The sequence below is a fragment of the Periophthalmus magnuspinnatus genome, chromosome 23, assembly GCF_009829125.3.
Source record: "Periophthalmus magnuspinnatus isolate fPerMag1 chromosome 23, fPerMag1.2.pri, whole genome shotgun sequence".
NCBI lineage: Eukaryota > Metazoa > Chordata > Actinopteri > Gobiiformes > Gobiidae > Periophthalmus > Periophthalmus magnuspinnatus.
In genome coordinates, this window is record NC_047148.1 from 1,485,320 (window position 1) to 1,557,408 (window position 72,089).

The window sequence follows — 72,089 nt, forward strand, 5'->3', positions numbered from 1 at the left end:
TTATTTTAGTATATTAAGTATCAATATCAAAAATATTAAGTCATAACAATTGCATTTTACCTTAAACAGGAAGAGAAACAGAGCAAGGCGTCCTCTCTATTTTTTATTTGAAGGACAGTGTGCAGATACATTAAAAAGATGGCTGCACCAGATTTAGCAAAATGCTAATTTCCATCTGTAGTGTTCATCTTCATCTCCATCTGTAGTGCTCTATCTTCGTTCATCTTGATAGTTGACCTGTAAACCTTTCTGACTCTACCTCTTACCCTATAAATTATTCTAAGCTATTTTTTATACCCAGCCAACCAATCCAGACAATAACAAATAATAGGCTAACTATAACCAAAAACCAAACCAACCCACCTGTGACGCCCGTATACCCCCCTCCCCTGTGTACGCTCCCCACCTATGACTAAACTAACTGAAAATATGAAATATTACGCCCCGCGCTGGCTTCACAGTGGTGTGTGGTCCGTAGTAGTTAAAGTAGGCCTACTAAACTGCCCATAGGCCTTCTCTCTCATGTGAAAATGGAAAAGTGTTCAGATAGTCGGCCTACACCTCCCCATAACAATATTAGGGGTTGTAAGTAATTTGATTTGTATTCTGCACTGTGGGGTTACAGAACTGCAGTGTTTTCAATTAAATTTTCGCGAGCTTTTGTTTAAATGGAAAATCATGGTTTCTCAAAGGGAGTCAAATTTACATTTTTAAACTGAAAATCAATTGAACAGTTAAGGGTATGGACCTACACCGGCCCTGTGAACAGGCTGGGACCTAGTTTTAAATTCAAACTTATTAAACAAGCACATTAGTTAATGTGGTTTCATAAGACAATTAATACAACTGGATTTGTAAGATATGTTTTATTAACAAGCAGATAATAAAATATATTCCCATTCATAAAAGCATTCAGTAACAGTCTTTTGGTTGAATATTAAGTGAAAAATATACAGTAGAACTTTAAAAGCCCCTGTGCCTTGTAACGCACATGTGATTTATGGAAGACATTTAATAACCGATTAAATACACATTAAAACACCTGTCTATACAGAGACATCAGAAACTAAATCATTTATCATACACCAAATTTTTTTTCACAATAAACTATTAAAGGGTATTTGGGCTCACAATGCCTCATGAGGCCAGCTTAGAAAATCGCAGAGTCCCGACTTTTCTCTGCAGTCAGAGGAAGTCCTGTCACATACAAACACATGAGAGGTGTGAGACTATCGAACGTCTGGAATTTTCACCTCCATCTGCTGAGAGCTACAGCAACCTTAGTAAAGCCATTGCTTTACATGCTTGGCATTGTGGAAAAGTCCATGAGCTACAAAAAGATCCCTGGTGATTCTAGGAACTGGCCTTTCACAGTATTATATCTACTCTGATGAAAAATCCAAACTTCTAAAATGTAACTATTATAATATAACATGAATGGTGTCATCATCCATTCACCAAGGACATTTTGTGTATTAAAATCTGTCCTTTGAAAACATTGCTATGGATGTACATAGCTTATATTTTTGTGAGCGCAAATTCATGTTGCAGCATTGCACTATATTAAAAAGGGCTTTCCAAGATGACCCTGCCAATGTTTGTGCAAACCACATTTAAGAGAGTCAGTCTCACTTGCCCCATACCATGCAGTGTCTGGGTATGTAGCCTAAAGGCTGGAGCTCAGATGTTCTCTGCGTGGGGTATCTCACGGATGCTGTGCTGCAGGGTGGTGCCTCTCCCAGTGGGTTTCCTCCGGATGCTGCGACCAGAGGAGATGAGGTCTGCATATCCACGTGAGTGGGAGAAGGCATAGGCAGACCTGCGGGAACGACGGCCCCTTTGGAATGCTGGTGCCTTCTCTCGCTCCTCACGCTCCAGCTCCTGCTCATACTTCTTCCTGTTCCTCTGGACCTACAGCCACAAAAGAGCACAACATTTATACACATTACTGATAAGTTTATCACACAAAGCACATTTTTCATCCTTCTACAACTATTTAGGAACTTCAAATGTGCTTCTTCAGCAGTGTCATAAAATCACCTTGTCCCCCACTGAGGGCCAGATGGTCTTGTAGAGAAACTGGATGCAGATGACAGGCAGCAGGCTCATACCCACAGTCAGGACAATGGTGAGCCAAAGGTAGGGCTGTCGCAGCGCATTGGACGCTGCTCCTGCACATATCACATGAAGCTAAGCTTTCAGCCAGCATAAAGTAAAATGTGTTTGAGTTGTGGAACTGACCGGTGAAGGTGAAGAAGGCGGGAAAGATAACATGGATGCCAGCACTGTGGATGTCAAACATGATACCAAAATAGATGGCGATGCTGCCCAATACAGCAAAACAGTTGACAAATGTCCAGTAAGAGGTGTCCAGGGAAATCTAAAATACAAAAGAACCCCTGTTAATGTGATGGCAACACTGACCTGTAGATTGATGAAGATGAGGGAGGATGGCACCCACTTGTAGATTGACAATGAAGATGAGGGAAGAGGCGGTGACCACAGCAAAGGACTGGTAGTCTGAGGGAGCCTCCCCATCCTGGCCCATGGTCTGCAGAAAGGCTCCGTAGGGGATGAAAAAGATGAGCAGAGACACAAAGATGCCGTGGAACAGACTGATGAAGAAGTTCTTGTAGTTGAAGAGAGACCCCTGCTGGCCGGGCAGGTACAGTTTGGGAAACCGCAGGCTTAATTTATCGTTAACGTCCTACAGTTAAAAGGAAAACAGCAGAGCATGTTGTACACGTTCAGTAAGGGCTTAGGGTTTAGGGTTCATGTGTTGATGAAGAGGGTCAGACCTGGTCCAGAAGGCCCACCAGCAGCACAGGTAAGCTGCTGTAACACAGGTTATACAGAGTGATGAACCAGTCTTCATACGCCACCTGGAACACACACACAGGAAACGAGGGGAGAGGAAATGAAGGGAAAGAACAGCAGAGAAGAGGAAAGGAGAGAGGACACAAAGGGAGAGAAACATGAGAAAAAGAAAAAGGAGAGGAGACAAAGGAAACAGATGAGCGCAGAAGGCTAAGCAAACTTGGAGATGCTGAGTGTGGGAGCACTGACCTGGGAGGAGTAACCACTGAAGAAGGAGTACCAAAAGTGGACCAGCGTGAAGGCAAAGTTCTTAAAGAAGAAGAAGCGCAGGAATTTGCACATACGAATGTAGGACCAGCGGCCGTGCACCAGCAGGAGACGCTCTAGGTAGCGGAACTGGGCGAATGCATAGTCACTGGACATGACAGCCTGCATGCCTTCCTGCCCACTGATGCCCACACCAATGTCTGCCGCTGGGGGCACAGGACAAGAGCTGTCAGCTTAGATAAAGAATGTCAACATTTAGTGAAGGAATTATTTTAAAAAGGGGGTATTTTGGTTCTATGGGATATTAACTGCTAACATAATATATTTAGATCCTCATGTTGCTTTTTATTGTCGAAAATGCTATAGTTGCCAAAGACAATGTATTAACATTTTTAAAGTTTCCTCCCCTTGCTCCCCATGCTAAAATTGAGCATATTATTGACAAGATGTTGAGATTTTGTTGTATGAAATGTTGTGTGTGGTATGTTGTGTGAAAACTGTACTTAATTTTGGAAGAGATGACGTTAAATGAGTTGGCGCTGCTTGAAGAATGTGTACAATCATTCTAAATAACTAACTCATAAACAAACCTTGGTCCACAGTTTGGACAACATATACTTCCAATTAGGCTTTCTTTTGAGACTTTTTGCATATTCTCTGTACTACAAAGCTGAAATGGAGGGTTAACCCTGGTTTGTTCATACTACATATTGGATGAAACAAAAACACAAAATCTTGGCTTAGCCATGATTGAATATGCTTGTTCAGGCTCTACTACGCCTCAGTGACAGTGTGGCTGGTACTTTTGATCATGTTGACGTCATTGGCGCCATCTCCGATGGACAGGGTCACGGCCTTCTTGTACTTCTTTACCAGACTGACCACATTAGCCTTTTGCTTGGGAGTGACTCGACAGCATATGACGGCCTCGCACTCACACGCCATGTCCACAAAGTCAACCTGAAACACATGTACCTGGGGTCAAACAGACTAAAGTTTCTCTTTTAATAAGCGAGCTCCAGTAGATTGGACTACACTTTGTGAATATTAGCAGAACAACAGTTTTTTAAATCAATTCAATTCATTTTATTTTTGTAACGCCCAAAATCACAACAACAGTTGTCTTGAAGGGTGTTCATGTTTTGGTTGATGGGGGAAACCGGAGTACCCGGAGGAAACCCATCCAGACACAGGGAGAAACATGAAAAACTCCACACAGAAAGGCCTGGGCGACCAGGGGATCCAACCAAACCTTCTTGCTGTGAGGCATGAGTGTTGCCACTCAGCCACCGTGCTGCCTACACACAAAAACATAAGCTTGGGGGTTTACCATTCACAATGAGTGCATCTGCAGTACTGTTTGTGTCAGATGCCCTCCCATCCTCCTTTGGTGCCCATTTTATTAATATACTGATCGTGTACCTGTCTCTGCTCCTTCTCCCAGTCGTTCATGGGCTGTCCATCCTGAGGGCTAGAAGGAGGGGGCTGTCTGCCCAGACGCCGTAGACGCAGACGCCTCCGCTTCTTCTTTTTCTCATACAGAATTTCATTCTAAACAAATGCATGAAATGTACATTTGTCAAAACATACACCTGAAGTGGATGGTAAACAGGGGCGAAGGGGGGAAGATATCTTTTGAGGTCAATGTAAAGATACTTAATCATAAAGTCAATAACTATGTTACTATGATGAGGCTATTATTAACCTACTAGGGAATATTTGCCATTTGAACAATGAAAAGGTATTCAGTAAACAGTTTAATTTATTTACAAATAGCTATGTGTGTAACTGTACAAAATACTGTTGAACAATGTGAAAATATGGAAACAAATTCAACACGCTCCAACGACTCCATATAAGACTTTCTATTATTTTTTTTTTATTTTCTTTTAGATTTAGAAAAAAATTCTGTTATCAAAGTGGTAAATGTTTTAAACACACACAATCCAGTGTGTCCCATTAATAGAGGAGATTATGGAGCCCCCATAATCCAGACTTCTCCCCACAGATATTAGTTTAAAAACAAGATGAAGAATAGATGCTTGTTTAACATTCACATTAACATATAAAAGTAAATATTGTATAAATAAATATTTAAAATAAACAATAAAATAAATATTTAAAGATTAAATAGAAGCACTACATCACATCACATACACACGTGTAAATGAATGGACAATATTAAACAAAAATATTATTCAAGCTTTAGTCACGTTATGACTATAATTTTTTTTAATTAAAAATACGTAGACTATGTGAAGTCTGTTTAGTTATAACTAATAACTAATGCGCAAATGAACGAGCGCACGCACAGTTGACGCAGACGCGCTTAAATTTCACTTGTTTTCTCCTTCTGGGGATTAATAACAAATGCAGCGCTGCGGATCACGTGCTTTTTGTTTTGTTTACTTACTACATTTAGATTTTACTGCGGGGTTTCCTGAGTGAAGGAGGATGATTATGGAGCTTTACGCGCACTCATTTGGCTGCATCTTTACGCACGCGCTCCACATGGATATACTACATTTACCTGGAATTACACCTTTACCGGGACCGAGGAGGAGGTTTTTAGCGGAGTTTGGTTCATATTATGTGTTTGGTTTCAACTTTAGGCGCGCAAGCTGCAGTTTCTTCTGTTACCGGTAAGAAAATACACTGCGCTCGCACTGCGTTAAAACCCAGTGGCTAAAGCGTGAGTGGTGCATTTGTTGGCGCAGGGACAGTTGTGTCTTGTGTTGTGACCTGAGCTGCTGTTCATTCAGTTGGCAGCATTTGTTTTATCTCAGAACAGTCACACTGACTGCACAGAAGAATCAGTTCAGATATTGTACGTATCAAGCGTAAACTCATCGTTATCCTCTGGTATTGTGTCCTAAATTTCTAAACCAAAACTTATAAACTTACGTGAGACGGAGTTTGGTTAAAGTTTTGTAACAGTCTGCTCCTCCTTCCTTTTCAGGATTCACTTTTCAAAGTCTTTAACATTATATTCGGCAAACCGTGAAGTTTAGTAACTTACTCTGTGTTTGTTGGACTATGACCTAATCTCCTAACTTGCCTTTTCTCCATGTTTGGACATTACTATGACGCGTGACGTTTTACATAAAGTAACGAAGCAAAATGAAACTGAATTTCTGAATGATACAATGAGGCTTTATTGGCATTAGCTAAACATTTGTGCAGATTTTCAGTCTCTTTGGCATGAAAAATGACAGTAAATGAACAGCCCTGGCGCCCGCGTGCACGTCACCAGAGCAACGGACTAAACCAGTGTGTAACAACAGGGAGGGGTGTAGATTTTTCATTTTCAGACTTATTTAATGACAGTAAACTGTGGATACTGTATATATTCTAATATATAATTAGGTTTTACCATAATTTACTATTTGTTATGAAACCTTAATGCAAGGGCAGGGGGGACAGTAAGATTTCCCCGATTTCCACCTATAATGGTAAAGCATAAACACTTTTCCACTGTTGTTGGACTCACCAGCCAGCCTCCGGTGATGATCAGAGCATTCTTTCCTGGGTCGGTGAAGAAAGGTTCCGCTGGCTTCCTCTTCCCAGGGCGACGGCTTGGGGGTTCACTCCTCCTGGTGCTCTGGCGCATTCGCAGCTTCTCACTGCAAACACAGCAGTGTGTTTGAACACCGTAAAGAGGACAGACTACTCTGAAGTAAAGGATGACTCACTTGACATCTTCTCCATAGTGGATCTGCATGTCGTCAGTCAGCAGGGAGCAGGAGTATCCGATGTTCTCAGCAGTTTCTGAAAGAAGACAGGTTCAGTTCTGTTGTTGAACTACAGCTAGACTTCATTTGTGGGCAGTACCTTTCTTGTCTCCAGTGAGCACCCAGATCTTGATGTCAGCTTTGGCCAGTTTAGCGATAGTCTCTGGAACTCCATCTTGAAGTTTATCCTCAATCGCTGTGGCTCCAATCAGCTGCACAAACATTCTTAAGTTACTCCCTCCATTGAACATATATGTGCAGTTAGGCACATCAGAGACCAGTTTAATATTAATCTAATTTTTATCACTTGTTATGGGCAATGGTTTTAGTTTATGTGGATTATTAATGTTATGCATGCCATGTTATGTGTATTTGTACAAGTCATATTCTTCCCAACCAAACTCTGAATGTAACAGTATGTGTTTTTCATAGTGCAAATAAGATTCAGATTCAGAAAACTTTATTGATCCCAGAGGGCAATTCATTTGCATAATGTTTCAAGTGGCATTTCACAGGATTCAGCCCTGCTTTATTTTTGCTCCAGAAACTTGGCATCTTTTAGTCTGCACAAATGCATCAATATCAGGCACCGTGACTTGAGTAGCTGCCAGTTTCAAAATTTCAGAATTTAACTGCTTGTGCTTACTTAACTTTGAGCCTAGCCTTGTTTTTTTTGTTTTTTAATTAATGTTCATTACAGAGAAAACTTGCTCAAAGGTAGGTAATCCCGAACATGCACAGGATTTTTGCAGCTAGTGCTGTTCATTTAGGGTACCCTGGCAGAAGACACTGATAAAATGTGTCCAAGCCCACAGAAGCAAATTTGTCCTTCAGTGTTACATCACTCTGTAAATCCATTACTTCAAGTTGCATGTCAGTGGGCACATCAGAAGTTTTGATTGTGAATGGGGGGCGAAAAACTGCAAATTCTGTCTCAACTTTGCTAAAGATTTGAAATTGTCTCTCAAACTCCCTCAGCAATCCCGCAATCTTGTCTTTGTAGGGACTCTAGTCAGCAGTATGGTTGGTTTCACATACATGTCTCAGACTAGGAAAATGAGAAGGGTCACTATTTGCTGTGTCTTTATTTATTTATTTATTTATATTTCTTTTTCAGTTGAATGGACTCAGTAAAATGAGGAAAAATCAGTTGTATTCTTTCTCATGGCTCTTATCTGCAATTTAACCTATTTGAAAGCAGTGATTGGTAGGATCACAGAGCACTACAATAATGCATTTTCACTTGCATGCAATTTCATTTATGCATTTATCTTGATATTAAGGAACATATTTTGTTTTTGAAGGACATTTACTTTTTTACTGTTTGCCTGTTGAAAATGTTTCCCTTGAGGTTACTGACAGAGCCATAAAAAAATATTGCTTTATTCATTTAATCATTAAATAATATACACTGTGTTAGGTCTTGGTTCAATAGGCTGTGTGCAGTCATTTCAATATGTTTTAATAAACATTGAACCAGTCCGGCCCTTGGCTTATAGCAAATTTGTTATTTTGGCCCTCCGTGTATTTGACTTTGACATCCCTGCCCTAGAAGCTTGTGCGACAGTAGCTGTGAGGGGGTGTTTTGCTGTGCTTTCCATAAGCACAGTGCCACACACGCACAGACCGTAGAGGCTGAGAACAGTACCATGAGGCCCTTCTCGATCTCTTCATACACCCGGTCTAGAGCTCCCTCCCTGTCGGCTAACACCACCTGCGCCTCCTTGTGGCGGCGCGACCATGACTCGTACTCCTCTGCGCTGATGTCTTTGTAGCACAGACAGAGTGTGCGCAGCGTTTCGTTAGCAAAGGTCTAGAACACACAAGACAATGGAAGGGGGATTAGGCTTGTCATTAGAAAAACTTCCACTCACACAAACGTAATGCATTAAGTATACATAATCAGTTAATTTATAAATAACATGGATAAAAAAATCAAAAAAATCAAACAGCATTCTTTCTTGGAAAAATTGTGCTTAGATTTGTCATTTATGTCTTACTCTGAACATGATCTTATTAAGCACTGAGGGAAGCCTGAATCATTTTCCACTTAATTAATGCATCTTAGAACATGTATGTAAAGGTCTAAACTACAGAGTCAGCACATCTTATACACAACAAACAGTGTGCAGAGGTAAGGTTACTGACATCCAGTGCAGTCTGGGTGGTGTCCTTGTGCCTGGAGTCTGGAGACAGGCGCTCGTAGATGACAGTGTCAGCTCCTTTACAGTACAGGCGGATACGGCCATCGGGGAAACGCACTGAAACAGACGCCACAGTCATTCTACTGATCACTATAAACCACTCTGTCAGTATTAAAGATCACAATTATTATACAATTCAATTCCACGGCAAATACACAGGGAATATCATTGCAGATATTAGTAGATAATACACAATAACTTGACCAAAGATGTACACTCTCAAGAACCAAATTTTAAGGTAGGGTACTTTAGGGTAGTTTAGGGTGCTAGTAAGTCTTATAGAGACCTTTTATAAATTGAGCCAAGAAAACAGTCTCATTCTAAACACCTAAACAAAAGAGGTGGTCATTGACTTTAGGTGTGACACACCCTCAATTCAAACTGTGACCATCAGTAAGGAAGATATTGAAATAGTGTCCACCTATAAACACTTGGGGGCGCATCTGGACATCAAGCTGAACTGGTCCACAAATACAGATGCACTTTATAGGAAAGGTGAAAGCTGGCTATATTTTCTAAGAAACCAAGGTCTTTCAATGTATACAATAAACTGTTGCATATGTTTTAACAGGTGGTTAACTCTGTTTTTTGTGCTGCAGTCAGTTGGGGGCAGTCTCAGAAAAAGAGATCTAGAAAAAGTAATTCAGAGGGGTGGTTCAACTATAGGAAGTAGTTCAGAGACTCTGTTTGAGGTAGTGGAGCAATGGACATTCAACAGAATGAATGCTCCTTCTTCCTGACTGCCATAGGACAATAAGGAGGTTTATTGCAGATTTTCCCCTTGGGGATAAATAAAGTCTTTTGCATTGATTTGATTTGATTTCACTAGCTTCCTTGGTATAAGCAAAGTATGCAGATGCATTGGGTCCCACAAACCCCACAGGTTTATTTCCAATGTAAATGACTGCCTTGTTTCTGTTGTTAGAACAGTAAGCATGGCCATTTCCTCCCTTATGAGCTCTATGAAGTTTTTGCAGAGTTGCCCTAAAATCAAGAAATCCCGATAAATCATGCAGTGGACAGGGAGCTAGGGGTGAATGTCACTGACTACATGCTAAACCATTTACAACTGAGATGAAAACACTTGTGTTTAGAAAGGTACCTCTTTCAACTTATAGTGATTACTGCTCTGATTGACCAGAACTAGTTGGGTGTCGTGGTGCACAGAGCCAGCTGTTTACTATGAATAAGGGTCCAGGTCCAAGAGTCTCAATAATGACTGACAAATATGTGAGAAAACACTGCTGATGCCAGATAGGTGATCCATTCACCACCAAGTCATGGCTTGGCTTAACAGGCTGTTCATCTGTCCCAGCCAGTCTGTCCCAGCCCCAGTGTCCTCAGTATAAGCCACCATTACAACCGCCCATATACACACCCCTGGCCAAAAAAACCCCAAAACGCAGCCACCTGGATTTAACTAAGCAAATAGGTTGGGGTTGCTGCAGTTGGTCAGGTTTAGGTTCAGCAAAGAATGAGGTCAGCTGACTACCTGAATATACTGAATGACCAGGTTATTCCAAAAATGTATTTTTTCTTCCCAGATGGCACGGGCATATTCCAAGATTACAATGCCAGGATTCGTCGGACTCAAATTGTGAGTGTGGTGAGGAGCATGAGACATTATTTTCACACATAGATTGTCCACCACAGAGTCCAGACCTTAACCCCATTGAGAATCTTTGGGATGTGCTGGAGAAGAGTTTGTGCAGAGGTCAGACTCGACCATCATCAATGCAAGATCTTGGTGAAAAATTAATGCAACACTGGATGTAAATAAATCTTGTGACATTGCAGAAGCTTATTGAAACAATGCCACAGCGAATGCATGCCGTAATCAAAGCTAAAGGTGGTCCAACAAGTGTGTGACCGTTTTTTTTGGTGGTGACTTTTTTTTGGCCAGGCAGTGTAGTTAGTAGCTGAGCCTCTGCCCATTTCCTTATGCATCCTGAATATTCCCATCCTTCCCACCTCTCCGAACACTTACAGATGATGGACATGCGTTTGCGGTCCGAGTTGAAGTCGAGCAGGGCTAACATCTCATAGGTGCTCTCTTGCTCGCCCTCTCGGATGGTGATTGAGTCCTGGGTTCTGGACATGAACACATAACCAAAGTTTCGGGCAGCGGTTACCAGAGCACCCTCATCTGGAGACGCAGCCTGGTACACCATTTCTTCTGCAGACACAGGTAACAGATGCACAGACCTTTCAACATAAGCAAATGGATCGGGGGGTAGTAACTGCTAACATATTTTGATCAACATGTTACCTTGTATTGTTTGGAAAATTCTATATTTGCTGAAAATAATGTATTAATATGTTTAATAAGTTTCAGAGTTTTTTTTTTATTTAGGGAGAATTGTCATGTGGTAGCATGGATGAAGTAGGCTTGTGGGCGGTGTATTATTAAAGTATTAAATACTACAACAGGCATGGTTGACATCTAAAACCGCTTCAGCCGCAGGCATGAAGTACATTTACAAGTACATTTGCATAGTACTCCCTCTATCAGCACAAATGGTTTAAGGTGAAACTATTTTGTCAAATTAGCATCAAAATTAATTGTATCTGCACCCATCTCATCTAATTTGCGGATTTTATGGTATACTTTAACATATATATATATATATATATATATATATATATATATATATATATATATATATATATATATATATAGATATATATATATATATATATATATATATATATATATAGATAGATAGATATAGATAGATATATATATAGCTTGGTTTTGGACCTTGCCACTAATATAATTGAGCAAGCATTGGCACATTATACCCTCAGATACAAACACAAACTTTCCACTTAGTTTCCAGAAAAATGGTGATCAGGATTTGTGTTACTGAGATACATCAGATCTGTAGGAGAAGAGGATATAAGGCTGATGATTGACAGCATGTTGTAATTTACCATCCACCATGACTGTGTGGCACAGGGACAGTAGCTTAAAGAATTCCATGGCATCCTTGTCTTTTCCAGATCGCACAGTAGCCACAAGTGAATGGTCCATGAACGGAAACTTTTTGTCTGCGTAACGATTCCAAGTCCAGTCCACTGGCTGAAACAACACAACAAAGAAAACATCGGCTTCTGTCAATTCAGCTACAACTACTCAAGTGGTCAATGAGGCAAGGCAAAAAGGTAACCAAAATATAAGCTTACCCTCCCTCTATCCAGTGATACTCCTTCAGCAGTGGTTGGGTCACCTGAAAAGAACAGTTCACTATAAAACATTACTATTTGATCATCTAATCTACAGAGGTGGGTAGAGTAGCCAAAAACTTTACTCAATTAAGAGTAATGTTAAGTCAAAGTAGAAGTACAAGATTGTGGTCCAAAAAAATGACTCAAGTAAGAGTAAAAAAGTATTTGTGAAAACACCTTCTGATGTAAAAGTAACTTAAAAGAGTAACTGGCAGGATGTAACATTAGATTTATAATTTGAAATAAAAAATGAGACAAACTATATATCTGAAGGAATGGTGTAAGAAACAAATCATGTCACTTGTAGACTTACTCACAGTGGAAAGAATAACCAAAAAACTTTTACTCAAATAAGAGTACTGTTACTTCAATAAAGAAATATTACTCAAGTAGGAGTAAAAGTGTATTGCTAGAAAAGTACTTTGAAAGGTACATCTTATTTAAAAAGTTACCATAACTACGCCCTGCAATGGTGCACTTCTTAAACTGCATGACGTTTTGGGTTAGAGTGCCTGTTTTGTCTGAGAAGATGTACTCGATCTGGCCCAGCTGTTCATTCAGAGTTGTGGTTCGAGCCTGAAGAAAGAACAGTAAATTAGAAAAGCAGCATAAACACAGTCACTTTTCTGGTCTTAGCTCATCTCCATTGAAATGTTGATCTTGTTATTATTAAGATGGATGTTATACATTTCATATTGTGAGTAGACTTGCCTCTTCACAAATGTGACTTGTAACTTGCCAAGTAGCATCACCTGCTTATCTTGATGATGTATAAATTTTATGCTATGCAGTGCAACATTCTAGGCAATAAAATCTCAAAGGAGACAAGTCGGTAAATGTTCACATTTATATGTTTACTACTATTATAAGGTTTACTACCTTCAAGGCACTCAAAGTATCACAATGGCAGTATTCATCTGTGGGAGCTGAAATCTGTGGGCCAGTGGATCTGACCGCTCTACCAACGTTTATGTTGAGAGCAGAATTTGAACCACCAATCTCCAGATCAGAGGATAAGCACTCTACCAACTGATCTACTGCCACCGAGAACCCTTAACCAGAAATGTTATGGCTAAACGCTAAGCACGTACCTTGGCAGGGGTGTCTTTCTCAGCAAAGTACATTTGTAAATCCCAGTTGATGAATTTACTTTGGCCCAACCGAATCACCTCCACACTGAAAGAGAAACATTATAAAATGCATTAGACAGTTAATGTTACATGTGACAGTTAGCATTGAGGTCATGTCCGGTCTGACCTGACGTAGAGGGAGATGGGCACCATGGTGTTGAGCACAATGATGTAACCCCAGAAGCTGAGGAAGCCCCGGTGGGATGCGCTGTAGTCCTTGCCGTCATACAGGTACCAGGCTTTGCTGCCGATCTGCTCGTACCAGAAGGTGTGACCGATGGCCAATCCAGCAGCCACCAGGACAAGCAGAGCAAAGATCTGCAGAGAGAGAGCACCTTATGAGGAAAGCCAAAGAGGCAAACAGCTCCTAATCAATCAGCTCCGAGCACTCACCGTGTACTCAACAACTCCAAGCACTCACCGTATACACCATGTAGTTCATCAGCTCGTCGATCTTGGTGCGCTTGAACCTGGTCTTCCCTCCATTCCTCATTATTTTGGTGTCAGCTCCTACAAGACATGTAACATCCAGAGTCTGAATAAATATAATAAATGTTAGTAAGTACAGAGCAGTGGGCGTGGATAGAGGGTGAGTGACACTGGAGCAGAATTCTCATGAAAAAAAAGAAATCTATATATTACAAGATCGATAGACCGATAGATATAGTTTGTTTGCTATTGTTAAAGGAGCACACCTGCAAAGATGACCAGTCCATGGCAGATGTCAGTGTTGCGAACCTTACAGCCTCTCAGGAGCATGTTGTCCAGGTCCAGAGGGTAGCGCTCTCGCTGCCACAGCATGGTCCCTGTAAACTTATCTAGACGATTATTGGGCTCCTCACACTCGATCAGTGCTGGAGACAGAGCACAGAGACACACACTGTTCATGGCAAAGTCTTCATATGGTGGACATAAGAATGAGCACTCACGCAGTATTAATACATTGGCTACTATACAGTGAGGCAAATAAGTATTTGAACACCCTGTGATTTTTTAAGTTCTCCCACTTAGAAATCATGGAGGGGTCTGAAATTTTCATCTTAGGTGCATGTCCACTGTGAGAGACATAATCTAAAAAAAAATCTGGAAATCACATTGTATGATTTTTTAAATAATTTATTTGTATGTTACTGCTGCAAATAAGTATTTGAACACCGGAGAAAATCAATGTTAATATTTGGTACAGTAGCCTTTGTTTGCAATTACAGAGGTCAAACGTTTCCTGTAGTTTTTCACCAGGTTTGCACACACCACAGGAGTGATTTTGGCCCACTCCTCCACACAGATCTTCTCTAGATCAGTCAGGTTTCTGGGCTGTTGCTGAGAAACACAGAGTTTGAGCTCCCTCCAAAGATTTTCTATTGGGTTTAGGTCTGGAGACTGGCTAGTTCGAGCACCATTAGGGATGGTGTTCTTTGGATGGTACTCATCATTCTTCCTCCAAACACGGCGAGTGGAATTAAGACCAAAAAGTTCTATTTTGGTCTCATCTGAACACATGACTTTCTCCCATGACTCCTCTGGATCGTCCAAATGGTCACTGGCAAACTTAAGACGGGCCTGGACGTGTGCTGGTTTAAGCAGGGGAACCTTCCGTGCCATGCATGATTTTAAACCATGACGTCTTAGTGTATTACTAACAGTAACCTTGGAAACGGTGGTCCCAGCTCTTTTCAGGTCATTGACCAGCTCCTCCCATGTAGTTCTGGGTTGATTCCTCACCTTTCTTAGGATCATTGAGACCCCACGAGGTGAGATCTTGCATGGAGCCCCAGTCCGAGGGAGATTGTCATGTTTAGCTTCTTCCATTTTCTAATAATTGCTCCAACAGTGGAAGATGAAAATTTCAGACCCCTCCATGATTTCTAAGTGGGAGAACTTGCAAAATCACAGGGTGTTCAAATACTTATTTGCCTCACTGTAGCTAATTTTCAGTTGGGTTTGTTATTGCTTAATGAACCAAATCACCAATATACAAGATCAAGTTCAAAATGTGTAGAGTTTTCTTGAAAACTATGGACTGTATTCCTCTTGCCTAAAATGGGAACAACATATTAAAGTCAACCTAAGAAGCAAATATTATGACAACATAAAATACTTAATAAATTCACGTTTAAATATGAACGCCATTTCTGGTCTTTATTTTGGACGTCCAAGTTTGGTTTAGTTTGGATTCAAATAATGGGCCTTTTTATTTTTACTGAAGCCAATGGCTATAAATGTTTTATTACTGAACTGAGTGTTCAGCAGTTTTGAAACTATAAATTGTATGGACAGAAAGAGGAGTAAAAGGAATCCTGTGTGCTTGTGACCACTGCACTTCTGAAGCGGTATGACCGTCTTCATGGATGATGTGGAGACAAGGAGACACAGGGACATGGAGACCCCCCATATCTTCTTGTCTCCATGTTTTTGGTGTATCTGGATGATAAAGAACTATCTGAGTTTACCATCAAAGTCAGCCAGCTGCTGCTCCTCCTGCAGTCGCTCGTCTGTCACTCTTAGGCCCATCTTAAACTTCAGGTTGGTCTCCCTGAAACAATCACATCAGTTTCTTTTTACTGTACTATTACTTCAACTCTTAACATTCACCTAACAATTTGCAGTTAATATGGGTTACTAATAATGCATTACTTACTAAGGTTGCCAACATTCCTTAAAATAAGGAATTGTTCCTTATTTGGACAGAAAAAGCCAAAGTCCCACAGGCCACTCTAGGCCTGAGATATCCAATAGCAGCCTAACCCGAGTATTATGTCAACCATATAACACACCATTAATATCAGTAATATGTGCTTTGTGTGCCTAATCCTATTTGCTCACCAAGTTTACCCTGCTCTCAGACCTAAAACAGGTATGGCAAGCCGCAGATAAGTGTGTGGCCTGTTCAGCAGGACTCACCCGTCCAGTTCAGCGGTTTCCACATAACACAGACTGTTGGGGTTGGACGTTGACAGCAACAGGATGTCAGCCTGCAGGACACATCATGTTACGGAGAGTTAAAGGACACATTGAAATTAGCTTTTGAGTTACTCTGCTTTGGCATTTCATGTTTTAGTACTTAAAAATGCTTATGAATAGAAAACACACTTTCTGGTACTGCCTTTCCCCTATTAGGATTTTGTCTTAGAGCGCCATCTACAGGCAGCAGTGAGAATGAGGTGAGAATAAAAAAAATAGTATATTAAACAATGTGATTGGCATGTGAATATAAGCACACTGTTGTCATAAATGATACCCCTGGGCATTTTTGCAGTCAAATTGAGTTGATCACATTTTATGTGAGTACATATAAACAACGCAAAGTACTTCTTTTGTCTCACTCAGCACAGATCTTTGCAGCCTCATCTTTGAAAACCTCCATAGACAAAGTTCAGAGTTTTTGGATTGGACTGCTCATTTCTGGGGTCAAGTTGTTTTTTTCAGATCTCAAACTTAACGTGGAAAATCACATACATTTTCGTACCCTTGCATGCTTTATAAATTAATGAACCCACCAATGATTTAAGGACTTAAACTGTACAGGATTTTTATCAGACTTTCTTAACAGGATGCATAAAACAATCGTGAATTAAGCCAAGAACAACTTCAGGCAAGATTTTGATAAGGGAACTACCTTCTAAAATTCTTGAAAGCTCAAAAAAAGTAATCTTCCACCAGTCAAAGAAGCAGTGGGTTACCACACAGTAGTTGGTCAAAATGCTTCAAGTCAGGAGTTGTTAGCAGGAGAATTAGTCCCTTATTAAGATTCATGCAAGAAACTCATTCAGCCTGAGAATCAAATCTGGCACCTTGTTGTGACTACACTCTGCTTTTTGTAGCTTTGTGCTTCATAATCAGTCCTTTTAAAAACTTCTTAAGACATTTTACATAAGTTGCACTACCAGTCAAAATTTTGGACATACCTTCGCTTTCAATGTTGTTTTTTTCTTTCTTTGTTTACTACTTTCTATATTTTAGATACTTACATGAAGACATCAAATACATGAAGGAAGATATATGGACTTATGTAGTAAAGGTAAGCAACTATTTTTTTTTTTTTTAAATATATTGTATTCAAATGCTCAAAGTAGCCACCCTTTGCTTTGTTGAAAGAGCTGCAATCCCTTGGCCTTCTCTCAATAATCTTCATGTCTCCCAAATTGGTGACCCATGGCACACCTGTGAAGGTCTAAGTCTGTAGTGTGATCTCTGTTTTAAGCTGCAGGGAGTGACCCCAAGACAAATTTCCCCTTGGGGACAATAAAGTTTATCTTATCTTATCTTATCTTATGAAATGCCAAAAGCAATGATCGAAGCAAAGGGTAAAGGCGAATTTAAAAAAATCAAAAATTCTGTTTTGTTGTCTCATATGTCATAATAGTTTTGATGCCTTCATTGAGAATCTACAATGCAAATAATCATGGAAATAAAGAAGTAAAATAAATGGGGTGTGTCCAAACTTGACTGGTAGTGTATATCCAACAAACTTGTCCGGTTTAGTGAGCACTTACTGGAATGAAGTCATTTTTCTTGAGTCGAACCACATCGCCCACTTGGACATTCCTCCACTTGGATGGCTGAAACCTGGAACACACGCCTGTGAGTGTGAGTCTTCTCTCACAAAACAGACTCTTATCCATCCAATACACACATACATTGTTTAGGGTTAGGGTTCCCGCTTGAGTGAGCCCCTGAAACACAACTCTTTGCTCTAGAAAATCCCCCAGGTTAAGGGCCTATATTACGCAATTTTCATGTTTTATCCAAAAACATACCTGGAATTGCATTTTGTTTCATTCACACATATTTTCACACAAACCTTGCATACTAAAGCTGAGTTCTTCACTCAAACAGAAAACATTCTGTTGTACCTTGTGATGTCATGTGGTAATGCAGGAAGTGCTTCCCTGTGTTTTTAAACTCCATACACCTTCACGACAATCATTTGGATGATTTTAGGCCTGGAGTTGTCAATTTACTGAACTAATAGTAAAAGGTAGCTTTTAACTTGAAAACTACCACTATGTGACATCAGAAGGTGGAACAAAGCATTTTTCAGATTTGGAGATGCAAACTAATAATCCAGGATTACTCAAACAACAAACCAAACACATCCATCCATCCATCCATCCATCCATTTTCTTCAGCTTTATCTGGGGCCGGGTTGCGGAGGCAGCAGATTCAACAGGGAGGCCCAGACTTCCCTCTCCATACGCACTTCTTCCAGCTCTTCTGGGAGGATCCCGAGGTGTTCCCAGGCCAGCCGAGAGATATAGTCCTTCCAGCATGTCCTGGGTCTTCCCCAGAGCCTCCTTCCAGTGCCCGGAACACTTCCCTAGAGAGGCGTCCAGGAGGCATCCGTAATAGATGCCTGAACCACCTCAGCAGGCTCCTCTCAACATGGAGGAGTAGCAGCTCTACTCCGAGCTCCTCCAATGTGACTGAGCTCCTCACCCTATCTCTAAGGGAGCGCCCAGCCACCCTGCGTAGGAAACTCATTTCAACCGCTTGTATCCGCGATCTTGTCATTTCGGTCATTACCCAAAGCTCATGACCATAGGTGAGCTTTGCCTTTCAACTCAGCTCCTTCTTTATCACTGCAGACACTGAAACGATCCGCCTGTCAATCCTCAGATTTGGAGGTGCTGATTTTCATCCCAGCAGCAGGCCGCTCAAGTGCCTGCTGCAGGTCCTGGCTCGAAGAAGCCATCAGGACAACATCATCTGCAAACAGCAGCGATGAGATCCCGTGGTCCCCGAACTGGACCCCCTCCGGCCCCTGGCTGTGCCTAGAAATTCTGTCTATAAATACAATGAACACAATCAATGACAAAGGGCAGTCCTGGCGTAGTCCAACATGCGCTGGGAACAGGTCTGACTTACTGCCGGCAATGCAAACAGCTCCTGCTCCGGTCATACCGGGACCGGACAGCACTTAGCAAAGGGCCCCAGACCCCGTACTCTTGGAGCATCCCCCCAAAGGGCACCATGAGGGACACGGTCAAATGACTTTTCCAGATCCACAAAGCACATGTGGTCTGGTTGGGCAAACTCCCATGAGCCCTCGAGCACCCGATGGAGAGTATAGAGCTAGTCCAGTGTTCCACGACCATGACGAAAACCGCACTGCTCCTCCTGGATCCGAAGTTCGACTATCGGTCGGATTCTTCTCTCCAGTACCCTGGAACAGACCTTACCAGGAAGGCTGAGGAGTGTGATTCCCCTGTAGTTGGAACACACCCTCCGGTTTCCCCACCACCCTGGTCTGCCATTCCACAGGTACTGTCCCTGACCACCACACAATGTTGCAGCCCCACAACATCCTCAGATTTAAGATACTCAAGACGGATTTCATCCACCCCCAGAGCCTTGCCACCAAGGAGCTTGCCAACCACATCAGTGACTACCAGGGGCATAATGCCCCGGCCACATAGCTCCAAGGATCATTTGGGTACGCAAACTCCCCCACCACAATAAGGCAGCAGTTCAAGGGAGAGCAAAAAAAACACAACTCTATGTTTTTGATGAGGCAACAACATTATAACATGGCTAAAAGCTCACAAGAATCAATTTTATGTAACATTATGTAAAGTTTTATGCAACCTTTGCAATATGGCAACTATGAAAACCAAAATATGTAGATAAACAGGTTGGGCATGCACATTAGTTCTTCTAATAAAACAAAGCAGGTGAAATGTTTCTAAACTAACCTGCCGTCCAGCAGAACCTCTGTCTTCCTGTTGTTTATCTCTTTGTCCATCCTGTGCCGTGCCTGTTATTTCAACACAGGTTCAGTGAAATGCAGGAAATCAAACACACATTTTGAAAGAGTCAAAAAGAGTCATTTAACACTGGTTTATTCATACTACATACTACTCTAACAGGTAGCCATCATAACCTAGCAGGCAGCATGTGGTGGTTTGGTATAGACATCCAGGTTTAAAGCAGTCGATAATCACTGTCTAAACTGCCATGTCTTGAGCGACAGAAGTTCAGTCAGCTTTGTAGCTCAGAAAGAAACCTAAAAAATAGACTTGCTGAACTGAGACCTAGTGTCACAATACTAAAATTTAAACTTGATTTTGATACTAAGGAATAGACTCGGTGATTCCGAGACCACAGTGATAATAAAAAAACAACAACATTTAGACAATAGAATGTGAGTTTCAACCTTAAATCGTAGAAACGATATTTGGAAGCTGATATCTGATCCAGCAAATTTTTCAGTAATGGTGCCAATATCCAATACTGGTATCGATGCATCCTTAATAGTTTGTGTAAGAGCAAACATGCATCACTTACCAGGTCATCCACCAGGTCTTTGATGGCGGTGATTCCCAGCACAACCACCAGGGGGATGAGAGTCGTGTACCAGGGCAGTGTGGAGATGGATGGGATGATCTGAAAAACACACAACTGTCTGACCCAGGGCTGTGCAATTCGGCACATTTTAATCCAGTCAAGATTCATCGACATGTCTAGCCAGTCCTGTTAATGAAAGCATGTGGTTTGGAGCAGAGTTTGGACTTTACTATTTAACACAAAAATATCCAGTGATTTAAAGACACTGTACAAAAAAATAAAAAATAAATAACAGTTAGCATTAGTCCAAAGTTACTGCTCACTTACCTTATGCATTTAGAGCATTCTAATTATTCATCAAGATGATACACTTCATGAACGCTTTTCACAACTATCAGAATTATAATAAAGCTACCAGCTAGCATGCTAACAGTGCATTTCCTTATTCTCTGATAATACAACATTTTGTAATTACCTGCAGACAATACACAGCAGGCTTATTTTGACCATAAACTGCTTGTACAATATATCTGTACTGGGGCAAGACAAATATTGCATGAAAACATGGAAGAAAATCTTGTACAGGTCCTTTAAGGCACATCTTGTTAATATAATAAAAATTGAAAGCCACAGTTATGAGAAAAAAGTAGCTCCATGTGAGAATTTGCTTAACATGTCAGCTAGTGTAAAAGTTTTTGCCATTTAATACATATGCATGTTCAAGAAATAGTCTATGGTGGTACTTGGTGTGAAAAGTTAGCAAGCCACTGCCAAAGAAAACATTTGGCTTGAAGTACCACCAGACCTAAACCAGGTCTATAATAGGCCTGGTGCAGGTCTAATGTAGACTAGACTAGATCTAAAAGTGAACTACAAATTATTCATAGAAAGAAAAAACATTTGATAAAATTAACTCAAATTCACACACCAAAAAGCTGCCCAAGTGCCACCGGAATGAGCTTGTGTCACTGGTGGTACACCGATCCTCTTTTGAAAAACACTGGTCTATAGCAAGTTGTGTCACAAATTAATAGTTAATAACTTTTCTATACATAAACATCATTTGAACTGTAAAACTTGTAAAAGGTCTGTTCCAAAGCCTGAATGGAGAGTGTGTGTGTGTGTGTGTGTGTGTGTGTGTGGGGGGGGGGGGGGGGGGGGGGGGGCATACCTGCAGAATGAGCAGAGCTAAGAAGTACAGGTTAGCCGCTCTCTTGAATTGCTCGTACAGGTTCAGAGGGATGAAGGTCAGCACATTGTACTTGTACGTCTTAATGGCATTCCCCTGAAAAAACAGACTTTCATTAGGCTTGGTATTCGGTATGGATCAGATGTAGTCTAGCAGTCGTGTTTGGTGAGGATGTTGACAGTGAGGCTGCCCCATACTGCGTCCATGTTGTTGGGCGCAGTATGGGGCAGCCATCTGCACTCTTCTATTTTAATGTTAATTGTATGATGATTATTTATGTCTTATAATGTATAGCAATGTAATGCCTAGTGAGTTGAATTATTAGCATCCACAATATATTAGTAGTAAATTCAAGCTTTTAGAGATACTAGAACTATGTTACTGCTCTAGAGTAATTGTGTCAGTGGTATAAAGCAGTTTCAATAATACTGTTTATCATGATTTTTTTTTTTCTGTAGACATACACCATGCTTCAAAATTTGTAATCGTGACAGACGTAGACTGAGACCAGAGTCAGAGTTGATGTCACAGCTCCAGTTATGGCCTTTACTCTGACCTCTGCTTTAGCTGCCCTATGCGGAAACTTCATTTCCCCTGACAATATGTGAAAGTTAAAAGGAGCATGCATTTATAAAATACTGCCATGTGGTAGACTGACAAAAGCTCCCAACCACCACTCCAACAACAATCACTCACTCATTCACCCACCACTTCAATACATAGGTGGATGAGCAAAGTGGGTGGCTTGCCCGAGGACACAACAAAATTACAATTATGTTGCCACTATTGTGTTGGCAGAAAGGACTTTGCCACGTGAATCCTGTACTTACAGAGTATCGGCTCTTCTTGACGCAGAGGAAGACTTTCTTCTGGAACTCAGGGAGCTGATGGTACGGTCTGTCGTTGGCCTTCACTTTCCAGCCCATCTCTAAAAAGCCAGAACAAGCCCAGAATTCAAAAACAGTTTTATGTTTGTGTATTTGACCTTCATTTACCATCTTAAAACTTGCTGAGAACAAAACCTTTTAATTTTACATGCATTGACACGTTGATTGCATGCATATTAGGCTGTGTTAGATAAACCTGTTCATTAAAGGTTCTATATTATGCAGAATTAAGCAGTTAGAATGCTGTCGCCTCATCAAAAACATACCAAGAGTTGTGTGTTGTTCTGTTCTGAGAGAAAAAGCCTAAATATGCAGGATTTGTGTGGGTGCCTGAAATAAAACAATTTCAGGTATGTTTTTCATGGTGACATAACATCATAACATAAGTCAGAAAATAGTGTAATATGGGCCCTTTAAATTACAGTTTAGTATATCACTTATTGTGTCCTAATCTTAGTGGTGTGTGTTGTTCCCACTTCATTTCTTGCACTTTGATAGGATAAAGTGAGTCACAGATTGGACTGTCACAGAAATTAATCTAAGTATGAAGTTTAGAGGTAATCCTGATATGACTCAGGATGTGTGATGATCCTGAGTGCAACTTTATGTACACACGTGGACAAAATTGTTGGTACCCTTTGGATAATGAAAGAAAAACTCACAATGGTCACAGAAATAGCTTTAATCTGACAAAAGTAATAACTTAGTTAAAAAAAACCCTCATGAAACAGGCTGGGACAAAAATGATGGTACCCCTAGAAAAGACTGAAAATAATGTGACCAAAGGGACATGTTAATTCAAGGTGTGTCCACTAATTAGCATCACAGGTGTCTACAATCTTGTAATCAGTCAGTGGGCTTATATATAGGGCTACAGGTCGTCACTGTGCTGTTTTGTGACACGGTGTGTACCACGGTGTGTACCACGGTGTGTACCATGGTGTGTACCACACTCAACATGGACTAGAGGAAGCAAAGGAAAGAGTTGTCTCAGGAGATTAGAAAGAAAATTATAGACAAGCATGTTAAAGGTAAAGGCTTCTTGGACGTGGTCGCAGGGGGAAAATTGACGACAAATCAAAGACGGATAATGCGAATGGTAACAAAAGAGCCTAGAAAAACTTATAGATTAAAGGTGAACTTCAAGCTCAAGGAACATCAGTGTCAGATCGCACCATTCGTCATTGTTTGAGCCCAAGTGGACTTAATGGGAGACGACCAAGAAGGACACCATTGTTGAAAACAAATCATAAAAAAGCCAGATTGGAATTTGCCAAACTACATGTTGACAAGCCACAAAGTCTCTGTGGCTTGTCACAGAAGTTATGGACAGATGAGACAAGGATGGAAGTTTTTGCCAAGGCACATCAGCTCTATATTCACAGACGGAAAAATGAAGCATATCAAGAAAAGAACACTCTTCCCACTGTGAAACATGGAGGAGGCTCTATTATGTTCTGGGGCTGCTTTGCTGCATCTGACACAGGGTGTCTTGAATGAAATCTCAAGACTATCAAGGGATTCTAGAAAAGAGAAATGTGCTGGCCAGTGTCAGAAAGCTTGGTCTCAGTCATAGGTCATGGGTCTTGCAACAGGACAATGACCCAAAACACACAGATAAAAACACCCAAGAATGGACAAGAGGAAAACACTGGACTATTCTAAAGTGGCCTTCTATGAGCCCTGACCTAAATCCTATTGAGCATCTTTGGAAGGTGCTGAAACACATTGCTCCAGTTGTCTCAGGTTTGAATGTGCCTTTTCCAGACAGTTTGCTCATGAGGAGTGGGTCAAAATACCTGCTGAGAGGTGCAGAAGTCTCATTGACAGATACAGGAATCGTTTGATTGCAGTGATTGCATCAAACGGTTGTACAAAAAAATATTAAGTTAAGGATACCATCATTTTTGTCCTGGCCTGTTTCATGAGTTTATTTTATTTTTTTTATAATTCTGTTGAAGCATGATTCAAAAGCAATGTCTGACTTTCATTGGTTAAATATCATATAATTTGTATTTATTATTAATTTTGTCAATTCAAGTTATTTCTGTGAACATTGTGAGTTTTTCTTTCATTATCCGACAGGTACCAAGCATTTTGTCCACGTGTGTATACGGGCATGACATAGAATCCAACACTTGTCAAACCCATCTAAACATTGTTAACAGTGTCAAGAGTGTCGTACCACTGGGCCTGGCCTCCACAGCCTGGTGCTCTGCTCCTGGTGGCTCCTGTAGAGCTTCTTCTGAACCGGGCTCCAGCTCATCGTCCGTCTCATCATCGCTGTAGGGCATGACCTCATCATTGTCTCTCCGGGAGCCCTCAGAGTCGGCGCGAGGACGACTCATGTTCACCACGAATCTGAAAATACAGCAGCATCCATTCATGTCATCAATCTCATGAAGTAAGTAGTAGTAGAAAAAAGTACAAGGATGCCAAGTGAGACAACTTAAGTACGTCTGGGGTAGGTCATTTAAACCTGAAGACATTTGAGGAGGACTAGAGCTGTCAAAAGTATCAAAAATCTAAAACTTATATTGACACCCTCGTAAATAAGTATCTGATACTACAAAAAAAAAAAAAAAAATCACATTTACTGGATAAAGTTTGAACTATCCTGAACAATTTTAGGGGCATTCTGAGCTTTAACAGAACTAGTATAACAACTCATGGTAACACAGAAAGTACTATTTTGTGTTGAAAATTATACTTCGTAACTAACTAAAAAAGGTGCACTTAAAAAAAAAATACAAATGGCAAGGCAAGTTTATTTGTATAGCACAATTCATACACAAAGTAATTCAAAGTGCTTTACAGAGTAAGAAGGACATTAAACTCACACAAATCAAAACATGAATAATCACAAATAATAATCATAAAATTTACAATGAAATAGAGTGCAGAATAAAAACCTTTCAGTCATACGCACAAATAAACAGAACTGTTTTGAGCCTGGATTTAAACATTGTCAAAGTAGAGGCCTGTCTCACATCTTCAGGAAGAATGTTCCAGGTTGTAGCTGCATAAAACTTAAGCGCTGATTCCCCATTAGTCCTGACTCTGGGCACCAGCAGGAGGCCGGTCCCTGAAGTCCTCAGAGTGTGAGATGGTTCATACGACACTAATAGGTCAGACATGTACATTGGTGCTAGGCCATGGAGAAACTTGTACACAAGCAGAGCTGCTTTAAAAGTCTGTTCTCTCTGACCTGAGCACAGGGCTTATGTGCTCATACTACATGGTTCTAGTCAGGACCCGAGCAGCAGTGTTCTGGATGTACTGCAGCAGTCAAACACACATTTGGAGAGGCCAGTGAGCAGGCCGTTACAGTAGTCTAACCTACTGGAGATAAATGCATGGATAAGTCTCTCTAAGTCTGGCTTTGACAGCATACCTTTGATTTTTGCAATGTTTTTAGGTGGTAAAAAGCTGCAGATGTTATTGATTTGATGTGACTGTTAAAGTTCAAGTCTGAGTCCATTGTTACCCCTAGATTTCTAGCCTGATTTGAAGCCTGGAGGTGACTGCTGACACTTTCTCTATGTTTCTGTGGGCCAAAGATGATGACTTCAGTCTTGTCTGAGTTTAGCAGAAGAAAGTTGTTTTGCATCCACACACAGATCTGTTGGATGCAGTGGCAGAGTGAATCCACTGGTCCATATTCACCTGCTACCAGTGAGACATAGATCTGAGTGTCATCTGCAGAGTTGTGGTAGGACACAATATTGCTGCGTATTAACTGGCCTAACAGCAGCACGTAGGGCTTGAACAACAGGGGTCCTAGGATTGACCCCTGGGGCACCCCACAGGACAGGGACATTTTATCTGAGATACATTGTCCAATTTCAACAAAGTACTCCCTGTTTTCTAGATAGAACTTTAACAAGTTTAGTGTTGTACCAGAGTTTCCAGTCCTCTAGTCTCTGTAAGAGGATCCCATGATCCACAGTGTCAAAGGCAGCACTCAGATCTAACAAGATCGAGACCGAGACTTTGCCTGCATCAGTGTTCAGGCGGATGTCATTTGTCACCTTGATAAGAGCAGTCTCAGTGCTGTGGTGCGGTCTAAAACCTGACTGGAAAACGTCAAATGAGTGGTTCATTTGGAGAAAGTCTTTTGGTAAGCAACTTTTTCAAAGACTTTGCCTAGAAATGGCAGATTAGAGATTGGTCGGTAATTATTCAATATTGTGGCATCAAGACTGCTCTTCTTTAGGAGAAGCTTGATAACTGTAGTTTTCAAAGCTCTTGGGAATGTTCCAGATTGCTGTCACCACGTGCTTGCATAGTTAACATGTCACTTCAAACTATTGAGCAGACTTTAGAAATTTAGTGGGCAACACATGGAGGCAGCATGTAGATGAACTAACTTGGACAGTTACAAGTGCAAAGTGAGTCAGCTCTAAGTGCCTACGTGTTATTATGTATAATGTATTATGTCACTATATAGAGGTGGACTCTGGGCAAATCCTCCCTCAGAAGGGGCTAGTTATTAAGGCTAATTTTAATTCAAGAATGAGAGTAGTACTGTTATTTCAGTAAAAAATATTACTTAAAAAGGAATAAAAGTACGCTGCTAGAAAAGTACTCTGAAAAGTAACATTTCTTTAAAAATTACTCAAGTAAATGACTTCTAGTCATCCATGACCTTGTTTTATTAAATAAAATTTCAAACTTGATTTCAATACTAAAGAATAGACTTGATGCCAATTCAGATATCAATCTGAGAATTAAAAAAGAAAGAAAGAAAAAAAAACCCACTCTATTTAGACAATAGATTTAATTTTAATTTCCAATATTAAATGGTAGTACTTTCTTTCATATTACCATGTGGCCTTCTATCTGTGTAATCTCTCAGTTGTCCAGGTAAATTCCATAGTGGTCCATAGGCGTGTACTTGTCATTGTGATCTTATACTTGTTCTGATACAGGTCAAGAACATTCTATTCAGGAAAGGTCACACACTCGAATATTTCATTGGACCAACTTTAGCTTTGATTACAGCACGCATTCGCGGTGGCATTGTTTCAAAAAGCTTCTGCAATGTTACAGGATTTATTTCCATCCAGTGTTGCATACATTTTTCACCAAGATCTTGCATTAATGATGGTAGAGTCTGACCGCCACGCAAAGCCTTCTTCAGCACATCCCAAACATTCTCATGGGGGTTAAGGTCTGGACTCTGGTGGCCAATTCATGTGTGAAATTGATGTCTCATGCTCCTAAACCACTCTTTCACAATTTGAGCCCAACGAATCCTGGCATTGTCATCTTGGAATATGTCCGTGCCATCAGGGAAGAGAAAATCCATTGATGGAAAACCTGGTAATTCAGTATATTCAGGTAGTCAGTTGACCTTATTCTTACCATACCCATTTGCTTAGTTAAATCCTGGTGATGACTTTTTTTTGGCCAGGCAGTGTATGTAGTAAAGAAAAAAAGGTAAACTAAATAATAAACTTATATTTTTTATTCAAATCGTCAAAGTAGCCACCCTTTGCTTCTCAAAATATATTTAATTGAGTTATTTAACTTTTTTTCCTTTACTACATAATTCCATACATCTTGCTTCATATATTTGTTGTCTTCCGTATGCCTCTTAAATGCAGATAGTAGTAAAATAAACAAAAATACCAATCAAAACAACAAGGTTTTACCTTGTTGTTTTGACTGGTAGTGTAACTGCATGGATGTTGCTGCTCATTAACCTGCTCTAAAATAGTGCATATTTCTCATGTTTTTTATCTTAAGATATAGTTACACACGTGGACAAAGTACCCTTAGGTTAATGAAAGAAAAACTCACAATGGTCACAGAAATAACTTGAATCTGACAAAAGTAAGCGGGTATTTTGTCCCACTTCTCATGAGCAAACTGCTCCAGTTGTCTCAGGTTTGAATGTGCCTTTTCCAGGCGGCATGTTTCAACTCCTTCCAAAGATGCTCAATAGGATTTAGATCAGGGCTCATAGGAGGCCACTTTAGAATAGTCCAATATTTTCCTTTTAGCCATTCTTGGGTGTTTTTAGCTGTGTGTTTTGGGTCATTGTCCTGTTGTAAGACCCATGACCTGTGACTGAGACCAAGCTTTCTGACACTGGCCAGCACATTTCTCTTTTCTAGAATCCCTTGATAGTCTTGAGATTTCATTCAAGACACCCTGTGCCAGATGCAGCAAAGCAGCCCCAGAACATAACAGAGCCTCCTCCATGTTTCACAGTAGGGACAGTGTTCTTTTCTTGATATGCTTCATTTTTCCGTCTGAACATAGAGCTGAGGTGCCTTGGCAAAAAGTTAAATTTTTGTCTCATCTGTCCATAGGACATTCTCCCAGAAGCTTTGTGGCTTGTCAACATGTAGTTCAGCAAATTCCAATTTTCAACAATGGTGTCCTCCTTGGTCGTCTCCCATTAAGTCGACTTTGCCTCAAACAACAATGGATGGTGTGACCTGACACTAATGTTCCTTGAGCTTGAAGTTCACCTTTAATCTCTTTACAAGTTTTTCTGGGCTCTTTTGTTGCCATTCGTATTATCCATCTCTTTGATTTGTCATCAATTTTCTTCCTGCGGCCACATCCAGGGAGGTTGGCTACAGTCCCATGGATCTTAAATTTCTGAATAACATGTGCAACTGTAGCCACAGGAACATTAAGATGCTTGGAGATGGTCTTATAGCCTTTACCTTTAACGGGCTTGTCTATGATTTTCTTTCTAATCTCCTGAGACAACTCTTTCCTTTGCTTCCTCTGGTCCATGTTGAGTGTGGTACACACCATGTCACCAAACAGCACAGTGATGACCTGTAGCCCTATATATAGGCCCACTGACTGATTACAAGATTGTAGACACCTGTGATGCCAATTAGTGGACACACCTTGGATTAACATGTCTCTTTGGTCACATTATTTTCAGTCTTCTCTAGGGGTACCATCATTTTTGTCCAAGCCTGTTTCATGAGTTTATTTTTGTTAAATAATTCTGTTGAAGCATGGTTGAAAAACAATGTCTAACTTTCAATGATTAAATTTCATAGAACTTTTATGTATTATTACTTTTGTCAGATTCAAGTTATTTCTGTGACCATTGTGAGTTTTTCTTTCATTAACCTAAGGCAGGGCTGTCCAAACTACAGTCCAGGGGCCAAATGTGGCCCTCAAATAAATTTTTGTTGGCCCCCATGCCTCCTCCTAAACTGACTCAATTGATCAGGCAGTATTTTTTTACAACAAATTGAAGAGATTGTACCTCTATAACCTGAATAGCATCGCATTGCATTGTGACACAGACCTAAAAATAATCTTCAAAGTCTTAACAATGTCTCTGTCGAATCTGTGTTAAATTCACCATTTGACTCCCTGTATTGACACTGTTTTGTGGTCCTTCGCTTCAAATATGTTTCAGTATGTGGCCCTTGGTGAAAAAAGTTTGGACGCCCCTGACCTAAGGGTACCGATAATTTTGTCCACGTGTGTAATTGCTTGTCATACATTCAAAACCTAAAACCCAGGCACCTCTTCAATGCCGATATAGCAAATGTTTTGGAAATCTGAAAATGATGTTTGTACAGAACAAAACTATGGCAGTTTTATGCAGAATAAGACATATGTTAAGACATTGTGGTACTGTACTTAAAAAACAAACACTGCCTTTGATTGCATCCATTCAATTTCACTTACAATGAGATTGATCTTGCATCCTAACTGGATAAAAGTGGTAAATTTTGTAAGGTTTCAGGAAGATACACTGACAGAACATCAAGTCCCTTAGTACTTAAAGTGATGCTGTGTAACTTTCTGGAGGTGTCATGTCACCTATGCAGCATTTACTGTCTCTCTCTGTGTCTCTCGCTGTGCGCATCTCTCTCTGTGCCTCCCTCTGCATTTCTCTCTGTCTTTCTCTGTTTCTCTCACTCTCTCTCACCGCGTCTCTGTGTGTCTCTCTCTGCGTGTCTCCCTGTGTGTGCGTGTGTCTCTCTCTCTCCTTTTTCTCTGTCTGTGTGTGTGTCTCTCTCTGTGTTGGGGTGTGTTTGTCGGGGTGTGTGTGTGTCTCTGTGTGTCTGACTCCATTTCTCTCTCTCTCTCTCTGTGTTTGTCTCTCTCTCTCTCCCTCCCTCTGTGTGTGTGTGTACATGTCTCTCTGTGTGTGTGTCTCTCTGTGTCTCTTTCTCTGTGTCTCTCTCTCTCTCTGTGTGTTTGTTGATGTGTGTGTGTCTCTCTGTGTGTGTGTCTCTCTCTCTCTCTGCATGTTTCTCTGTTTCTCCCTCTCTCTGTGTGTGTCTGGGTGTCTCTCTTGCGCTCTCTCTGTGTCTCTCGCTCTGTGTGTGTCTTTCTCTCTCTCTCTCTGTGTTTGCATGTCTCTTTCTCCGTGTGTGTGTGTATGTGTCTCTCTTTGTGTGTATGTGTATCTCTGTGTCTTTGTGTATCTCTCTCTCTGTGTATGTGTCTCTCCATGTGTGTCTCTGTCTCTTTCTGTCTCTCTGTGTCTCGCTGTGTATGTGTGTCTTTGTGTGTGCGTCTTTATGTTTGTCTGTGTGTCTTTCTGTGTGTCTGTCTCTCTGTGTCTGGCTTTCTTTCTCTGTCTCTCTCTGACTCTGTGTGCGTTTTTGTGTTTCTGTTTCTCTCTTTCTGTGTCTCTATGTTTGTCGATGTGGGTCTCTCTGTGTCTTTCTGTCTGTCTGTGTGTGTTTCTCTCACTGTGTTTCTCTGCGTGTGTTTGTCTCTGTGTCTGTGTGTGTGTCTCTCTCTCCGAGTGTCTCTCTCTCTCTCTCTGCGTGTGTCTCTCTGTGTGTGTGTGTCTCTCTCTCTTTCTCTCTCTCTCTGCGTGTGTCTGTGTCTCTCTGCGTGTGTCTCGCTCTCTCTCTGCGCGTCTCGCTCTCTCTGTGCGTCTCGCTCTCTCTGCGCGTCTCGCTCTCTCTGCGCGTCTCTCTCTCTCTCTGCGCGTCTCTCTCTCTCTCTCTGCGCGTCTCTCTCTCTCTCTGCGCATCTCTCTGCGCGTCTCTCTCTCTGCGCGTCTTTCTCTCTGCGCGTCTCTCTCCCTCTCTCTGCGCGTCTCTCTCCCTCTCTCTGCGCGTATCTCCATCTCTCTGCGCGTATCTCCATCTCTCTGCGCGTATCTCCATCTCTCTGCGCGTGTCTCTCTCCCTCTCTCTGCGTCTCTCTCCCTCTCTCTGCGTCTCTCTCCCTCTCTCTGCGTCTCTCTCCCTCTCTCTGCGTCTCTCTCTCTCTGCGTCTCTCTCTCTGCGTCTCTCTCTCTGCGTGTCTCTCTCTCTGCGTCTCTCTCTCTGCGTCTCTCTCTCTGCGTCTCTCTCTCTCTCTGCGTCTCTGCGTCTCTCTCTCTGCGTCTCTGCGTCTCTCTCTCTGCGTCTCTCTCTCTGCGTCTCTCTCTCTGCGTGTCTCTCTCTTTCGCTCTGGACCCCACATGTGCTGTAACAGGCCACGTTTGGAGTCATTAAATAAAAATCAAATACTAATCAATGCTAAAACTAGTACCAAAACAAGATACTCATTTGAGCAGGTATCAATACAAAAAAAATAAATAAATAAATCACATTCACAGGACAGAAATGAACCTTTTCTGAATAGCTTTAGAATGATCTTGAGCTGTATCAGAATAAGACCACATAGACGAGAACAGGGCTGTCCAAACTATGGCCCAGGGCCAAATGTGGCCCTCAGAGCAATTTGGTTTGGCCCCTCAGGCTTCCTGCTGAATCCGCCCTGTGATCATGAGCAGAACTTTTTACTGCAAATTCAAGTAATTCTGACACTATAAACTCTACGACTTTATAGTGACACAGACCTAAAATGAATGTACCAAACCTAGTTAAAGGTAAAGTCAAAGCTGTGTAAAATGCACCCATCTAACAGACATGCAGTGACCACCCGTCTGTGGCCCTCTGCTTCCAATATGCTTAGATATATGGCCCACGGTGAAAAAAGTCTGGACATCCCTAGATTAGAATATGCCCTTGGACCACTATGAAACCTACCTGAGGAATCACACAGATAGAAGATCACATAAGATAAGATATGCCTTTATTAGTCCCACAGTGGGGAAATTCCAGAAATATAATGGTAATATAAAAGGAAGTACAACCATTTACTGCTGAAAATCACTTTCTATTGTCTCATTGTGGTATCAGGATCAGTATTTAGTATCAAGTCTATTCCTTAGTATCGAAATAGTGACAACACTAATAGCCAGTGTGCACTCATCTAACTGAGGGGTCCGGCTCTTTTTAATCAAAGTGTTTTCTTTTTGTTTTGTTTTTTTTAAGGAATGGGATCTATCAATATTTTTATAATAACCCAGCCCTTCTTAGAGGAGTGGCACCGACTGAATCAAAGATGTGATTTTATTATTAGGAAATAGAGCTATTTTTGGACCTTTACAAACATGTTCTGAAAATGGGCTTTTTGGATTAGTTTAGCAGACAATATTTCTTCTCAAATTCTCAACAATGTTAGATGTAAACATGCATTAAAAATATCAAATTCCACTTTTATTTTCTTTTTCTGACAAATATGCAATTGCTATTAGATTGAATTTGTGGTTTTAAAATCTAAATATTTGTGAGATGACCGCCAAATGATATGGCCTGAAAAATCCAGACTGATATCTCTCTGTATTTTATATAGAGCGCGCCCCTCTCTCTTCTCTGCATTTCAAGCCCAACCAAACATCTGTTTGATGTGCAATCAGATTGTTTTTTTCCAGGTGAAACAAAGGAGCTCACTGACCATTTTAAATAAAATGTCATTTCTCTCGTCTCAGGTTAAAAGTTTAGAGCTTCACTCATTGATTCTGGAGAAATTCTGTGATTTTCAGTCACAGTATTTTGTTCCCATTTTTTTGCTCATAATTAGCCATATTTGTTTTGACACATTCTGGATCCCAGGTAAGAGCTAATACAACAATCCTATGCATTTTGGAAGATGTTTGTGGGCCAAAAAGAGATTGCAGATTTTTACTGAATACCACAGAAAGGATGTGGGTTATTTATTGTTTGCTGTGAATTTGATCTTCAAAGAAATATACAGCAGGCTTTGTGATTTGCACATAGCCAATTTAAATTGTTTCAATTGGAGTCAGATCAACCTGCTGCTTTGTATGGGTCCTGGGACTACAGGGAGATTCATGATTTCAATTTGTTTCAGAAACCTCCTGCCCTACAGCCTCTTCTCGTCAGAGCCCTGAGCCCTACAGCCTCTGTGGGTCAAAGGCCTGAGCCTTGTGCAGTAGGTGCTCCCTTCATGCTTGATGTAGGCTCTCTCTATGATGCTGTGGCTGCTTTTTATGCAGAGCACACTCAAATAAGCAGACGTTTGCATGCAGCACAGACGGGTGTGCGTGACAGCAGCTCCTGCTCACAGAAACATCCTCATTAGAGATGCAACGATTCATTGAAGTAATGTGTCCTCACAGAGTTTTCAGATCAGGAGTGATAATGTTAACCGAGTGGCTGAATAGAGAGTAACATGAAGGCTCCTCATATTGTAAAAGCGAGGCAAACTTCACAGCACTGGGTGTGCCACGCTGTTTGAGCTACCTGCTGTCGCGGCCTGTAGGCTACAGGCACGGCACCGTGGACTGTACAGGCGATTAGGCGGCTAATCAAAAAAAGAACAGCAGCCCTAATCCTCATGCTTTACAAAGTGGTGTAATTCATACACTGTGAAAAGGACTGAAGAGTTCATCACAACCGAATCATACTTTGAATAGTCACAATTACCGTTTTTGCTGTGGTGTTGGCCCTACACTGAATGATGTGGGACAGAATAGCCAACCTACTTTGTGCTTTTGTTGCCAAAATCTGCTTCCACTCTTTCTTGCGGTTCAGAGCTACATCAACGTGAAACTAAAAGATAATGTCCCAATATACGTTTTATAGTCATTCACAGATTTGGTCACAAAAATTGGACCACTCAGTGCTCATAAAAACTCATTTAGACCTGTCTGTGAAAGTAAAGACATCAAGCCTAGAACTACCATGGAGGTCCTTAGAGACCATAATGTGTAGGCCTTACACGTTATAAACCGCAGGTGAGACAGAAGTGCTCGGGCTGGGGTCAGACCAGGCCATTTGCGTCCTTCGTGACAATTCAAGTGAGGATTTCTAAAAGACGGGACACATTTCCCTACATCTGCACCCAGCCTGGATATATGAAAACAGAGTCACGCCCTTCATTAAATCAACAAACAAACAAATACCAATGACTGGCAAACCAAGAGATTATTTGCAAGTTGCCATATGCAAAATGTAGCCTACATTCAGTATAGCAGCCTAATTTGATCGGGCTAAGGATAAAGTCATTTAGGGTCCACTGACTGTATGTTTCAGTTTCAGTGATAAACATGTATAGATGATTGACAAATTAAGGCTACAACTTCTAGCTCAACTCATATGTCTAATTAAACGATGGTCTACTCTCAGGACTGAAAGACTAGATCCTAATCAGGTCCAAACACAATCCTAATGAGAGTCAGCACCTCATCTAAATACAGACAACCTCAAATAAATGAGGCCAAAATCAGCTCTAAATAATCCCCAGAACTAAAGTGTGGAACAGTTGGCGACAGCCGCAGGACAGACCCGTCTTTCAGCTCTTCACTCGGTGTCACTCCACTCGGGCTTCCGGGTGAGACTCGGGTACCTGTCTGAATGTGCTCCGGCTCGGACTCACCTGTTCCAGCCTAAGATGCCGTCTGTCCGTGGGTTTCGCCTGTCCCACTTTCCTGGTGTCTTTTGGCGTGTTTCTTAGTATTTTGTCGATGATTCTTCAGTCTGTTGTCCGCTGAGCTCTTCCTGTTTGTGCTCCCCGCCCTGCGCGCGCACGTGCCTCACCTGTGTTCACCGCTGATTGGACCAAAACTCGACGCACCGGTCCGACCGCGAGCCCCGCAGCGCGTGCATGTACGAGGGACTAGAGCGCGTCATCTAATGGTCCACGCTGTCCTCAGGTAGAGGGGACACTTCATTCATAATAATAATGCGTCAGTAAAGGACACTGATGACTCATTTTGATCTGTTAGTCCTACCTAATGGAAATGGGCGTCAGGATAACAAAAAACACAATTCAAAATTGCGTGATTAAGATAAGATACGAAAACCTTTATTGGTCCCTCAATGGGGAAATTCCAGTGTTGCAACATACAGTTCAAGAACAGCAAGAGAAGAAATAGACAAAATAAATAAATTTTAGAAAATATACTTAAATCTAACACAGCTCTGTGTGTAATAAAATAAAAGAAAGTGCTACAGCACTGTGATGATGGTAGACTTATGTAAGTGGCTCTGGCGATGGTTTTGTACAGTGCAGCTGTCCAGAGGACAGTCCAGGGCCCTCCTGTCCCCCACCTCCAGCACTGAGTCCAGAGCACAGACCAGGATGAAGCTGGACTTTCTGTTGACCTTATTGAGTTCATTCCGGTCCTTCTCAATGATGCTGCTACTCCAGCAGACCAGTGTACTTGAGGTTGATGCTGCCACAGATTCCTCAGGAGTGGCCTCTTGGTCTCCTTACTGCCTCACTGTACAGTGCATCTGTGTTGAATCCAGTCCAGTTTGTTATTCAGATGAACAAATTGTCAAATTCGTACATTCAGCGGAAATATCCCTTTTTTCTATGAACACAATTGCTCATACAGTCAAACTTGATAGAGACCTTTCTGACTCTTAAAAGATGAGCTTTGATAGAGCAGGACAGAATTCTGTGGTGAATTTGCTGTTTAACTGTCAGATTGCACATTTGTTAGCCTTTATATGGTTAATAATAATATCATTAGAGTGGACTTTGAAATGGTTCTGTGAGTATTAACACCGATGTGAACCAAGAACAAAAGTATTTGCAAACCAGAACTTACCCCATACTCAAATTAAAGCACCACCCAGGAGCATCCAGAGTTTATGTACTGTCACAGAGGCTGGTGTAAACACTGGGTATAAGGACATTATGTCTCTTCCTCATTACCTCTTTGTGCTGCTGTAGCTCTTTCTGTATCTGGCTTGTATGATGTAATATGCACTTTCAGCTTGTTTTAACCATGTCATAATATTGTCTAGTCATGTTTTGCTTAATTTCCTCACATTTAAAAGGTGCACACTTTAACTCTTTTCACTACCTTCTTCTCACCATAGATATGTTATTGCTTTGCCTGGAATGTCACAGTCGGGTATTGAAACGTATCTATATTGCATTTATTCAATTACAAGTGCTTTTATTGCTCAAACATACCTTGAAAACTGCATTTCTAGAGTGAGTAGGTCTACCACTCAACAGATATTGACTGTAACCTAGCATAAATTTGCCGTACTGTGGAACATTCCAGGCAAATCAATAAAATTGACAACACCCACCCCCAGAGAGTATGTTAAGGTCATATATTAGGCAAAATTGACTCTCATGAGCTCTAAGCCATGTCATAATGTCGTTAACTCATTAAAAATATACATTTGAAACCAGAGGTTTGCACACACTATTTTTCTCACTGTCTGATATGAAATCAGACTAAACCTTTCCTGTTTTAGATCAATTAGGATTACCAAAATTATTTATATTTGCTAAATGCCAAAAATAATGACAGAATATTTTTTTAAGATAAGATTTTTCATTACTTTCTTCAAAGTCAGAAGTTTACATATGATAAGCTTCCTATGCATTTCAACAATTTGGAAAAACGCAGATGATGATGATGATGTCATGTCTTTGGATGCTTCTGACAACATTTGTGTTAGTTAGAGACACACACCTGTGGATGTATTTGAAGGCACACCTGAAACACTGCTTCTTTGTGTAATATGGGAATTTCAAAAATAAATTAGCCAAGATATCAGGAAGAGAATTGTGGACTTGCACAAGTCATCCTTGGGTGCTATTTCCAGATGCCTGAAGGTGCCCCGTTCACCTGTTCAAACCATTATATGTAAGTATAAACACCATGGCAATGTCCAGCCATCATACCACTCAGAAAGGAGGTTTTGTGTTCCAGAGATTATTGTGCTTTGGTCTGAAATGTGCATATCAACCCACAAACAAAAGCAAAAACCTTGTAAAGATGTTGGCTGAAGCTGGTAAAAGTATGACATTATCCACAGTGAAACAACTGCTTTACCGATATGGGATATAATGGCTTCTCTGCCTGGAAGAAGCCATTACTCCAACAGGAACAAAAAAGACATATTACAGTTTGCAAATGTACACTTAATTTTTGGAGACATGTCCTGTGGTCTGAGAAAACAAAAATTTTACTGTTTGGCCATAATGAGCATCATTAAGGAAAAAGGGGGGAGCTTGCAAGCCTGAGAACGACATTCCAACTGTGAAATACGAGGGTCGCAGCATCATGTTGAGGGTTGTTTTGCAGCAGCTGGGACTGGTGCACTTTATAAAATGGATAGCATCATGAGGATGGAGGGTTATGCGTAAATACTGAAGTAACATTATATACATTGGCCAGGAAGTTAAAGCTTGCGAGCAAATCGGTCTTCCAAATGGACTATGACCCAAAACATACTGCAAAACCGGTTACAAAGTGGCTAAAGAATAACAAAGTAAATGTTTTGGAGTGACCATCACAAAGCCCTGATCTTAATCCTATTGAAAATGCACAGGCAGATCTGAAAAGGCATGTCCATAGCCCAGTTGCACCAGTTCTGTTTGGAGGAATGGGACAAAACTCCTGCCAGTTATTGTGAGAAGCTTGTGGAAGGATATCCAAAACATTTAACCCAAGTCATACAGTTTAAAGGCAATGGTACGAAATACTAATGGAATGCATGTGTAATGTGGCTTGTCCATTACATGGGCCTATCTTTGAGGCTAGCAGTAAGAAAGGACAATATACACAAAAGTTTAAAATGTTTTATTCGATGCGCGTGTCACTTTAAGATAAAGTCACGTGACCGATACAGCTGCTGTTTTAAACTGTGTTTAAAAGTCCCGCATCTGCATCTGTCAACGGGATGAATCACTGTGTGAAGAAGAAAATTACCCATCAAAAGATTAAAAAACACTTTCTCTTCTACATCGAGAAAATGGAGCCGGAGAGAAAAAGAAAACATTCCGCTGTGTGGGATCATTTTGATCTTTTAACACCAACTAAGGTAACTGTATTTCCTTGTTTCCACTTGATCTAAAACCCACACAGCACTGTGACTCTCAGTACAAATTATTTATTTCATTATATGCAGGTTAAATGCCGCATGTGCTCGACAGAGTTATCATACATCAATAAAAGCACCTCCTCAATGCTCAGGCATTACAGAGCAAAGCATGAAAATGAGGAGGTGCCAAATACACCCAGAATGATCTCAGGTATACAGACATTGAACAGCTTCCTCATGGTTGCTATATTAATATATGTCTTATTATTTTTGAACATCAAGCATCTAGGAAGACTGCTTTAGACCAGGCAGTCCTTAATTTTATTATAAAGGACTGCCAACCCCTCAGCATTGTGGAGAGTGAGGGGTTCAGGGAGCTCATTCACCTCCTTGACCCATCATACATTTTGCCAAAGGTTTGTCTAGAAAATGTAGTTGATGTTACTCATCATGTAATATTTGATTGAAGTACAGTACTTAGCAAATTTATTAGACCATTACCTGACTCAAGGTTTATGCCACAGCAACCATAGGTAAACAGCACTTGTGATCACAGAAATAGTTTTTATGTTTCTGAAATGGTTAATCCATTAGTATGTGCATATTACTGAACATATATATATATATATATATATAAAAGTACAGTTATTAACTTGTTTCAATTTTCAAATATCATGCCTGGATAATTGTGTGTCAGCTCACATTTGGTTATAAAAACTGTGATTTTCAAAATGGTAAAATGCAGAGAACCCTCATAATGCTGGATGTTTTCTTGCTTTAATGACAGGTGGTCTAATAAATTTGTTAAGCCCTGTATATTGATTTTGTTTCATTTTCAGACTGTCAAAGAAATGGTGAGCAAAAAACATGGGAGGAACTGGAACGAGAGAAAATGGAAGTACAGCAAGCTGTGGCAGTGAGTATAACAGCTGACATGTGGACCTCTTTGAACATGGAGACTTACTTGGCTCTTACCTGTCACTACATTAATGACAATATGCAATTGTGTACATCTGTGTTAGGAGTGAAACACTTTCCAAAAAGTCACACTGCTGACAATTTGGCCCAATTCAAAAGGGGCATAATGGATTACTGGGCCATTACAAATAAAGTAAGGTGTCTTGTGACCGACGAAGCACCAAATATGATTGCAGCAACAAGAACTCTCCAAATTTGGCATTTAGTTTGCATTGCACACAAACAAAATGTAATTGTTAAGAAATCCTGTGATCAAATCCCTGAACTTTCATCCATCAGACACAAATCTAGACAAATGGTATCATTTTTCAGATCCAGCACTATAGCCAAAGAAAAGCTTGCTCAGGTGCAGATGGGACGGCCTGCCCTGAAACTTATCAACGAGGTACCAACACGTTGGAACAGCACATATAAGACGCTGTCACGGCTTTCTGATGAGAAAGAACAAGCTCTTGCCTCTCTTCAAACAGACATAACTCCACTTACGGCTGCTCAGTTTAACATCTTAAGGGAAGCACTTCAGGCCACAGTGGAGTTATCTGAGGAGAGGAGAGTTTCAGGATCAAAGGTCATCCCCATGATGAAAATTCTGTATTGTGCACTTGAGTGCAACTCTTCACATTTACACACACAAGCAGCCACACATCTCCATGCCCAACCTAGGTGTCGTGTCACAGACACTGCTTCTAATTTGGAGACATTAAGTGTGTTGACCCCATCAACACTTCTAGACCCCAGATTTAAAACACTCGGCTTTCGTAGTTCCTCCAAGTGTAATGAGGCAGTTAACAGACTGAAAATGGAGAGTGCTGCAATAACTGCCCACAGAACTTCTGAGCCACAGCCTGGACCTTCATCAGAGCACTCACTCTCTTCAGGCATATTGTTCAGTGTTATCAGCTTATTTGTGCATTTATTTTGTTGCTAATATGTGCTAATTTGGAGTAGATGACAAAAACTAAAATTCCAATGTATTTTTTATTATTTCAGATAACCTTTGGCAGCAGTTAGATGATGAAGTATGCAGACAATCTACCAATGCAACTGCTGACTCCATCATTGAGGTCCAGCGCTACTTAGGAGAGGAGATCCATTAAAATATTGGGGAAACCAAAAGAAAAACCAAACCAAAGAAACACATATCCACACCTTTTCGAACTATAATTGGAATTTTTATGTAAAAATTTTGAGTAAAATTCTTTAATAAAATAAAATAAAATAAAACTTCTGGAGTGATTGGTAAATTACATTCACAACATTTTCACATATGATATAAAATAATACAGGAAATACAATAACTTAAATAATATTCTGTATACAAGTATGAGTAGGTCATTGAATCAGCGTGTCTTACGCGTCAACTAAGTTGTGTGTAATGATGTACACCTTCAGATCCAACAGGTGTCAGTATAGAGCAACACATCAACACTGCACCGGCACAGTATCAATAGAGTTTGGGGAATGTGCCAAAACGCTTCACGAGGCCTCATCTACCCACCACTATGCTTTATTGATAAATGTTGTATCAGTTAATTCATTGTAATTGAATTGTTGCAAATTTTAACTTACCCATGTTGTCTGCCTTAGGTGTTTCGGCCAAATTAGTCCCTGGGGAGCCGAAGCACCTTAAGAAGGTTCCGGGGCAGACAACTGGGTGCTAACAAGGAGGGGTGTCCTATATTTTAGTTTTTTGGGTGTCTAATTATTGTTCATTGTTAAAAAAAATAAAAAAATAAAGTAAAGTAAATATAGAGCTCTATTTTAATTAGCAACTTAATTGAATAAATGATTACACTGTTTAATTGGAGTTTTTTTTTAATTTTTATATATAATTGGATGTGGATAAACTTACCTGTAATACTGAGTGGGCTCAGCCAATTAGGGAGGTGCTCTATGAAAGGAGCAAACCTCAGTTGGTTAGGAGAGGGTGCTGTATGTATGGGATGTACTGCCATGCTGATTCTTTTACATTTTTTTTTGTAAATATTTTTGGTGTTCAAATAAACGCACTTGGGTCTGCACTGGACAAACTGTCTCAGCTCTGCTCTGTTCCTCGTTTAACCGCTAAGGTTGCTATCTGGATGATTTCAACATGTAAAGATGTAAAATTCTGACATTGAATAAAGTAATAAAAAATTCCCTACAAAAATCCTCCTCTCATTATTCTGGCATTTAGGAAATAGAAATAATTTTAGCAGTCCTAATTGATCTAAAGCAGGAAATGTTTAGTTTGATTTCATGTCAGAGGAAAAAAAGCATATGCGTCTTTTTATGTAGTGCATGTAAAACCTCTGGTTTCAACTGTACTTGGAGTCATGTTTTATTTCATCCACACATGTTTGAGTAAAGCTGGTCACAATCATATGACTACCACTACCATACCACTACCAAGTTTGAGTAAACCTTCCTAATAGAGAAACTCTCCACACGTGCCTTTGGAAAAGACTGGCTTTATTTACAGAGAAATGCGCAGAAACCCATAAAAACAGTTAATCTGTAATCCATATGGCACGCCCCGACCACATCCCGACCAAGTCCCACCGATGCACCATCAATGGCTCTCTCCCTTCTTCCCCACAACCTGCACACAAAGCATTCAAATCACAATGCTTAAACTTCACATACTGTTCATCTGAAAGTTACAACGCATTCATGTTAGAGCTGGACAATAAGTCGACACTTAGAGGTGTCCCTATGTAACTTTTCATGTAGAGGGTCTGCAACATGCTCCTTTCCACGGAGATGTTACTGCTTTCCCAAGAATGTTTCACAGTATGGCATTTAACTTGTGCCTTAATGTGAACAAAAGCAGGTAATGCTGCCAGGCAAAGTTACAGGTCAGATCCGAGATGAGACAAGCCTGCCCCAATATAAGAATACATGTTTGCAATTTTAGCAATAACAATCAGTAATTTAATACAAATTCATATCATACTGTGTAATACTCCAGCAATAAGCACCAATTTATGCAGTGCACCTTTAATATCTTTGACTGGTAACTAAAGCAATCTGCCGTTAGTGATAGTTTACACTTCACTGTGAACAAACAGCATGTCACTCAAACCATGATGGTAACTGACAACTTGAGCTCAAAAGTTCTGCCACTTTGAAACCTGTTGCAGTTTAGGTCACTAGCGTGATATGCAGCTATCAATCGGAGGTGCTAGGCACTGCAGTTTTCGGTTAAGTCAGCGGACTTGTTTCTTTTATCAAGTTGTTTAAGACGAATATGGTGATTTAAACTGTCCAAAATATAACAATGATCCACAGGTGTCAATAGAACACCTGTGTCTATAAAGCAGACAAATGTTTTGGTGTTACTGCTGCTACTACCAAAAGTATGAGCTCATAACAGAGTGTTGCCTCTCTGATCTGTTTCTAATACTGTGGCCCTCAGTACCCGTTTGAAGTCGTTCATGTTGGTGGCCTGGACAGGAGTTCCGATAAATGTGAGATAGTTGATTTTGGTCGTCTCCTCGTCTCCTTGATTTGACTTTACAAACATCTGCAGAGAAAATATGAGAGGTTCAGAAGCGACACATGGCAGTATAATCATTCGCTTCAAGTCTTCTCTACTGATAACCATCACAACTGTATTTTTGAATATCAAAACCTAGTAAACAAGCCAGTTCACTTTTGTGCTTTTGAAAAACATCTTGCGCTCATTGATAATAACACACTCATGGATATTTTTTTGTTTGAAATAAGTTGTACCTTGTTTTTAAACTCAGATCAAGACCCTACATGTTAGGTTCATGTGATGTCAACCTATGGAGCTCTTTAGTGATGAAGTCAGAACGAGGATTGTCAAAAGTATTGAAAATCATTAGATACTCAATTGAGCAGGTATCGATAGCAAAAAAAAAAAAAAAGTCACATTCACAGGACAGAAATTAACCTTTCTTGAATAGCTTTAGAATGATCTTGAACTGTATTAGAACAACCATAAGATCACAGAGACTAATATACACACATAAACCACTATTGAAAATACATGGACAACACAGATTATACAGATATAAGGCCACATGGTAAAATAAAAGAAAGTACAACCATTTAATGTTGAAAATTAGAAATGGGCTGATGTGGATTTCTTGAGCCGATACCAATATCGGATATTTGGCCTGCTGCTGTGGCCGATAACCAATACACAAATTTATCTTTAGTTAAAGTAACTATCACAAATTCACTTTTGTAAAAAATAATAAAATGGATTTATCTGGTATATATAGTCATTTTTTACATGTTAATGTAAACAAATGGCCATTAGTCTGTTCAAAAAGGGCACACATAGAATGGGGCAGTGCAAAACAATATCAGTATAGAATCAGTATCAAGATTGGCTGATACCAATGATGGAACCGATATACATTACCCATCACTACTGAAAATCACACTCTGTTGTCAAAATAAAGAGTGTTTTATTATTGTCATGGTATTGGAATCAGCATTGAGTATCGAGTCTCCTTCTTAGTGTCAAAATAGTTTGAAATTTTAGTATTGTGACAACACTAGTCCCTCACCGTGACACTCTGCACATTCTGGAACTTGACATAGCGCAGAGGTATGAGGCCTTCATCCTTGTAGTCTTCCTCACACAGCTCCAGGCTCTGAGTGGCTTCACTGTGCTCAGCATCATCAAAGTCCATTGAGCGAGGCAGGTTAATGAAGAGCTTCACCTGTTTAGGGGCCTGAGCTGTGGATAGGCACATAACACAGAGCAGTCATACCACCAACATTCAGCCAGCATGTGTCTCTCAAATCAAAGTAATGTAAATTTACAGATTACAATATTATTATCCTTTTACTTCATGGTTGCACATAGACAGCTGAAGTGACATATATAGAGGTAAATCAATGTTACCAAGAAACCATACTTTGAACAGGGGCCCAAGCTCATCTTCTTTACATAATCAGAAAAAAAAACACACTTTCAATGACACTGTTTCACAAAGGAGACTCATCAAACCTTGGGTTTAGGAGTTAGCTCAGGATTAATTTCCCCTGAGACAGACAACTCAGAGTTTTCCGTTTCATGAAGCACGTCTGGAGTGGAGTTAGGAAACCCTAAGTTTAGCAGAACACCTAAAACTTCAATCAATGGATCCCAGAAAAAAGCATTCACCATGGAAATGGTAAACCAGAGGAGGCTTCCATCTTTAGAGGGACATAAATACAATTTTAAAAGTGTACATGAATTAAATAGCGGTGTGTGATCCATGAATCTAATGATTTGCACTTCCCAACACACTTAAGTGCAGAGGGGATGAGAGAAGTGCTTGAGTAAGATCGTTTTCACACTGCCACTAGTCACGTTGACGTAAAAGAGCATTTGCGCCGAGAGTGGCACACTTGGGCCAGTGTAAGCATGACAGCGCATTCTGGACTGCAGCAAACAGCTGGTCTGAGAGCGCTTGAAACAAAAGGTCTCGGAGCGGCTCCACATACTCTGAAGCGAGGCAAGTTTGGTGTGAACGTGACTGACCTCATTCTGACGTATGCAGTCCATGGTGTGAGTAAAAGTGCTTGGAATTGGGTAAAAAAGGGAAGGAGGGTTCGAACAGGACCCGGAAGAGGTCGTTAGATTACTCCAACATGCATGGATAACATCTAAAACCTCTTCAGGTGTTTTTCTTGAGGAAACAAAATCAGACACAGGTCACATATGCGTAAAAAAAAATGTATTTGGCCTGCAGTGTGAACGTAGCATAAGACATCTTCGTGTGACGACGTGTGACGACGTGTGACGACGTGTGACGACGTGTGACGACGTGTGACGACGTGTGACGACGTGTGACATTGTGCACATGCTGGTTACTTCGTGGCCACATTCTGTTCACATTATGGTTAGATAGCAGTTTAATTTTTGTTATAATGTGAACAACTACATACAAAATTTGATACAAACAAAAAATCCAAATTGGGCCACACCCTTTAGTGTGAAAGTAGTCTTTGATGAGTGAACATTATAACACGGTAGAATGCTCCAAAAAGTACACCTAGCATAACACACCATCTTTAAAAAAACATGTTCCTTCCATGTAAATTGTCCCTGGATTTTAGATGGAATTTTGTGTTTTGATGACACAGATGGAGGGACTTCTTTTTAGAACTTAGTCCTACTTCCTTATTCGATTGGTATAAAACTTAGCTGTTAAACACATAATAATTAGAAAATTATGAACATTTGTCCTATGCACTTGAACAGCAATGAAACCCAACACAGAAGCACACCAGTGTGAGCAGAGGCCTTACCGAAGTCTGAGCACTGCAGCTTCATGGAGAAGAGTTTGACAGGCTGACTGAAGGCAATGGTGATCAGCAGCTGCACAAACACAAGCACCTTGAGTTAGCAGGGGCATTCAAACACTCAAAAGGCCATTACGGAATTGCCAATATCTACTGAACATAAGGGAAAAGGTAGATACTAATTTGAAAACTCCTGCTTCATGATATCACAAGTTGGAAAATTTGGGGGTAATAATGCCTAATAATGCAGGAGTACAAAAACGTGAATAAATGAAGAGTGTCCATATACAAAACCAACTGATAAAATATCTTAATCAGATTTGTTCTATTGTACTCAGTGGCTTCCATAGTTGTTTTTTTTTCACCTCATTTAATACACCTTTATGTGAATACCATTAGTCGCACGAAGCACATCAAGATGGTACATGATGTCTTGCCATGTTCAATGGTTGCGATCACGTCTGTTATCTTTTTCTTTAGTTCAGTAATGACCCATATCTTTGTTGGATATATATCTTCAACATAGCCCCATAGAACTCATGATACACTTTGTACCTTCTTTTGAGGAGTAGCGATTTCTTAGGGGTTCATTCAAAAGGATGCCTCTTTAATCAACAGGATGCCTGACATACAAAAATGCAATGTGATTAAAAACTTTTATAACCACTGCATACAACAGAACAAATCTAAATCTATGCATCTTATCAACTGCCTTTGTAATTAAATTTTAAAATTGTAAAGAGACTTTATGGACACCCTATATATCCCCCATAGTTTGGTGGAAGAAAAGCCCAACAGAGATAGGACTATGAGATCTTCTAAATAACTGGCTGTACTGCCCAGGCATATTGCAGTGACGTGTCGTGGCCCTCTAATGGTCAATGTGGTCAGTGCACTCACCTGCTCGTCACAATCAGACTCCAGGAAGGAGGCGTCTTTGGTCAGACAGTTGTCAAAGCCACTCTCGTCGCTCTCGTTCAGACACTCACAGCCGGCTTTGTTCACAAAGGGCATCAGGTCCATCTGAGCAGCACACACACACACACAATAGGAGATATTTACTGCACCTGCACTCACATGGGTTCACTGTCTGAATTTTATTTATTTTTTTGGTCTGTGCTCAGTGTTTCTGTCTTCATCTCTCATTCATGAAAGGAGTACTCAGGCCTATTTCCAGCTGCCCCGTCCTAGCACAAAAATATTCCCAAATGTACTGACATATCCTTTGGGAATGTCGGAATCCTCGTTGCTGCCCGGGTCATTCTCCGTGTGCTGTCTGATCTTCTCCTCCAGCCCATTGGCATCGGCGCCCTGGTACTGGTCCACTCTGACGCGGTTTCGGAAGAACAGGAAGGTGGGCGTAGCCGAGATGTTATTAGCTGCTGCTGTGCCCTACACACAAACACATACATTTAAGTCAGTTCAGTGCTTACCTGTTCAGTGGTACTAAAGCCACATTTCCATCATTCCTACGACTTTCTACTCTTCACGGTGTTACTTGGTTTGGTTCTCTTGTTTAGTAGTCAGGAAAGCTGGTATTAAAAAGATTCTGTGGGCTTAATGGGGAAATGGGAATGCTGAAAAAAGTGTAGCAGTGATGAAAAAAAAGTCTAACAGCTGATGCGAATTATGAGAGGTCAAATATTCACAATTACTATTCCACAATAAGGCAAAGTAGCAAGGTTTGTTGGGTTTAAAAGATAAAGACAAAATTGACCTTTCCTGAATAGTTTGAGAATGATCTTGGTCTTACCGTAATCAGAACTACAGTAAGACTACATGGCAATATTGAACAGGGACCATTTTACTCCTATTGGGGTATTAACTTCAAACACATAACTTATGTAGCCAAACATGTAGTATAACCATGTTACCATTTATTATTTTGAAAATGCTATATTTGCCTTTCTTGCCTGTCTTAGAAGTTTCACTTTTGTTTTTGATGCTCTGAACCCCTCTCCTTTTGCTCCCCACATTAAGCCACTCTCCCTTCAGAGCACTATCACAACACAATCAGCATGCATCCTGCTAATGAAACTACTGCACATCGCATTACGTTTGTCTAATGCGATGTGCTTACTGTACATAAGTTGCTATATACAGTTATGTATCAGGTTTTTTGAATATTTATTTATAGCTTGTGGGCTGAGCATCGGACAGAATCTTGTAATTAACAGTCTTATATGTGTACTAAGCCATTTAGAACAGTAGCCTCAAACCTTTTTTCTCATGAGGACCAGAAATAAACATAGAATTTTTTCAGGAACTGGTGGAAGGAGGCAGGGTGGTAATAACAGAGCAAAATGCATAAAACTCCAAACGAAATATTCACGTTTTATCAGGGTAATTTGCACAATATTTTCAGAGTAAAACATACATATATATATATATATATATATATATATATATATAAAAATGAGGAAAAAACATTTTTTAAATATATAATATGTTGCTCTGGTGGTGGGAGACCCCTGGTTTATAAGACAGCTCATTCTGTGTGTAAATCTGACAAATCGTGCAGCCCGTACTCTTTCTCTGTGAGTTTGCACAGACACCCTGACTTCACGGACTCTGCCACTAACCAACTTTGTGAAACTTAACTGTGAAACAACACTTAAAGCCTGGCTATGTGTAACAGGCATCAGTATTCCTATCTGGACTCACCTGACAGACATGGACATCCACTTCCAGGAATACTACTTGTGGATATTTGTTGCTCAGCATGGTGAAGGCAGGTGCAATCCTGACACAGGGGTGGCACCTGACAACAAGATGCAGAGGAATCAAATGAAGAGAGGAACACAAACCAAAACAGGTGTGACATGGGAAAGATCAATGTTAAATAATTATACTACCCAGTATTTTAGCACAGTTCCGATGGAAATTATTGGGTTTAAGTCAGCCCTATCTCATTCCAGGGACCTGTAATATTACTTCAATAGCAAGAATTAATTTAGCCATCATAATATTTTTTGTGTGAAATCTCACTGAAGATTCATGCCTGCTTGTTTATATTTATGCTTACAAATAGAAAAAAACAAAACAATGCAATATTTTTTTAGTTTTAAGTGTAGTACATTAAACCATGTTACATCCAAGTATTGCTATGTCATCCTAAGCAAACAGGCAGCTAGCACTAGCAATGGAGATTCAAAAAACATAATATACAAGCCAAGTCTATAACAAAATCACCTATAAATGACCCTGTTGTTCACGTTTTGGTAGGTGAATACAGTATGTTGACTGCTCCCACGGATTTTCTAATACAGCCTCTGTAAAGCCCAGTGCCCCGTACTGACACCAGGGCCTCAGGTGCATCTCAGCACTTACCCGGCCATTGTAAACTTCACCAGGGCGAGCCTAGAGCCGGCAGCCGCTAGCTCCGGCTGGAAGTCTAGGTCGCTGCCAATCACTTTGACACCGACCATGGTGAAGTCTTGGCTGCTTGACACCAGAGTAAGGAGTTTCTACGGTGTGTGGGAGCTGCTAATAAACCCCAATCTACGAATACCTCCGTGTTTTTAGCTCCGGTTAGCGCAAGCTACTCGGCTTTACTACGTGTGTACACGCGCATGCTCACTGAGGACGTCCAAACCAACCACAGCGGCTCTAAGAGCTCTGATTGGCCATCGTCAGAGAAAGGGCGGTGTCCGCGAGCTCTCATTGGTCATCGTCAGAGAAAAAGGTGGGTGCAGAGATTGCATTCGTCATGAAGATAAACAGGTTGTTTCATATTGGTTAATTCTAAAGATATCTGCGTAATCCCTAAATCGTCCAGGCCTGATCTGTAGTAAAACCAAAAGTTAGATCCATCTGAAGGGAGGAGCCAAGTATACTGAAGATAGATAGAAGGCACTGTCCACTAGCAATCTGACTAGAACAGAAGAAGCAGCTTGGGTGCGCAGGGAAACGTTTTCACTCCGACAACCTTTTGTCCAGTTGACAGATTTTACTTTTGGCTTTTGCTTCCTTCTAAAAAGGTGTAATGCGCAGCAGAGCTTCCGAAACTTTCTCATATTCCCCAAATGCTCCTGTTTGTGAATGCATTTTCTCTGTGCACGAATATGACCAACCCCTAAAACACACACTAACCTACACAAGCGATGGGCAGTGCTTAATCCTGCCACAATGATAGTGATATGGTGGGGCAAAAAAGTATTTAGTCAGCCACCAACTGTGAAAGTTCTCCCACTTAAAAAGATGAGAGGTCTGTAATTTTCACCATGGGTACACTTGAAATAAAATGAGAGAAAAAAAAAAAAAAAAAAACATTGTCTGACTTTTAAAGAATCTATTTGCAAATTATTCCCCTCCCTGAACCGCCACCTTAACGTGGTGGAGGGGTTTTAGCACCCGTATTATCCTGGGAGCTAAGTTGTTGGAGGTTCCATGCCCCTCATAGGGTCATCCATGGCAAACAGGTCCAGGGGGACAGGGTCAGACTAAGAGCGGTTCAGAAGCCCTTTATGACAAGTGTACGACCAAGGTTATCTACATCGCCCGGACCAGCATCACTGTGGCCCCACCCTGGAGCCAGGCCTGGGGTGGGTGCTTGAGAGCGAGCATCTGGTGGCCGGGCCTTTTCCCATGGAGCCTGGCCAGGGTCAGCCCGAAGGAGCGACGTGGGGCCGTCCTCACGTGGACCCACCACCTGCGAGAGGATCCATAAGGTGCCGGTGCAGAGAGGTCTGGGCGGCAGTCAAAGGTGGGCTGGACTCTCCATTTCTCTGGCGTTGACCCCAGGGAGCGGCGACGAGCTGGTGTGGGCTTGCTCAGTGCCCCACAGCTCAGCCGCCACATGTTGGAGTTCACCCCGGTGAACGAGAGAGTCACGTCCCTGCACCTTTGGGTCAGGGACAGGTCTCTCACTGTTGTGTCGGTTTATGGGCCGAACAGCAGTGCAGAGTACCCGGCCTTCTTGGAGTCCCTGGGATCGGTACTAGACAGTGCACTGATCGGGGACTCCGTTGTTCTCCTGGGGGAATTCAATGCCCATGTGGGTAACAACAGTGACACCTGGAGGGGTGTGATAGGGAAGAACGGCCTCCCTGATCTGAACCCGAGTGGTGTATTGTTATTGGACTTCTGTGCTAGCCACAGTTTGTCCATAATGAACACCACGTTCAAGGACAAGGGTGTCCATCGGTGCACGTGGCACCAGGACACTCTAGGTCGGAGGTCGATGATCAACTTTGTTGTCATGTCATCTGATCTCTGGCCGCATGTCTTGGACACTCGAGTGAAGAGACGGGCTGAGCTGTCAACCGATTACCACCTGATGATGACTTTAATCCGCTAGCGGAGGAGGAGGAGATAGACATGGCAGGCCCAAGTGTATCATAAGGGTCAGCTGGGAACGTCTGGTGGAGCCCTTTGTCAGGGGGGTCTTCAACTGGACAGAATTTCTAGGCGCAGCCAGGAGCCGGAGGGTGTCTGGTTCGGGAACCACAGGATTTCATCTCTGCTGTTTGTGGATGATGTTGTCTTGATAGCTTCATCGAGCCAGGACCTGCAGCAGGCACTGGGGCGGTTTGCAGCCGAACGTGAAGCGGCTGTAATGAGAATCAGCTCTTCCAAATCCGAGGGGCAGATGACACGAGGAGGTCCCCGGACGGGAAACGGTGTCCAGTGGAGCTACAACGGTCCAGGCAAAGTTCAGATGACACGAGGAGGTCCCTGGACGGGAAACAGTGTCCAGCTGAGCTACAACGGTCCAGGCGAGGAGCAGACAGGTTGGGAGTGGACCGGTCGGGACAGGACAGCAAGCGGGGAACAGGCCCGTGTACAGAAAACTGACAGGTAAGCAGGGTGGGCAGGTTGTGTTGTCCGCTGAACCCCGAGTCTGCTTGGTCCATGGTTGGCGAGATCATTCTGTCGTAACGGGTCTGTGAAACGGACCAAGGGATGCAGACTCGGGGCAGATTTACAGTATTTATTGTAGAAATGTGACAAAGTACGAACAGCGGGTGATCCGGAGGTGAGCAGGTGAGCAGGAACACAGGAACACAGGAACCGACAGGAACCGACAGGAACACAGGAACGGCAGGAATGCAGGCATGACAGGAGCACAGGAACAGGCAGACCAGACGAGCGTAAGGCAGAGCGGGCAGGAGACATCCAGGGCCGGAGCACGACAGGAACAGACAGGAATGAAGTGAACACGACAATGATCTCGCACTGAGTCTCTTCTCCCAGCTCCTCTTATGCACAGCAGGTGTGGTGATTGCGCTGATGGGCTGCAGGTGCGCGCAGGAGGAGCCAGGAGCCCAGCCCAGATCTGGCAGGTGAGGGAGGGAAAGAGCAGGACAGGAGGAAAATCAGGAGCGGACAGTGCGGATCATGACATTAACAGACAGGTCTGTTGCTGAAATATTGTTCAGCAACAGACCTGTTTTATAGGGCTAATGCCCAATGTCATGTCATTTTAATTATAAATTAGTGTGTAATTTTAATTCCAATTCTATCTTAACCTATTATTGTTTGGCTGGAGCCTGCGGGGTGTTTTCTATTTCGAAATATACAGTATAATAACTGTATGTGCAACCTACAATTCTGTCATATATAGGGGAATTCCACAGCACCACAAGTGGCACTGTAGCGCAGCAGTGAACACTTTCACCTCATAGCAAGAAGATATTGGGTTTGATTATGGGGTGGGTTGGGCCTTCTTCCTCTGCCTACGTAGGTTTCCTTTGGCTGCTCTGGTTTCCGCTATGTCTACAACATGAACAATAGGTTCCTCCCCTCTGGATCCACTACTCGCCTGACTAAGAGGTTTGTAATATCAGCAGGACAATCCTGGTTAAATAAAGGCCAATAAATAAGCAAATAGTAATTTGTTCTTCTGATTACCACAGGCGGGGAAGGCTCTAAATCAGACCTGGGCATTTTGCACTTGTCCCTAGTCCAACCCTATGCCTCATGCCTTGGTTAAAAAAAAAAAAAAAAAAGAAAAAAAAAGAATTACACACTCCAGCTCTAAATCTTACTCTTAAGTTCGGACGATTGCAGTCTCTTCTGCACCAACCTTTCCAAATTGTCTGTCAGTTAGGGATACATGACATGATATCCTCTTGATGACACATTTGGGTTTGCAGTACTTGTTAGTGCTCATAAATATGAGCACTAAAAAGTATATATATATATATATATATATATATATATATATATATATATATATATATATATATATATATATATATATCCCCCTGTGTGCTCTCTCTGCCTCCCCCACCGGCCTGAACCTGGAGCTGGGCGGAGCTCCGAGCTCCTCCCGCGCGCACCTGCTTCCCATCAGGGCAACCATCACCACCTGCCATGGATAAGAGGAGCTGGGAGACACTCGGTGCCAGATCGCGTGTCAAACGTAACTATTCTAGCTCCGTTTTTGTACTCTTGTTGCTTACCTTTTCGATGCTAATTGGAGTTCGCTGCCTCCCAGGTTCCGGTTCTCCTGACCTTCCCAGCTCCGTGTCTCTGGTTCCGCTCCTGACTCCGCACTCCTGCTCCGGTACAGTCTACTCCTTACCTTCACCTCCTTGTCTCGTCCTGGGCTCTGGCTGCTTCACGTCCCCTGTCCTGGCTCATGCTTCCCGGTCCGTTCTGGCTCGGCTTCCTCTGGCTCTACTCCCGGTCCCGTCTCCGTCCCTGTTCTGGCGGTTCCCGGCCCCTGCCCCCGCTCCTCTCGACGCGCCCCTGTGCTCTGGCTCGCTCCGTGCACCGTGTTGGATTATTGAACTCTTGTATTATTGTTATTCACTATCTGTAAATCTTGCCCCGAGTTCTGCACCTCTTTGGTCCACCCAACACTGGCATTACGACAATATATATATTCATGAATGAAATAAAAATCTGTCTTTGAATTCTTTCACAGCCTGCACTGGTTCATCAGTACATACTAAAACTTTTGAACTTTTGTCATGTTCTTGGTTCTGGTGTAAACAATCTAAATGTGGTCAGGTCCATTAAAAGTTATGCATTGGTTGATTCATAATGAATTTAGAATAAAGCATTTTGGCTACACCATTTTAGGCTATTCCTGGAGAATATAATGGCCTGGACCTACCCTAGGGTAGGTCCAGGCCATTATATTCTCAGACCCTTGGCTTTAACCCGAATATACTCCAGACAGGACTTCGGCCTGTTGCCAGGGATGGAAACAGTACTTTTTTTGAGTAGCTTAAATTTAAACGTGCTGTACTTACTGAGTAAAACTCTAGTCATGGCATTGTAATTAGTTACATTTAAACTCATACAATGTTACTCGGTACTGTACAAATCCCAGTTGTCCCAATCCACCACGGCTGTCTCACCTTTGTTTATTTAGAAAGAAGCATGGACAAACACATAACAGCATCTCCTGTGCTGATTGGCCAGAGCTCAGAGAATTGTGGTTGGAAATGACTAATTTCAATTCATATATAATACTTATAAATGCTACTAAAAATCTTTTTAAAAAGTAACTAGTAACCTACTCCTACTTTAAGTAGGCCTAGTATTTTTTCTTGTGTAGGCCTACTTATTACTTTTACTTATGTACAATTTTGGCAGCAGTTCTTGTACTTGAGTATTTTTAGCCATGTGACTGTTTAACTTGAGTACACATACACAAACCATATACATATACAGTACAGAGTATGGTTTCACCGGACGGGTTACACTGCGTTAGCCCACTCTCAAACTTAACCACAAGAGGGCGACAGAAACCCGTGAAACGCCTCTGCAGTGACTCGCGTTGCGTCCTGGCCGTGCTTAGGCCGTATCTTATTGTTTAAATGTTCAACCATTTTCCTCAGTATGCGACATTCTATTGTGTACTTGTGAACATATGAAAAAATATTGTTTATTCATATTGACAAAGAAGATCTGGAAATCTTACTGTGGAGTATTTGTCTCGTCTTTTATTCTGACTTTTAAAGCAGACCTATTCTGCAATATTGAATTTTCAGAGCTTTTAACCATGTTATAGTTGTCTCCTCTCAGTATTTACTCACCTGAAGTTGTATTTGGAGTGAGATGTGCACATTAATTGCTTATTTTCAAGAGGCCATATTGCCCATCAACTTCCGCTGCCAGTACATGACCACAGCTCTACTTTGTTCTCCGATTTCATTTTCTTTATCTGTGTTTCGCGTACGATTCGGTATGTCATGAAGTCATTTTGGTCTCTGCCTCATTCAAAGGAGGGGCCGACATCATGCAGCGTTTTGTTGTTGTTGTGATGCCGTTTACTCTGACATCAGCTCCCATTAGGCACTGCACATTTCAGCTGTTTCTTTTAGGTTGTTTAGATAAATATTAAAATGCCTAAATTATAGCACAATGATCCATGAGTGTCATCAATTATAACTATACACTACATGTCTGCTTTTACCTTGCGCAAGTTGTGTGATGAGTTGTGTGTTTTTGTGTCATTTTAACTGATTTCATAGATTGAATTTATTTATTGGTATTTTATGGTTTGATCATATTTGATTTGACAGTTTTTATGTTTTAGAACAAGTAATGTTAAACTGAGTAATATTGTTTTGATCTGTCTGTGCAGCACTTTGGGACCTGTCTGTTAATTAAATGTGTTATACAAATAGGACTGGGGATTGGACTGGATTTTCTGCCAGTTTATGTTTCATGTGGGTAGACCCAGTAATCACAGAGATATTAACCATAAAAAACCATGTCAACAAATCTGCAATCTGACAGCTAAACCGCAAATCCCATCATAGAATTCTGATCTGTCCTGCAGCTCTGTTTACGCTATGTTGCTGGAATAGGACCTGTGGTAAATATCGATCAGTAGTAGTATTACATCAGTTAATCGACAGTTTGTGGAAAAAGGTTGAGAAGACAAATGCAAAAAATAATGAAACATCAGAATCCCTCTACCTATGTCATCAGCATGCCAAACTCCATTCAAAATGCAGAGACAATTTAAGCACGAGGAAGGCATTTTCTGTCTGTTTAAACCTTCATTTAAGGAAATTATGAAGCTGTCATTAATTTTATTAGTCTGATCATAACTCTTAATGTAATCAAGTTTTGGCCCTTGTTGGCATTATGGTTGTGCGATAACAAGTAACGTATGTCACATCTGCTGCCTGTGTTCAGCCAGGAAGTAAAATGATGAACTTCACCAAAATAAAATAAATAAATAAATAAAAACAAAATAGGTAAGATTTAGTTATCTGTGTTTTAAGGAAAGAGAAGTCTATCATATACACTTTAAACCATGCGATTAATATAAAAAGTTTGTGGTGCCAGTCTCAAACAAATAACAATAAGGTTCAATGTTTGTGGATTTCTGTTTTGTATATCTCTTTTCAAAACAGTGAATCTCACATAGAGTTACACAGGCCTTGCCCACAGTCTGAAATTATGAATTCATCATCATTTGTGTAATGCCTTTTGACTCAACTGCTCTTATTGTTGTGTTTTAGGGTAAGGCTGTCAAAAGTATTGAAAAACAGACACTAATCCATATTGAAACTAGTATCAAAACTACATTTGAGCAGGTATTGATACTAAAAAAGTCCTATTCACAGGAGTGAACCTTACCTAAATAGCTTTAAAATGATCTTGAGCTGAACACATTTATGATCACATACACTAGTATATGCCCATGGACCGCTATGGAAACAATCTGGACAACAGAGGGATTACAAAGACATAAGGCCACATGATAATATGAACAAAGTACTGTACTGTAATGTTGAAAATCACACTCTATTGTCTAAATAACAACTGTTTTTAGTATCATTACAGTATCGGAATCAGAACTGAGTATTGAGTCTATTGAAATTTTAATATCGTGACAACTCTATTTTTAGGGTGACCATTTTCCCATCTGTCCTGGGACTACAGATGAAGTAGCCTCTCTGTACACTGTCCATGTTAAATAAACTGAATGAGTAAATAAATAAAATTGAATTTTAGAACATAACACGGTCTATTCTATGTGGTGAGCAGGGCTGTACAAAGCAGAGCCGCAGTCTTTGTATAGGAGCAGTAGCCGCACAAATGCTGCTTTCCCGAGGTTCACAAACAGCCTGGTGCTTTCAGCTTGTTTGGGCCCGTGCCATGTTACCATGGAGACCAGCGTGTGGAGCTGAGAGCGCAGTGTGGGGACTGTGAAGTAGACACAGAGGAGAGTCACCTGTCCTTCACAACGTCAACATGATCTCTGGCATTCCTGTGCATCCTGGCTGAAATCAAACAAGTTTATACATCATTAATATTTTAAGAATTGCAATTATTTTGTTCAACGTAAAGGCTGTTATTGACCTCAAATAACTTAAAACATGTCAACTGAGTTACTGTTCAAAACTGCAGATCCAATAGGCTTCACCTCTTCTTAGTGGCTTTTCTCTTGTCTGGCCAATTAAGACTGATATCCCTGTGTTTTTTATACAGATCAGTCAGTCATACCTCGAGTCCAATCAAACATAATCATCCAATCAGATTCTCTTTTTTTCAGTGATACGTGTGACACGAAGTAGCTCATTGGTCACCTATCATTATGAGCAAAATGACATTTCACTCACCTCAGATTAATAGAGTTTAGTGCATCACTCATTGATTCTGAAGAGATCTGCAATGTTTTTTCAGTCTCCTGTGATATTCTTTTCTATTTCCTTGTAAGCAGCCATATTTGTTTTGATACTGATGGACCATGCATTTTCCCTTCTGGGTAATCCACCTGTCAATTACGCCAATCTGAACTTGGAGAGATTTATTGGTGACCAGACTCACATCTTCCAAAAGTATTGAAGAAGTGTGTACTCTGTATCCCAGGCAAGCATTTCTCCATAGCAATCAGCAGATTTTCATTTACCTTTTTTTAAATAATAGTAGCTGTGCAACATTCAAGCAAGTATAGTGCTGTGTTGTTGTAGTTTGTAGTCATTGGATCTGGCAACCTATTTTCTGTAATTTCTTAATATAAATGTAATTGTGATCAGTCTAGAATCAGCCATGTCAGTGTTTAGTATGCATAAATGCAGTGCAGATGTAGCCATTATTAAAGAAGGTGTGATCTGGAGAGGGGTGGTTTTCAGATTCTAGGATGTGATGACGTTATACTCCCAGATGGGAGCATAAGCTGGATGTCCCTATTGAAATATCCAAGTAAAGTAAATTAATAAATGTTGAAACTGATCATTTAGTGACGGCACCCTAGAACTCGCATTAAACAAACAAAAATCAGCATTTGAACAATATTCATTTTAGCTGTGTATTAAATATTATTGCCCAATAGAATGTTGTGATAAGGAAAGGTCTATTCCAGGGTACTCCAACCAATAGTCAAACCTCGGATTCAGGAGGAGCAGTGTGGTTTTCGTCCCGGTTGTGGAACTCTGGACCAGCTCTATACTCTCCATCGAGTCCTCGAGGGTTCATGGGAGTTTGCCCAACCAGTCCACATGTGTTTTGTGCATCTGGAGACGGCATTCAACCGTGTCTCTCAAGGTGTCCTTTGCAGGGTGCTCCAGGAGTAATGGGTCCAGGGCCCTTTGCCAAGTGCTGTCCAGTCCCTGTATGACCAGAGTAGGAGCTGTGTTGCCGGCAGTGAGTCAGACCTGTTCCTGGTACATGCTGGACTCTGATGGGCTGCCCTTTGTCACCGGTTCTGTTCATTATATTTATGGACAGAATTTCTAGGTGCAGTCAGGAGCTGGAGGGGGTCTGGTTCAGGAACCACAGGATCTCATCTCTGCTGTTTGCAGATGATGTTGTCCTGATGGCTTCATCGAGCCAGGACAAAACATACAATTTCTCAAAAAAAATAGACACAAACCTTACAAAAACAATCATATCTGAAGGTGTAAATGTTCAAATGGTTTAGTATTGGTCACATAACTTTTTTGTCTCTATAGAATTACTCACAGTAGGGAGAGTAACCAAAACCTTTACTCAGGTAAGAGTACTGTTACATCAGACAGCAAATTACTCAAGTAGAAGTAAGTGTCAGACAACATTCTTATAAAAACATTCTTATAAGAGTTACTCTCGTAAATGTAACTGAGCAATGCAATACATGATTTCAGTGGATGACTTAATGTGTAAATAAAATGGTACAAGACGAGTGATAAATGTATGTATGATCAATAATAATAATGTGTGTTTTTTACCTTTTTACTTGAGCCAATTTGGGATGCTTTACTTTTGAATTTTTACTTAAATATTAAAAGCCAAACGTACAATCTGTCAACTGGACAAAAAGTTGTAGGAGTGAAAACGTTTTGCTGCTCATCCAAGTCACTTCTTCAGTTCTGGTCAGATTACTGGTGGACATTGCCTTATATCTATCTGAAGGGAGGAGCTAAACATCTTCACTCCTACAACTTTTTGTCCAGTTGACAGAGTACGGTACTTTTGGCTTTTACTATGGGTCAGACCAGGATGACTGAGGGATTACTTTTACTTAAATAATGCATTTTCATGTAATTCTACTTTTACTTTTAATTCAACTTAAATATTTTGCCACCTGGTACTGGTGTTGTCCTGGTCTCATCCTGGATTGATCCTAGTTTGATCCTGGTCTGATCCTAGTCTGATCCTGTTCTGCTCCTCGTCCTGGTCAGATCATGGCCTGATCCTAGCCTGATCCTGGTCTGATCTTTGTTCCTGGTCTAATCCTAGTTTGGTCCTGGTCTGATCCTGGTCTTCTCCCAGTCTTAGTCGGATCCTGGTCTGATCCTCATTTCATCCTGGTCTTGGTCTGGTCCTGGTCAGGATCCTGGTATTGATCTCATCCTGGTCTGGTCTGCTCCTGGTCTGCTCATTGTCTGATCATAGTTTGATCCTGGTCTGTTCTCAGTCTTAGTCAGATCCTGGTCTTGGCCTGATCTTGGCCTGATCCTGATATGATCCTTGTTTGGTCCTGGTCAATTCTTAGTCAGATCCTGGCCTGCTCCTGGCTTGATCCTGGTCTGGTTTGGTCCTGGTCTTATTCTGGTCCTGGTCTGATCCTGGTCTGGTCTGGGTTTTGATCTGATCATGGTCTAATCCTGGCGTGATCCTAGTCCTGGTCTGATCCTGGTCTGCACCCTGTCTTAGTCAAATTCTAGTCTTGGTCTGATCCTGGTCTGCTCCCAGTCTTGGTCAAATCCTAGTCTTGGGTCTGAACCTGGTCTTGGTCTGATCTCCATTTGATCCTGGTCTTGGTCTGCTCTTGGTCTTAGTCTGATCCTTGTCTGACCCTTGTATGGTTCTGGTCTAATCCTGGTGTCATGATCCCAGTCTGTCCTACCTCGTTTGTTGTCCTTTCCCCTCCCTCACATGTCTTAGTCTGGAGCTGGGCGGAGAGCTTTGCTCCTCCCGTGCACACCTGGAGGCAATCACAATCAGCTGCACCTGCGGTGGATAAGAGGCGCAAGGACCCGACACTCGGCGCCAGATCGTCCGCGTGTTCATGTGAATATACCTTGCTTGGCTCTGTTCATTTTCTTCCCTGCTTTTTTACGTTGCTTACCAGATACCTTTTGCTCCTCACCAGATCCCCCTCCTTGGACCAGCTCAGCACTTGCGTCTGTGACCCTGCTTCCCTGTACCAGTACCATTCTCATCTCAGATTCAGCTCCTCATGTTTTCCCTTGGACCACGGCTAACTCCCCGCTCCCGACACACCGTCTGATCTACTGTCATTTGCCTATCTACACTTTGTAAATAAACACTGTTAAAACTTCCCCGAGTTCTGAAATTTTTGGTCCCTCGTGCCTGACGTTATGACACCTGGTTTGATCCTGGTCGGTTGTGATTCTGGTCTGATCATGGTTCTGGTCTGATCCTGGTCTGATCCTGGTCTGGACCTGGTCTGGTCCCGGTCTGTGGCTGATCATGGCCTGATCCTGGTCTGCTTCTGGTCTTGGTCTGATCCTGGTCTGATCCTTGTCTGAACCTAGTTTGATCCTTGTCTGCTGCTTGTCTTAGTTGGATCCTAGTTTTGGTCTGATCCTGGCTTGATCCTGGTCTGATCCTGGCCTGATCCTGGTTTGATCCCAGTCTGATCCTGGTCCTGGTCTGATCCTGGCCCAATCCTGGTCTGACCCTTGTCTAATCCTTGTCTGATCCTGGTCTGGTCCCGGTTTGATCTTGGTCTTAGTCTGCTCCCGGTCAGCTCCTGGTCGTGATTTGATCCTGGTCTGATCCTTGTCTAATTCTAGTCTGATCCTGATTTGATCCTGGTAGGATCCCAGTATGATCCTGGTCTTGATCCTGGTCTGCTCCCAGTCTTAGTCTGATCCTAATTTTGGTCTGATCCTTGTCAGATCCTTGTCAGATCCTTGTCAGATCCTTGTTAGATCCTTGTCAGATCCTTGTCAGATCCTGGCCTGATTGTGGCTTGATCCTGGTCTGATCCTGGTCTGGTTTAACCCCGGGCGTTTGTGCTTTCTTTGCTAACATTCAGGTTCAGTGAGGAGTGTGCAAATGCGCCCCCTCATTAGCAATAGCGCGTGAGCGGCTAATTAATGACAGAGGAGAGGAACTGGGGGCTGTTACGCCGACAGCCATGCACCTGCCCCGCTTCAATATGACACACTGCCCTTTGACCTCTGGCAGCCACACGTCCTTACTTAGGCTCCTAGCTCGGGTGTGTGTGTGGTTCAAAAAGCAAGGCTGAGTTTGTCCCAAAACTGCCCCTGCCATTTTCAGAGAGAAAAAACAATTAAAGGGTCACAATGGTGTAAATTTTCTTTTAGATGTGCATATTCAAGTTTATGCAATTATTTACAGCACCACGGCCTGAGAGTGAAAAGTACAAGTGCATTCTATAGAAGACGAATAGCACGGCTTAACTCTTTTATTTAACCTATTTTAAATACATTTGTAGGGTTGTCAAAAGAATCAAAAATCAGACACTAATCAATATTCAAGAAGACATATTGTGCTTAAGCCTGCTATATAGTTAGAATACCTGTGTATTCATTATAGCCTTGTTTCCATAGGACCGGTACAGGGTGGTACAGTGCGCACCCTGAGTGTTTCCACTACATAAAGCAATCTGTACCACCCTCTTTTAGGGGTATAAAGCAGAGCACTGGAGGTACTACCTTCTAAAGGGGTCTGGGATGCTTGGGACCTGGGACTGACTTGCGAAGAGCATTGCTTGTCACGCTCCTGTGCAGTCATTGGAGGACAAGCAGCCGAGTTTATGCAATAATTTACAGCACCAAGGCGAGATGAGGCTAAAGCTAATGTAAACACTAAAATAATTCCAGTTCATCATTAGTTTTTTGCATTTACTGTATTTCATTTATCTACTCCTATGTCGCTTGTTAACCCCTCTTTATTTAATGCATTGGGGTTTGCTAGTGCTAGTTGCATTATACACTGCAAATGTAATATTGTTTCATCTTTACAGGAGTAACGTGGACCATTAAACTGGAAACAGCTGTTTTAGTATTGTGACAACACCAATTCTAAAAGTTGTTCATACAACATATGAAATATGAAAACACCAGATTTTTACAATAACCTTAATTCAACGTACCAATAGGCCTAATTTGTGTCACTGTTTAGTGTAACATGTTCCCCTTTAACCCTAACTGCCATGTAAATGTTATGATATTTACAGTAGTAAGAACAGTAAAGTCAAGTATGATTATTTTAATAATGATTAACTAGAACTACCTTTCCCGTAGATTTCTTAGTGAAATAAATAAAGCCAGTATAATATTTTATAAAAATGTTGATGAAATGTGAAGTAAACATTCTCAAATCTGATACTCAATTACAAAAACATGTAAAAGTTATTCCATGGTTGCTATGGTTGTGGTTGGCTGCTCTTGTGGCTGACTGGCTGGAACATCGAGCAGTTTTTAAACTTTTACAATTTTTATGTTACATTTTTAACTTAATAGTTTGGGATTCTGACCAACTAAGAAATGCAGCAAGTGCAGTTCCAAGGACAGAAGTGAAGGACTACTGGATTATGTGATGATGTGCAATTTGTTTGACTCCATGGTAACCCTGCGTAGGAATAGCTACACTAGTCAGCTCACTCTGAAATGCTACAGACTTTTTACATCAAATGAAATGAATGTGACAGAAGATCTTCCTGAGGAAATACTTTGAGGGAATGGTTCATCTCATCACTGACTAAAACAAAAGAGCGGAGTGACAGTAAGGGGGGCCTAGGGAGCCCCCCCCCCCCCCCCCCCCCACACACACACGTATATACATATATGCATAATGTACATATTCTAATATTTTATATTATATACACAGTTTATTTAATACAATAATTAAGTAGTTTTACATGAAAACAAATTTTCCAGCTTCTTCTTCTGAACAATGATAATAAAGATACAAAATAAATTGTAAAAATGTGCATTCAAACCTATCAGTATAATATTTTCCGATGGTATTGTAACTTTTTTATATCTTACAGATCTCCACCGAGACCAGGAAGTTCATCCAGCTTAAACAGGTGTCCACAAAGCTTGTGCTTGTGGCACTGCTGAGCCCTCTGAGAAGTTTCCCCTAACTTCCCCTAGCGCGCCTGACCATCTCCAGGTGATGTGGAGGAGGAGGCCCACTCTACATCTGTTGTATCAGGGCTGGCAGCTGAACTCGAGCACCGTCCAAACCCTGTCATCTCGCCCGGCCCCCCCAGCCAGGCTGACCATTAGCATATGGAGCCCTCACCTTTTAAGATTCTCATATGCACAAAGCAACACCCGGGCAGGACCTAGCACAACACTGTTTTTCCAACAAAGGAGCTGATCAAAACGTATACTACAAATTACTGAGAGTCAGCTTCTGTACAGTTCTACTTTGTTGTCCTGCATGTACTTACCAGAAAAAGTAGATAATACAACAATAAGTAAAGGATACCTGTGATTGACAATTCTACCTCACAACCAGAAAGTCTCTGATTCAATCCTCAGATTGCATGGGCCTTTCTGTGTGTGCAGTCTGCATGTTCTGCCCATGTCTTAGTGGGTCTGGATGCTCCTATTTTCACCATTTATAATATATCTGTAACAGACTAATCTTATTGATAAGGTACCAATTTGATGTTAATGCAAACTAAACTAACAAATAGAGTTATATCAAAAGGGGTATTATGCTGTTTTTTGGACCATTGTCGGGTCGCCCAAGCCTTTCTGTGTGGAGTTTTGCATGTTTCTCCCCGTGTCTGGATGGGTTTCCTCCGGGTACTCCGGTTTCCCCCATCAACCAAAACATGAACGCCCTTCGAAACAACTGTTGTGATTTTGGGCGTTACAAAAATAAAATGAATTGAATTGAATAATCTTATTTCCTCATCAAAAACAAGCCTAAAGAGGTTTTAGATGTCATCTATGCATGTTTGAGTATTTTAGCTTTCTCTCCCGAGCGCTGGTTGAACCCTCCTTATGGCCTGTCTCCATGGATGATGTTAATGCTTAGCCTGGCATTAAACTTAAACCACATTGAGAATGCCTGATCTGGTCAAATCTCAGAAGCCAAGCAGGCTGGGCCTGGTTAGTACGTAGATGGGAGCCCACTGGTAATACTAGCTGCTGCAGTGGGGTCTCAGTGACTCTAGTGCAAACTGTGATTGTGTCCTTAATCAAGACACTTCATCCACTAACTTACCATTACCAAGGGTTGGAGTGAATGAAAAATGTAATGTGAAGCCCATTGAGTGTATTGAAAGGCACTAAAATGTCAACTACATTTTCTTGAGGGCCATGGCCGCTAGGATGGATGGGTGCACAAATTGAAGCAGGACTAACCCACAATTAAACTAGGACTAAACTAGGTCTAAAGAACTAAACCTCTACTAAACCCATATAAAACCAAGTCTAAACCAGGACTAAGCCTTATACAAGAGAAAATACACTACCTGGCCAAAAAAAGTCACCGCCTTGATTTAACTAAGCAAATAGGTACGAGCCTATAGATACGAGTCAGGTCTCAGGTTAGTAACTTCAGCAACAGTCTGTACTCAAAGAATTAGGTCAGCTGACTACCTGAATATACTGAAATGACCAGGTTATTCCATCAATGGATTTTTTTCTTCCCTGATGTCACAGGCATATTCCAAGATGACAATACCAGGATTCATCCGGCTCAAATTGTGAAAGAGCGGTTCAGGGAGCATGAGAGTCCAGACCTTAACCCCACTGAGAATCTTTGGGATGTGCTGGAAAAGGCTTTGTGCATCAATGCAAGATCTTGGTGAAATATTTATGCAACACTGAATGGAAATAAATCTTGTGACATTGCAGAAGCTTATCGAAACAATGCCACATTGAATACGTGCTGTAGCTAAAGGCGGTCCAACGAAATATTAGAGTGTGTGACCTTTCTTTTTTGTGGTGGTGACTGGTGTGTGCAATCAGGTCAAGTTACAGGTCAAATCTGTAGAGTGAGCACTGGTATTTTCTGAGCAATAAAATGCCTGTGACTGAATAAAAGCAAATTACACTTTATGCCATATGGTGGAACAGTCCACACTGATGATTTCTTCATGGAGACAAGCAGGTGGCAAGTGACACAGTGCACCTTTACATAAACAAAAACGTCATGATGGAGGTAACTACATAGCAATGTGTAGTGTTTGGTTCTAATCAGTCTACTGAGAGAACAGAGACTTTTCCGACTGCCGAGTTCCACCATTGCACTGTGGACCAAAGTAGACCAAGAGTAAATACGGACAAAGCTACACTCTGATGCCCACTTGAAAGCAGCATGTTCCACCTTAACTGGCCTGTGTTGTGTTCCACCTTAAATCGGCTCTGTGGGCTCATTGTTTACTGACAGAATTTGGCAGGCAGCCATTTTGTTTGGCTCATTTGCATAAACGCCAAATGGTGCCTGCTTCCTGTGTGTTCATGAATATTTCTAATACAGTCTGAGGAAGACCAACTTTGTTACGGGGTTTTGGGATTTACAAGGCGTTCTATACCACTGCATGGAAGAGTCTGCCCACATTCTCCTGTGTCGACATTGAATTCAAACTAAGTAATAAATTCTTGCCTAAATAACACAAAAGACGACCCAAGACATTTGTTTGACTGCTATGGTAAGATTTGGGACCACTGTCGTTTGAGGCCCACAGATGTGATCCTTTTGGAAAGAAAATACATAGAAAGCAGACAGGAAGTCTGCGGAGTTAAACGGCTCGTATCTAGGGGGAGCGGTTGTTTCACCACTCCTTAGTTGCACTCAGACAGGTCAAAGGGCAGAGGTCACTATAGCTATAATACAGTCATATGTAATATAATTGAGAATGCGTGCATATAATGAAGACGGTCTGGCTGCAGGCAAAGGGTGAGTGGGGAGAGAGGATTTTCAGTTTTTGTGTATTTGGGACACAAAGGTCACACAGAGGGGCAGATCATTTCTCAGTAATAAAATAATAACTATTATCTGATTAACAGTTATTATGATGCTAATGTAATGAAAGGAAAAGCCCACATCTCTGTGGGATAACAGATTAGATTAGGATTATTACAGGATAATGTCGTCATGGGGACAGTGGCACACATGACACAAAAACAAAATAGGGTTAACTAAAGTAACATAATATTTATCTCATTGTTTTTGTCTCTCTTCTTTTTTACAACGGTGGACAAAGTACTGCATTTCATTTCTTGATTTAAAGTTAAAAAAAAATATTACTCCAAACAAATAAAATTAGCACTGTCAAATTATTACTTAAGTTAAAGTAATCATTGTTTCAGAATTTAAAATACTTTTTACCCAAATAAAAGTGATAACAAGCAAACTCCAAGCTTGTTAGAGCTTTAGATTCCTGATAACAAGCCCTAAAATAGTTTAAAGCCATGTCACAACAAACTGGCTTATTATTATACCTATGTGTTGAATCTGTAACAGCACATCTGCACAGCTCACATCTCTGGAGTGAGCATTATGAGGCTTTAAATGGGTCACAAAATGGGTAATCCTCTTCCACAAAAACACTTTGTACTTGGAGCCTTTAAAATTATTATAATTGTTGTTATTGTTGTTATTATTATTATTATTATTATTATTATTATTATTATTATTATTATTATTATTATTATTATTATTATTATTATTATTATAACGTAGTGAAATAGAAAGTATTATTATACTGGCGTCAAAGTAATACCCAACTACAATACAACTCGCAAAGTAAAGTACAGATTCTCAAAATCTGTACTTAAGTACAGTATTTTTAAAATTAAAAAAAGTAAATTTACTTACTGAACACTTTTCTTTTTTCCTTTTCAGGCAGGAGTGTCTGATGCGCTCCCCACAATTAAACTTTGGGAATGAACAATCCTCACTGAGCCTGTTAAGTGCACTAAGCCACACTAGGATGGATATAACATAACAGTGTATAGGCCACTGTATTCACTGTATTGTTCTGAAGACTGTATTACTATATTACATGGTCCATATCTGCCCAATTGAAATACATTTTATTATTTTAAAATTAAAATTTTATTAAGGTTTATTTTTGCTCTTTTTTTGTATATTGTAGTGTCTGAACTACTGTGTTCAAGTTGTTCCATTGTGGATCAATTGTTTTTTCACTGAATTCTCCATGGTCTGTTTTATTTGAATGTATTTGCAAATTCTTATGAAAATTATCAACAACAATAATTTGTACTTAATCCCAAAGAATATATAGTGAAAGAGTTATTGCATTTGACAATGACATGCAGGGGGAGCACCACAGATATACACTAAAGTGAGCCTGATTCCACTGCACTGAGAGCTGACTGCTATAGAGGATCAGAGCTTTCAGGAGCCGTTGTCATGTCAACACGCCACTTATGAACGGCACAAACACGTATGTTCATATGTGCCATCTGTTAGAGTGACAGCTGTATGTTCAGACATGAATCACAATATCAGAATGTATTAAGAGTGTGGACAAGCTCAGGAGGTGTCCTCACTATTGCTGTAAACTGTAGGACTGTCATCACTACTACTGCTGTAAACAGTAGGACTGTCCTCACTACTGCTGCTTGAAACTGTAGGGCTGTCCTCACTACTGCTGCTGTATGTATGTCTTCCTGCACCTATTAGCAGCAGTTCAAATGAGCCACATTGTTCCAAGAAGCACAATTGTTGTTAGGTCTGAGCCCATACAGGGCGTAGGGCCTATTGCTTCCGCAACAATGAGTGTCCATTGACTCAATGTTGACGCTGACATACTAGCAAGAACAAATATGCATATCCAATGCATATGGCATGGGTTGCTAGGATACAAGAGTCTGTGCAGGGGGTAACGGGGGCTTTGCCCATGCACTCATCGTTACGAAAGCAATAGGCCTGACGCCCTGTATGGGCTCGGGCCTAATAAAAATAATATTTTTTAGCAAAAACAATACGTCCGAAAAACATTAAAATGACATACATTTTATGAAAGCTCTTGACTTTCCCCATGTCATCGTGGGGAAAGCTGATGCACCCGTCATTCACCCATTGACGTCCCATTGATTTCCATTCATTTTAGCAGTAATAAATATGGCCTATACCTGTGGCATGGGGGCTTGGGCAAAGCTCGATGTCAGGAGTGTGTTTGGGGACATGAGTGCTTTGCGCTGTCTTTGTCAACATTGAGTCAATGGGCTTTGCCCATTGACTCAATGTTGACGCTGATATGCTAGCAAGAACAAATATGTATATCCCATGCCTATGGCATGGATTGCTAGTGTGGCAACCGGTCACCTGCTGAGGGTATGTTTTTGGGGTTTAAGGCCCAAGGCTCACAATCAAATTTACAGTGTAAAAGACACACAGGTAAGATCCTGAATTAAAAGATGAGAGAGACGTGAACGATTAAAATGATTTTATTTTAAAAAGTTTTTTAAATTCTAATGCTAATATACTGCTAACAAAATAAAGTTAAACGAGACAACTAAATTTAGGGAAATATATTTATTACAACATTAAGTTAAAAAGGTAGAAATGTTTAATTTTATTGCAAAAACAAGCTAGCAGTTGAATTGCTACTTAAAAAAGGCCTAGGAATAAAACATAAGCAGTTTAAAATTACCAAAAACAAAATAAGCTAGCTGGGGCCACCAGTGGTGAGCAGACCATCTAGGGTGTGCCCAGGGGTGCTACCACATACTCACCTCAGTGGACACAGCAAACGGCACAGCAAAATGAAAAGTGCATAAAACTAAACTCGTGATCCCAGTGCACTAAATCACATGTGAAGGTGAGGGAACCTCACCAGTGTGCCTAGCCCAACCAACAGAAGGCACCCAGCGTCGCTAAAACAAAACAAAATAATGATTTAGACTCCAGTTGTGTCAAACCCACTGATAATTGCAAAACAAAACAAAATGCAAAACAGTTTACAAGACACTGTGCAAAAACAGTTTACAAAACAGTTTACAAAACAAGACACTGCAAAAACAGCAGCAGGTTTAGCCTGAAAAACAACTAAATCTGTTAAAAAGGCTCACCTTTGTTACATCCTGCTCCCTTACAACCAACTTACCTTTCAAAGCCCAGCAGGAATTAAACCAGCCCTCTGTCACAGATTTACCATGGGTTGGACTCCCCCGGACCAACAGTACAGAGCAGGACTAATGAAAATAAATTAGATTAACTTACAATTAAAGCCATGTATTCAGAGCCTCTTTCCTACCTCACAATCAACCCGCGTAAAGGCACAGCAGCAGACAGTGTGGCAGCAGCAAAGAGAGTGCCACATTGGGAACAGGTGGCTTAAATAGTTCCTAACTAGGAGGGTCAAGGGTGGAGCCCACAGAAGTGCTTTCAAGGACAGCAAGGGAAAGCAGACAACCCCACTACATTCCATCTCCCCAGTGGTTAATCGTCGGGCCGACGATTACTAATAACTGCCATGGCCGATATACAACACTCTTGGCACCGGTAATTGGGAGTCAGCAGCCCCTATTTCCCTACTCCCCACAGCTTGAGGCAGGTGGTGGAGGTTTAGATACTTCCCCGCCTTCGCCCGAATAGTCCGCCTTGGCTGGACATCTTTGCTTGTTGACGGTCCTGCAATGCTAGCTGGTTTTGGTGGATGGTTAGCTGATGGAGAGCCAGGCAACTGACCTGATTGAACTCTTGCTCTGGGTACTGTGTGCTCCGTGATTGGGTCCACAATCCGCAGGAACCACTCTCCCTCTGTCACCGGGTTCTCTGATGCTCTCAGGGCCTCCACTCGTACAGGGTGCCTGGGAGGAGACTGATGCGTTAGCCCAATTTTACCTTTGAGCAGGGAACAATGAACATGTTGTATCTGGTCAGGATTCTCAACAGGAGCAATTGTGTACACGCAGCCTCCTGGTTTGGGTGCAGTCACAACCGTGTACACCACAGAGCTCCAAGTATCTTGTATTTTATGTTGGCCTCGGACAACATTTTTTAGGTACACCAACTAACCTGGCTGCAATGGATGATCTCGTACATGTGCGTCATGACGTGCCTTTCTGTGTTCAGCTGCTGCTTCCAAGTGCCTCCTAGCTTCTTCAAAGGCGTGTTTTAACACACCTGGTGCTCAGTGATCCAGTCTTGAACTGTGCCTTGAGCAGGCTCTTCTATTCTTCCAAGAAGAAAGTCGCCAGGCAACTGTGGATCTTGACCAAACATTAAAAGGAAGGGAGACTCACCCATGGACTGATTTGGTGTGGTGTTATAGGCAAATGTTACTTGGGACAAGTAGCAGGACCAACCCCTCTTCTTGGTGACCGGCAAGGTGCGGAAGAGATTATGCAATTATGTGATTGTGCGATTAAACCTTTTGCATTGGCCATTTCCCGCAGGATGGTAGGAGGTAGTGTGTGTTTTCTGGATGTACAATTGACAAAGCTGCTGGATTAAGTCATTTTCAAAGTTCCTTCCTTGATCAGAGTGGATGCGAGCTGGCACTCCGAATTTGTAAAACCATTTCATCACCAGGACCTTGGCAACAGTAGATGCCCTCTGGTCATGAGTGGGTACAGCTTGAGTGTACTTGGAGAACACATCTGTCATTACCATTACATTCTCCATTCCATTCTGCGAACCCTCGAGAAGAGTGAAGTCAATGGCCAGTATCTGGTTAGGACGGGAGGCCATTAAGGGTCCCATGTATGACCCAGCAGTGTTTCGAGTCTCTTGGGCCACTTGACACCGGCCACTTGATACACTCTTGGCACCATCGTTGAATTTCGGCATACATCCTGGGCCAGTAACATCGTTGGTGGACCAGCTCTGGTGTCTTCTCAATACCTTGATGTCCGTGTTCCTGATGGAGTTGATTTAACATCAGCTCTTTCAATGCACTTTCAATGGCCTTCTCTCCCTTAAGCGTAATCCTCCGGTAGAGAACATTGTTCTTGGTGAGGAGCCGTGACCACTGTTGGATGAGAGTCATAATGTCCTTAGTGAGATGACTTCGCTCTGCTACATCTGGGCGCTTTCCTCGCCTCCAGAACATCAAGAACTCTCCAATCATAGCGTCTGCTTACTGTAAAGCACAGAGGTCAACTACAGAGTGGCAAGGCAAGGCAGAGACTAGGTTGGATGATGCATGCTCCAACCCTCACCAACCCACTGTAGCTGGCATCTATTTCAAGAATGAATGGTAAAGGGAAGTTAGCATAAGCCAGGACAGAAGCTGCACCAACCTGCATTTGAGTTCATTCAAACTTCTCACACTCTTGGGTCCAGGCAGTAGGCAGTAGTACCTTTGAGGGCCTCCTCTTTGTTCCAGTCAGCTCAGCCACGAGACGGTGCAGAGGGGAGGCCAACTGGGCAAACCCTTTGATGAATCTGCGGTAATAGCTGCTAAACCCAAAGAAAGAGCGGAGCTCAGGAACACTTGTAGCATTAGGCCACTTTGACACTGCTTCAGTTTTACTGGGATTAGTAGAGATTCCCTCCAGGGAAATTACATGGCCCAGATAGCCGACCTCACTTCTCCAGCTTGGCTTTAAGTCCCTCCTTTTGCAGACGACTGAGTACTGAGTCCAGCCGAGTGACATGCTCCTCAACTGTGGACGAGAAGATCACAACATCGTGGAGATACAGTAACAATGATTGACAGTTCTGGTCACCAAAAATTCTTTCCAT

General features: G+C 41.4%; 2 protein-coding genes across 2 annotated transcripts; both read right to left on the bottom strand.

Moving 5' to 3' along the window:
* Positions 1-847: 847 nt before the first annotated feature.
* Positions 848-35,580, bottom strand: atp8b1 (ATPase phospholipid transporting 8B1). Its single transcript, XM_033989491.2, has 30 exons — positions 35,422-35,580; positions 24,923-25,098; positions 22,681-22,778; positions 21,833-21,946; positions 20,662-20,760; positions 20,070-20,131; positions 17,871-17,943; positions 16,279-16,349; positions 15,828-15,910; positions 14,073-14,231; positions 13,799-13,887; positions 13,505-13,695; positions 13,339-13,423; positions 12,700-12,823; positions 12,206-12,249; positions 11,954-12,101; positions 11,007-11,195; positions 8,964-9,076; positions 8,464-8,628; positions 6,916-7,027; positions 6,777-6,852; positions 6,575-6,707; positions 4,507-4,635; positions 3,888-4,044; positions 3,067-3,290; positions 2,799-2,882; positions 2,462-2,707; positions 2,242-2,380; positions 2,041-2,171; positions 848-1,911 (listed from the first exon to the last, which is right to left on the bottom strand). Exons 2-30 carry the CDS (start codon positions 25,083-25,085, stop codon positions 1,681-1,683), a joined length of 3,732 nt encoding a protein of 1,243 aa, XP_033845382.1. The 5' UTR covers positions 25,086-25,098; positions 35,422-35,580; the 3' UTR covers positions 848-1,680.
* Positions 35,581-42,252: 6,672 nt separating this feature from the next.
* On the bottom strand, positions 42,253-49,643 carry txnl1 (thioredoxin-like 1). The gene is made up of 8 exons (XM_033989430.2): positions 49,398-49,643; positions 48,732-48,828; positions 47,286-47,459; positions 46,968-47,090; positions 46,074-46,143; positions 44,342-44,514; positions 43,219-43,323; positions 42,253-42,399 (listed from the first exon to the last, which is right to left on the bottom strand). Exons 1-8 carry the CDS (start codon positions 49,493-49,495, stop codon positions 42,370-42,372), a joined length of 870 nt encoding a protein of 289 aa, XP_033845321.1. The 5' UTR covers positions 49,496-49,643; the 3' UTR covers positions 42,253-42,369.
* Between the last annotated feature and the right edge of the window lie 22,446 nt (positions 49,644-72,089).

What these genes read in the sequence shown, in the direction of transcription:
- atp8b1 (XM_033989491.2), bottom strand. Translation starts at nt 25,085, where the DNA reads ATGAGTCGTCCTCGCGCCGACTCTGAGGGCTCCCGGAGAGACAATGAT. An exon ending in CATTGCAGGGCGTAGTTATG is followed by an intron (nt 12,250 to 12,699) that starts GTAACTTTTTAA and finishes TGTTCTTTTCAG; the next exon opens with GTGACCCAACCACTGCTGAA. An exon ending in TCAGTGGTTACTCCTCCCAG is followed by an intron (nt 2,883 to 3,066) that starts GTCAGTGCTCCC and finishes TGTGTGTTCCAG; the next exon opens with GTGGCGTATGAAGACTGGTT.
- txnl1 (XM_033989430.2), bottom strand. Translation starts at nt 49,495, where the DNA reads ATGGTCGGTGTCAAAGTGATTGGCAGCGACCTAGACTTCCAGCCGGAG. An exon ending in CCGACATTCCCAAAGGATAT is followed by an intron (nt 47,091 to 47,285) that starts GTCAGTACATTT and finishes TGTGCTGCTCAG; the next exon opens with ATGGACCTGATGCCCTTTGT. An exon ending in AGTCTGATTGTGACGAGCAG is followed by an intron (nt 46,144 to 46,967) that starts GTGAGTGCACTG and finishes GTGTTTGTGCAG; the next exon opens with CTGCTGATCACCATTGCCTT.